At 44.2% G+C, this 72,089-nt stretch overlaps 3 protein-coding genes across 6 annotated transcripts; 1 reads left to right on the top strand and 2 right to left on the bottom strand.

The window, feature by feature from the left end:
* The first annotated feature begins 14,278 nt into the window (after positions 1-14,278).
* On the top strand, positions 14,279-21,641 carry LOC112266293 (cobalamin trafficking protein CblD). 4 transcript variants are annotated; one of them, XM_024443682.2, is made up of 8 exons: positions 14,279-14,353; positions 14,915-14,953; positions 15,077-15,224; positions 18,760-18,980; positions 19,159-19,267; positions 19,922-20,040; positions 20,717-20,803; positions 20,994-21,641. In XM_024443682.2, exons 2-8 carry the CDS (start codon positions 14,945-14,947, stop codon positions 21,207-21,209), a joined length of 909 nt encoding a protein of 302 aa, XP_024299450.1. In that variant the 5' UTR covers positions 14,279-14,353; positions 14,915-14,944; the 3' UTR covers positions 21,210-21,641. The 4 variants fall into 4 exon arrangements, with proteins under 4 accessions (XP_024299450.1, XP_042169582.1, XP_042169583.1 ...); XM_042313648.1 differs by having other exon boundaries at positions 14,284-14,353; positions 20,696-20,803; XM_042313649.1 differs by lacking the exon at positions 14,279-14,353 and adding an exon at positions 14,374-14,554 and having other exon boundaries at positions 20,696-20,803.
* A 1,196-nt stretch (positions 21,642-22,837) lies between these two features.
* LOC112267649 (ly6/PLAUR domain-containing protein 6) lies at positions 22,838-42,622 on the bottom strand. Its single transcript, XM_042313651.1, has 6 exons — positions 42,432-42,622; positions 33,188-33,355; positions 27,788-27,886; positions 26,390-26,520; positions 25,158-25,372; positions 22,838-24,033 (listed from the first exon to the last, which is right to left on the bottom strand). Exons 2-5 carry the CDS (start codon positions 33,303-33,305, stop codon positions 25,190-25,192), a joined length of 531 nt encoding a protein of 176 aa, XP_042169585.1. The 5' UTR covers positions 33,306-33,355; positions 42,432-42,622; the 3' UTR covers positions 22,838-24,033; positions 25,158-25,189.
* A 19,101-nt stretch (positions 42,623-61,723) lies between these two features.
* Positions 61,724-68,568, bottom strand: LOC112266291 (kinesin heavy chain; the record flags this gene model as incomplete). Its single annotated transcript, XM_042313652.1, is given in 11 exon segments — positions 61,724-62,832; positions 62,942-63,158; positions 64,030-64,134; positions 64,984-65,055; positions 65,413-65,575; positions 66,867-66,976; positions 67,117-67,193; positions 67,278-67,395; positions 67,597-67,794; positions 68,052-68,198; positions 68,449-68,568. Coding segments are annotated over 11 exon segments (1,425 nt in total), but the record flags the coding sequence as incomplete, so codon positions are not given.
* Between the last annotated feature and the right edge of the window lie 3,521 nt (positions 68,569-72,089).

The raw sequence follows: 72,089 nt of genomic DNA, 5'->3' as shown, positions 1-72,089 counted from the left end.
AATACATTTTTCAAATTGCAGTAGAACTGTAGAGACTCATCCAATTAGCTACAGGCGTAGTTGGTGACCTTGCCAAAGATAGACAGGACCTCTGTCCTACTGAGCCTGATCAGTGAGTCAGGGGACGTGGTGACCTCCATAGCAGCACTGTTGAAACCCCTGCCTGCCATGGGTGCCAGCCTGCCTGCCTGCCAGCCAGCCTGCCATGGGTGCCGGCCTGCCTGCCTGCCTGCCTGCCAGCCAGCCTGCCATGGATGCCGGCCTGCCTGCCTGCCTGGCTGGGAAACTCAAGGGACACCAGAGGTGCTGTAACTGTCCATGGACATAACTTCAAGTTAAATATCCCTCCAGTCCAAACCATCCTTGACATGACTGAAAGCTCTTTCTACGTCAGATCACATATTATATCTCAGAAACAGAATTCTAAATCTGGACCACAGAGCAGTATAATCATGATGTAAATCTTCAATGCTCAGAATGTGTTCTAAAGACACAAAAATGTAAAGTATGCCAAACCTAAACCCAAAAGAGAGTATCTCAAATTAAGAGGACTCATGTATGCCAACATACATACAGCCTTCTAATTAATGTAGTTAAAGGCAGAGGATGAACCAACCAACCGCCATGCTTCTAAACACAGACTAGCGCTCACAAGAAGAGAGGAGATCGTTCAGCATCATACCATGTGACACGGTCTTCAAAGGAAACCAACAGTTCTCTGTAAACACAGCATCCTACTTAACCTTTAACCTGGAAGCACAGCAGGCTCTGACCATGTATTCAATGTTTGCTCTGTTCATAACAGGAGATGTGTCTCCAGCACATGGTTTCATGGGTTCAGAGTACACCGGGGTAATGTGTAGAAATAGACCTGGAAGGGACAGTATATTAACTTGGTGTTGAGACAGGACTGGATCAAACAGGCTTAGCATTATGGTCTTTTCAGTAGGTTAGATAGCTGACTACAGTACAATAATTGTACTTTCTGCTCCCTCCCCCACTCCCAGCCTCCCTCCCTCCCTCCCTCCCTCCCTCCCTCCCTCCCTCCCTCCCTCCCTCCCTCCCTCCCTCCCCCTCCCTCCCTCCCTCCCTCCCTTCCTTCCCCTTCCCTCCCTTCCTCCCTCCCAGCCTCCCCCTTCCCTCCCTCCCTCCCAGCCTCCCTCCTTCCTTCCTTCCTTCCTTCCCTCCCAGCCTCCCTCCCTCCCTCCCTCCTTCCCTCCATCCTTCAGAACCTGGTGCATAGAGTCCCAAAGCTCGTTAATGAACTAAACTCTCTGATCTGTCTGCCCTGTGGCCAAACGTTGTCATCCCAATCAGAGTTGATGACAGTACAGTAACAGTTCAGTGAGAGAGCGTTGACGTGAGCTGACACTAACATTATGTTAATGTGAGGCTGATGAGCGCTGAGTACTGAGCAGTGGCAGCCAGTAGGATACAGTCAGTGTATGTCTGATGAGGAGCACTAGGCTGATGGGGCACATATTCAGAATGACAGGGAGTCTACTAATAGGAGACTAGCTAAGTGGACTAACTTGGAGCTCCGCTGACCCTTCTCCTATAGGTCTCCTGTTAGTTTACTGTAAACCATCCAGCTCCTCCTATAGGTCTCCTGTTAGTTTACTGTAAACCATCCAGCTCCTCCTATAGGTCTCCTGTTAGTTTACTGTAAACCATCCAGCTCCTCCTATAGGTCTCCTGTTAGTTTACTGTAAACCATCCAGCTCCTCCTATAGGTCTCCTGTTAGTTTACTGTAAACCATCCAGCTCCTCCTATAGGTCTCCTGTTAGTTTACTGTAAACCATCCAGCTTCTCCTATAGGTCTCCTGTTAGTTTACTGTAAACCATCCAGCTCCTCCTATAGGTCTCCTGTTAGTTTACTGTAAACCATCCAGCTCCTCCTATAGGTCTCCTGTTAGTTTACTGTAAACCATCCAGCTATGTTGTTCCAGGCCTGAGGGGTTTCTTCATTCATCCTAATGATGATTATTACAGTTATCTGGAAACCTCATGTGATGCTACCATGGCTTGGTGTTGGGATGTGGGGTGCTGTGTGATGTTACCATGGCTTGGTGTTGGGATGTTGGGGTGCTGTGTGATGTTACCATGGCTTGGTGTTGGGATGTGGGGTGCTGTGTGATGTTACCATGGCTTGGTGTTGGGATGTTGGGGTGCTGTGTGATGTTACCTACCATGGCTTGGTGTTGGGATGTGGGGTGCTGTGTGATGTTACCATGGCTTGGTGTTGGGATGTGGGGTGCTGTGTGATGTTACCATGGCTTGGTGTTGGGATGTTGGGGTGCTGTGTGATGTTACCTACCATGGCTTGGTGTTGGGATGTGGGGTGCTGTGTGATGTTACCATGGCTTGGTGTTGGGATGTGGGGTGCTGTGTGATGTTACCATGGCTTGGTGTTGGGATGTGGGGTGCTGTGGATGCTGTGTGATGTGGGGTGCTGTGTGATGTTACCATGGCTTGGTGTTGGGATGTGGGGTGCTGTGTGATGTTACCATGGCTTGGTGTTGGGATGTGGGGTGCTGTGTGATGTTACCATGGCTTGGTGTTGGGATGTGGGGTGCTGTGTGATGTTACCATGGCTTGGTGTTGGGATGTGGGGTGCTGTGTGATGTTACCTATGGCTTGGTGTTGGGATGTGGGGTGCTGTGTGATGCCATACCATGGCTTGGTGTTGGGATGTGGGGTGCTGTGTGATGTTACCATGGCTTGGTGTTGGGATGTGGGGTGCTGTGTGATGTTACCATGGCTTGGTGTTGGGATGTGGGGTGCTGTGTGATGTTACCATGGCTTGGTGTTGGGATGTGGGGTGCTGTGTGATGTTACCATGGCTTGGTGTTGGGATGTGGGGTGCTGTGTGATGTTACCATGGCTTGGTGTTGGGATGTGGGGTGCTGTGTGATGTTACCTACCATGGCTTGGTGTTGGGATGTGGGGTGCTGTGTGATGTTACCATGGCTTGGTGTTGGGATGTGGGGTGCTGTGTGATGTTACCATGGCTTGGTGTTGGGATGTGGGGTGCTGTGTGATGTTACCATGGCTTGGTGTTGGGATGTTGGGGTGCTGTGTGATGTTACCATGGCTTGGTGTTGGGATGTGGGGTGCTGTGTGATGTTACCATGGCTTGGTGTTGGGATGTGGGGTGCTGTGTGATGTTACCATGGCTTGGTGTTGGGATGTTGGGTGCTGTGTGATGTTACCATGGCTTGGTGTTGGGATGTGGGGTGCTGTGTGATGTTACCATGGCTTGGTGTTGGGATGTGGGGTGCTGTGTGATGCTACCATGGCTTGGTGTTGGGATGTGGGGTGCTGTGTGATGTTACCATGGCTTGGTGTTGGGATGTGGGGTGCTGTGTGATGTTACCATGGCTTGGTGTTGGGATGTGGGGTGCTGTGTGATGTTACCATGGCTTGGTGTTGGGATGTGGGGTGCTGTGTGATGTTACCATGGCTTGGTGTTGGGATGTGGGGTGCTGTGTGATGCCTACCATGGCTTGGTGTTGGGATGTGGGGTGCTGTGTGATGTTACCATGGCTTGGTGTTGGGATGTGGGGTGCTGTGTGATGTTACCATGGCTTGGTGTTGGGATGTGGGGTGCTGTGTGATGTTACCATGGCTTGGTGTTGGGATGTGGGGTGCTGTGTGATGTTACCATGGCTTGGTGTTGGGATGTGGGGTGCTGTGTGATGTTACCATGGCTTGGTGTTGGGATGTGGGGTGCTGTGTGATGTTACCATGGCTTGGTGTTGGGATGTGGGGTGCTGTGTGATGTTACCATGGCTTGGTGTTGGGATGTGGGGTGCTGTGTGATGTTACCATGGCTTGGTGTTGGGATGTGGGGTGCTGTGTGATGTTACCATGGCTTGGTGTTGGGATGTGGGGTGCTGTGTGATGTTACCATGGCTTGGTGTTGGGATGTGGGGTGCTGTGTGATGTTACCATGGCTTGGTGTTGGGATGTGGGGTGCTGTGTGATGTTACCATGGCTTGGTGTTGGGATGTGGGGTGCTGTGTGATGTTACCATGGCTTGGTGTTGGGATGGGGGTGCTGTGTGATGTTACCATGGCTTGGTGTTGGGATGTGGGGTGCTGTGTGATGTTACCATGGCTTGGTGTTGGGATGTGGGGTGCTGTGTGATGTTACCATGGCTTGGTGTTGGGATGTGGGGTGCTGTGTGATGTTACCATGGCTTGGTGTTGGGATGTGGGGTGCTGTGTGATGTTACATGGCTTGGCTGTTGGGATGTGGGGTGCTGTGTCCATGCCCCATGGCTGTGGTGTTGGGATTTCAAGGGGATGCTGATCACCAGAGAGAGCATGATGCTACAACCAAAGAGACAGATTGCAGCACACATCAATATCTGTTGAGATCAGTGTATCAGTATAGCCTCTCATGTACAGTAGCAGTTGCAACCCTGATCCACTGTCCAGCATGTAAAGCTGTTACACTATGTTATCTACACACTGGCACACTTTGATAAATGAATCATATTAGTAATAATTGTATTAATAACCTCACATGTATATTTTATCCATTGTCTGTGTGATGTTACAGGCATGGCTTGGTTTGTTTCAGCTGTTCATGTTGGAATGATAGTGACAGATGTTTTTCAAAGTTTGGTGTGAAGACCAAAGACCCTTAGGCACGGGGTTTTAATAACGTCCTACCATCCCTATCACTCCCTGGCCCCAATCACAACATGTTACAGTTATGAGACCACCTCACCCCAATGGCAACATTACAGTTGGGACCACCTCACCCCAATCACAACATTACAGTTATGAGACCACCTCACCCCAATCACATTACAGTTTGGGACCACCTCACCCCAATCACATTACAGTTATGAGACCACCTCACCCCAATCACATTACAGTTATGAGACCACCTCACCCCAATCACATTACAGTTATGAGACCACCTCACCCCAATCACATTACAGTTATGAGACCACCTCACCCCAATCACAACATTACAGTTATGAGACCACCTCACCCCAATCACAACATTACAGTTATGAGACCACCTCACCCCAATCACAGTTATGAGACCACCTCACCCCATCACATTACAGTTATGAGACCACCTCACCCCAATCACAACACATTACTGTTATGAGACCACCTCACCCCAATCACAACACATTACTGTTATGGACCACCTCACCCCAATCACAACATTACAGTTACGAGACCACCTCACCCCAATCACAACATTACAGTTACGAGACCACCTCACCCCAATCACAACATTACAGTTATGAGACCACCTCACCCCAATCACAACATTACAGTTATGAGACCACCTCACCCCAATCACATTACAGTTATGAGACCACCTCACCCCAATCACAACATTACAGTTATGAGACCACCTCACCCCAATCACATTACAGTTATGAGACCACCTCACCCCAATCACAACACATTACTGTTATGAGACCACCTCACCCCAATCACAACACATTACTGTTATGAGACCACCTCACCCCAATCACAACATTACAGTTACGAGACCACCTCACCCCAATCACAACATTACAGTTACGAGACCACCTCACCCCAATCACAACATTACAGTTATGAGACCACCTCACCCCAATCACAACATTACAGTTATGAGACCACCTCACCCCAATCACATTACAGTTATGAGACCACCTCACCCCAATCACAACACATTACAGTTATGAGACCACCTCACCCCAATCACAACACATTACAGTTATGAGACCACCTCACCCCAATCACAACATTACAGTTATGAGACCACCTCACCCCAATCACAACACATTACAGTTATGAGACCACCTCACCCCAATCACAACACATTACAGTTATGAGACCACCTCACCCCAATCACATTACAGTTATGAGACCACCTCACCCCAATCACAACATTACAGTTATGAGACCACCTCACCCCAATCACAACACATTACAGTTATGAGACCACCTCACCCCAATCACAACATATTACAGTTATGAGACCACCTCACCCCAATCACAACATATTACAGTTATGAGACTACCACCCCAATCACAACACATTACTGTTATGAGACCACCTCACCCCAATCACATTACAGTTATGAGACCACCTCACCCCAATCACAACATTACAGTTATGAGACCACCTCACCCCAATCACAACATTACAGTTATGAGACCACCTCACCCCAATCACAACATTACAGTTATGAGACCACCTCACCCCAATCACATTACAGTTATGAGACCACCTCACCCCAATCACAACACATTACTGTTATGAGACCACCTCACCCCAATCACAACATTACAGTTATGAGACTACCTCACCCCAATCACAACATATTACAGTTATGAGACCACCTCACCCCAATCACAACATATTACAGTTATGAGACTACCTCACCCCAATCACAACACATTACTGTTATGAGACCACCTCACCCCAATCACATTACAGTTATGAGACCACCTCACCCCAATCACAACATTACAGTTATGAGACCACCTCACCCCAATCACAACATTACAGTTATGAGACCACCTCACCCCAATCACAACATTACAGTTATGAGACCACCTCACCCCAATCACAACATTACAGTTATGAGACCACCTCACCCCAATCACAACATTACAGTTATGAGACCACCTCACCCCAATCACAACACATTACAGTTATGAGACCACCTCACCCCAATCACAACACATTACAGTTATGAGACCACCTCACCCCAATCACAACATTACAGTTATGAGACCACCTCACCCCAATCACAACACATTACAGTTATGAGACCACCTCACCCCAATCACAACACATTACAGTTATGAGACCACCTCACCCCAATCACATTACAGTTATGAGACCACCTCACCCCAATCACAACATTACAGTTATGAGACCACCTCACCCCAATCACAACACATTACAGTTATGAGACCACCTCACCCCAATCACAACATATTACAGTTATGAGACCACCTCACCCCAATCACAACATATTACAGTTATGAGACTACCTCACCCCAATCACAACACATTACTGTTATGAGACCACCTCACCCCAATCACATTACAGTTATGAGACCACCTCACCCCAATCACAACATTACAGTTATGAGACCACCTCACCCCAATCACAACATTACAGTTATGAGACCACCTCACCCCAATCACAACATTACAGTTATGAGACCACCTCACCCCAATCACATTACAGTTATGAGACCACCTCACCCCAATCACAACACATTACTGTTATGAGACCACCTCACCCCAATCACAACATTACAGTTATGAGACTACCTCACCCCCAATCACAACATATTACAGTTATGAGACCACCTCACCCCAATCACAACATATTACAGTTATGAGACTACCTCACCCCAATCACAACACATTACTGTTATGAGACCACCTCACCCCAATCACATTACAGTTATGAGACCACCTCACCCCAATCACAACATTACAGTTATGAGACCACCTCACCCCAATCACAACATTACAGTTATGAGACCACCTCACCCCAATCACAACATTACAGTTATGAGACCACCTCACCCCAATCACAACATTACAGTTATGAGACCACCTCACCCCAATCACAACATTACAGTTATGAGACCACCTCACCCCAATCACAACACATTACAGTTATGAGACCACCTCACCCCAATCACAACATATTACAGTTATGAGACCACCTCACCCCAATCACAACATATTACAGTTATGAGACCACCTCACCCCAATCACAACATATTACAGTTATGAGACCACCTCACCCCAATCACAACACATTACTGTTATGAGACCACCTCACCCCAATCACAACATATTACAGTTATGAGACCACCTCACCCCAATCACAACATATTACAGTTATGAGACCACCTCACCCCAATCACAACATTACAGTTATGAGACCACCTCACCCCAATCACAACACATTACAGTTATGAGACCACCTCACCCCAATCACAACACATTACAGTTATGAGACTACCTCACCCCAATCACAACATATTACAGTTATGAGACCACCTCACCCCAATCACAACATTACAGTTATGAGACCACCTCACCCCAATCACAACACATTACAGTTATGAGACCACCTCACCCCAATCACAACATTACAGTTATGAGACCACCTTTTCACCTCTTGTACATGTATATGGCATTGCCACCCTTTCTCTCCTATAGCAGATATGCCAAAGCCCATAAGCCTGTATAGTGTTTAATGTGACATGAGGGTACATGTTAGAGAGGCTATGTGAATCCTGACACCAGGGAAGCCCTAGCACACCCTCAGTGCATGCTGCAGTCATAATGATACTCTCCTCCGCCATTCAGCCCTGAGGAACATTACATGACATTAGACTTTCACTCCTCTTACAGCTATCATGTTGCATTCTGCATTGTTAGCAGATAGGACAATAGGAGTGAAACTAATTTAGTTAATAATATGTTTTTATTTTCTTCATAAAAATAAAGGAAAAGGAGGTGTATTAACAGTTGAACCTAGTTTATGGGAATTCGGCACTCAGAGAAGCATGTAGTTTATTTTAATATCGGTATGATTTAGGGTTGAGCGGTAACCACTTAACTTATATAAGATATAAGCAGTGGCATAGCAGGCACCCCTGGTATTGAAAATCATACCATCGGTATTTCAAAGTATCCCGGTATACGGTATAAATGGTATATCGCCCAACCATAGTATTATTCATTGATGTTGTATTTATTTTCTATCCGCTGTGTTTGTCCTTTGCTTGGCCTCTCCAGAAGCAGATGTGTTGTCCTCTCTAGCTGACCCTCTATCTACCCAGAAACCTCAGCTGTGACAATCTCTCTAGCTGACCCTCTATCTACCCAGAAACCTCAGCTGTGACAATCTCTCTAGCTGACCCTCTATCTACCCAGAAACCTCAGCTGTGACAATCTCTCTAGCTGACCCTCTATCTACCCAGAAACCTCAGCTGTGACAATCTCTCTAGCTGACCCTCTATCTACCCAGAAACCTCAGCTGTGACAATCTCTCTAGCTGACTCTCTATCTACCCAGAAACCTCAGCTGTGACAATCTCTCTAGCTGACTCTCTATCTACCCAGAAATCTCAGCTGTGACAATCTCTCTAGCTGACCCTCTATCTACCCAGAAACCTCAGCTGTGACAATCTCTCTAGCTGACTCTCTATCTACCCAGAAATCTCAGCTGTGACAATCTCTCTAGCTGACTCTCTATCTACCCAGAAATCTCAGCTGTGACAATCTCTCTAGCTGACCATCTATCTACCCAGAAATCTCAGCTGTGACAATCTCTCTAGCTGACCCTCTATCTACCCAGAAACCTCAGCTGTGACAATCTCTCTAGCTGACCCTCTATCTACCCAGAAATCTCAGCTGTGACAACCTAAGGCTGGTCAACACAAATATTTAACCCCATGACTCATCCACTTGGCCAGGTTCCCTTGTGTCGATGTCAGGTGTGTGTGTGTGTGTAGCTGATTGTTTACTAGGAGATCCCAATCTCCTGGTTTGAGAGTTACCTGCATGTTGAAGCCAGTGATCCATAAGCAAGCACATCCAGGATGTTATTCTCTCAAACACATTTCACGAGCATATTCTAGGTGAATTAGATGCAGGAGCTCTTACTGTTTTGACAGGATGACAAGTTGGCCCGCATCGGAAGGAAACCGCTCTCCTCCAGGTGACTATGCACCGAAGAGCTTTAGAAATCAAAGAAGTAGAACAAAGAGTTGGGAGATGTTCTGTAGAAGGCTGCTTACTGTATCTCAGGGCCATGGGCCAATCAGGAGCTAAGAGGACTAGGGGTTGCTGGGGAAACTGCTGAGCTGACATTGTGCACTCTGGCCCCTAGCTAGCTGGCTCACTACATTTATATATACTGACAGCAGTGTTTTGTTGAAAAGAAATCCCAAACTACAAAGACAGTATATACTGTATCTTACTACTAAGAGTTTATATTCACATAGTTGGTTTATTCACAGGCCTACTAAGGACATGAGATACAGCTGGTTTATTCACAGGCCTACTAAGGATATGAGATACAGCTGGTTTATTCACAGGCCTACTAAGGATATGGAATACAGCTGGTTTATTCACAGGCCTACTAAGGACATGAGATACAGCTGGTTTATTCACAGGCCTACTAAGGATATGAGATACAGCTGGTTTATTCACAGGCCTACTAAGGATATGGAATACAGCTGGTTTATTCACAGGCCTACTAAGGACATGAGATACAGCTGGTTTATTCACAGGCCTACTAAGGATATGAGATACAGCTGGTTTATTCACAGGCCTACTAAGGATATGAGATAAAGCTGGTTTATTCACAGGCCTACTAAGGATATGAGATACAGCTGGTTTATTCACAGGCCTACTAAGGACATGAGATACAGCTGGTTTACTCACAGGCCTACTAAGGACATGAGATACAGCTGGTTTATTCACAGGCCTACTAAGGACATGAGATACAGCTGGTTTATTCACAGGCCTACTAAGGACATGAGATACAGCTGGTTTATTCACAGGCCTACTAAGGATATGAGATAAAGCTGGTTTATTCACAGGCCTACTAAGGATATGAGATACAGCTGGTTTATTCACAGGCCTACTAAGGACATGAGATACAGCTGGTTTACTCACAGGCCTACTAAGGACATGAGATACAGCTGGTTTATTCACAGGCCTACTAAGGACATGAGATACAGCTGGTTTATTGACAGGCCTACTAAGGACATGAGATACAGCTGGTTTATTCACAGGCCTACTAAGGACATGAGATACAGCTGGTTTATTCACAGGCCTACTAAGGATAAACACTACAACCACACCTAAACCCTACAGCTACACCTAAACACTACAACCACACCTAAACACTACACCCACACCCACACCTAAACACTACAACCACACCTAAACACTACACCCACACCTAAACCCTACAGCCACACCTAAACACTACAACCACACCTAAACACTACACCCACACCTAAACACTACAACCACACCTAAACCCTACAGCTACACCTAAACCCTACAGCTACACCTAAACACCACAGCTACACCTAAACACTACAACCACACCTAAACACTTCAACCACACCTAAACACTACACCCACACCTAAACACTACACCCACACCTAAACACTACACCCACACCCACACCTAAACACTACAACCACACCTAAACACTACACCCACACCTAAACACTACACCCACACCTAAACACTACACCCACACCTAAATCCTACAGCCACACCTAAACACTACAACCACACCTAAACACTACACCCACACCTAAACACTACAACCACACCTAAACACTACAACCACACCTAAATCCTACAGCCACACCTAAACACTACAACCACACCTAAACACTACACCAACACCTAAACACTACAACCACACCTAAACCCTACAGCTACACCTAAACCCTACAGCTACACCTAAACACCACAGCTACACCTAAACACTACAACCACACCTAAACACTTCAACCACACCTAACACTACACCCACACCTAAACACTACACCCACACCCACACCTAAACACTACAACCACACCTAAACACTACACCCACACCTAAACACTACAACCACACCTAAACACTACAACCACACCTAAACACTACAGCCACACCTAAACCCTACAACCACACCTAAACACTACAACCACACCTAAACACTACAACCACACCTAAACACTACAACCACACCTAAACAGTACAACCACACCTAAACACTACAACCACACCTAAACACTACAACCACACCTAAACACTACAGCCACACCTAAACCCTACAGCCGCACCTAAACACTACAGCCGCACCTAAACACTACAACCACACCTAAACACTACAACCACACCTAAACACTACAACCACACCTAAACCCTACAACCACACCTAAACACTACAACCACACTTAAACCCTACAGCCTAAAACCCTGAGTTGTAAACATTCCATCTGAAGCAGGCACATCCAGCTGAGAAAGCAAAGCTCAGGATTCAGAGATGGTAGTGGGCAAGTTAGGGGACAGATGGCAAGACATTACACATGGTTTGAGTCAGTCAGCTGTAGCTAGCTGCAACACGACAGAGAGAGAGAGAGAGAGAGAGAGAGAGAGAGAGAGAGAGAGAGAGAGAGAGAGAGAGAGAGAGAGAGAGAGAGAGAGAGAGAGAGAGAGAGAGAGAGAGAGAGAGAGAGAGAGAGAGAGAGAGAGAGAGAGAGAGAGAGAGAGAGAGAGAGAACAGGTTGTGTAAAGGGGTGGGTAAAAGCACTCAAGTTGCTCCTTCTCTGTGGTGCTGTGAAAAGGTTGATCATCCTCCACGTTTCTGCGTGTTTCCAAAGACAGATGGAGTTTAGAACACAACACATTCTAGAGGTCTATAATGTTCCGCAGCGTTTCAACCATTATGGCCCTATTGAGTGTACCCATGAGTGTACTGTCAAATGTCTATGGAGTGGCTATGCCTGTTCTATTTCTCTGCCCTGGAACTAAATCACTTGAGTTATTTGCCTCAAGCAGATAGAATGAACAGAATACAATGCCCCAGAGTAAGATGGAATGTTTAATGACAACACACAAGGAGGATGAAATCGGCAATAGAAAGAAAATAGCTGATTCTTGGCACGGCCTATCAGACAGCTTGACAGCACAGCAATAAACCTTCGGCCTGACTCATAACTTTGTCTGCGTAGGATTCCGAAGGCCACCTCATTGCTAAAGCTACTGTGAAGCACTTTGTGCTGAAGTAAAAATTACTTTTGAAAATCATTAATAGCAGAGAATCAAACCTTGATGTAATTTTCATGGAGTCACAGTGAATATGCGCAATTGCCTATATTGCATCATTTTTAGCCCCTCCCCTGAAAACTTGTATATAAGTTCTTCAGTAGGTGTTCTGCATGTTTGTTGGTTAGAGAGCAGCCCTGTCCCTGTGGGACCCCTCTAGACTCCAGAGTGCATGCCATGCCAATATAATGTAGTGTTTGGAGTGGTGCTGAGAGTGGTGCTGTACTATTCTTTATGTATCCCAGGGAAACACTCTGACAGGCAGGCTGAGTCCTCCAGATGCCTCCCTGCATAACCATTCCACTGCATCTGCACATAAGAGAGAGAGAGAGAGAGAGAGAGAGAGAGAGAGAGAGAGAGAGAGAGAGAGAGAGAGAGAGAGAGAGAGAGAGAGAGAGAGAGAGAGAGAGAGAGAGAGAGAGAGAGAGAGAGAGAGAGAGAGAGAGAGAGAGAGAGAGAGAGAGACTCACACACACATTGATAAGCACACCAGTCACATGAACACACGCAGAGAAAGAGAGAGAACGGGACAGGGAGAGAGAGAAAGACAGGTGGAAGAGAAAGAGAGAGACCTTCTCCAGCGCTAAAGCCCTGGAGCAAAAGTCCCATAACTCCCCACTCCACTTCCTCTCAGCTCTGGGAAAGTGTCACTCAGTGTGTCAACCCTCCCGGCCACAGGGGACCTGACAGTGACAGGCTCTCTGAAAGGCTATGTTAATACCCTCGTCGAATGTCCCCCCTTGTCCCAACTGACCTTAGCTAGCTCTCAGCTCTGTCGTGGTCATCAGATTCAGAACTCAGGGCTCAGTTGGTAAGAGTGTGGTGCTAGCAATGGCAAGGTTGTGGGTTCAATTCCCACATGGATCACATACACATTCTATAAATGTACAGTATGCACTCAGGGTACTTTGAGTCAGTTTAGATGAAAGCGTCTGCTCAGGGGAAAATACATTGACTCTTCACATCCAGCTTCTCTCTGTCTACTGGTGGTGGAAGGTCAGTCCACAATAGAGTAGGCTGTATGGTTATATCATTGGCAGCAAAGGAAAATACCTTCTGATTGTATGATAATGTATTATAAAGAGGGAGGCTGCAATAATACATCTCTATGGGAGGTCAAGCCTACAGCTCAGTGAGAGACGGGTGAATGGAGTCGCTGAATATAATTATTTACAATACCCTAAAAGATATGCCTTAGTTGTCAAATAGTATATTACTTACTGCACAGAGGTCTAGTAATCAGTAGACTACTTTTTTGGTGATTATAGCTATCACAATTTCAACAAGGTTATTTTATTGAACAGCAGTCGACCTAGGTGGGCTTTTTCCATTATACATTTTTTTAATGACTTTTCCTGATTCGTGTAGATATGCTGCCATCTGACGGACATCCTCTAATAACACATGCAATCAAACTGCTCGGTTTGTCCCTCGTCGTATACTGTTCTCAAGTCATGTGAACTCGCATACGTGCGGACGTGCTGCAGCGTACATAGTCGTCTGATTAGGTAAGAACATTATGTTCCTTTACATAAACAGCACACATTCACTCGAATATTTCAGGAACTTAACGCATATCATCGTGTTGTAATGGTGTATGTTTACATTGAAATGTAACTTTGAAAACTATGAAATTGTCATCTCAAACTTACGTCTGTCGCGAACGGGAAGTGAGAGTGCAGCCGATCAAAACAAACAAGACTGGACTTGTATGTCACAGCTCTTTTAGCTACCAAGCTAATCAGCATAGCCAGGCTGTCTGTCATTGCCAGTTGTCAACAACAACACTAGTTAGCTGTATCGAATTCGTATGTATCATCTTGTTTTTGTCCCTTTTAACTTGCTAGATAGTCAAACGCATAGCAGTAAACAACAATATGACGCAATCGCTAAGACAACACTCATAGTATATAACCGTGCAAGCTAACTTGCAATATCAAGTTTACGTTTGAGCAATTCAATTATATTTCCCAACTGTCTGCTGTATTCTGTCTGTGCTGCATGATTTATTAGCTGTCCTATTATGTAAAGTCACACATGTAGTATTCATCTTCTTTCCACATCTTCAGGTGTGAAACTAGTGACAGAGGGCCACCGGGATGACTAGTGTAAGTACTAAACCTTTACATTACAACACATAATAGACGGTAATGTAATAGTATTGTGCTATAATACTGTAGCTAGGGTGCTTGACGCTTTTCCTCTGATTGATTTGATTAATAACCGTGTAGGTGCTGTGTGGCCGAGCCCGGCTGGTGATGACCCAGTCGTCAGGGCGTCAGGCCCTAGCTGCACTCAGGTTGGGCTGGATACGAACCTTCTCAGCTGCTGGTTCTGATGAGCCTTATTTTGTCGTGTCACGGGGGGACTCAGACTCAGGTAGGCTACTGCTATATCGACCACAACACTGGTTCATTTGTTTATTTTCGACTAACTGTGACCGTATTTTGGCCTGTGCGTTTTGAGTTATGAATTGTAATTACAGTGAGTTCGGAAAGTATTCAGACCCCTTCCCATTTTCCACATTTTGTTACGTTAGACTTATTCTAAAATGTATTATATATTTTAAATCCCTCATTACTCTACACACCACCCAATCATGACAAAGTGAAAACAGGTTACATTCTTTCGGTGCAAATTAATTAAAAAGATTCAAACAGAAATACCATATTTACGTAAGTTTTCCAACCCTTTTCTATGAGACTTGAAATTGAGCTAATGTGCATCCTGTTTCCACTGATCATCCTTGATGTTTCTACAACTTGTCTGGAGTCCACCTGTGGTAAACTCAATTGATGGCCTTTATGGTAGAGTGGCCAGATGGAAGCAAATCAATCAAATCAAATCAAATCAAATCAAATTTTATTTGTCACATACACATGGTTAGCAGATGTTAATGCGAGTGTAGCGAAATGCTTGTGCTTCTAGTTCCGACAATGCAGTAATAACGAGCAAGTAATCTAACTAACAATTCCCAAAAAAAAAAAAAAAAAAAAACTACTGTCTTATACACAGTGTAAGGGGATAAAGAATATGTACATAAGGATATATGAATGAGTGATGGTACAGAGCAGCATAGGCAAGATACAGTAGATGATATCGAGTACAGTATATACATATGAGATAAGTATGTAAACCAAGTGGCATAGTTAAAGTGGCTAGTGATACATGTATTACATAAGGATGCAGTCGATGATATAGAGTACAGTATCAACGTATGCATATGAGATGAACAATGTAGGGTAAGTAACATTATATAAGGTAGCATTGTTTAAAGTGGCTAGTGATATATTTACATAATTTCCCATCAATTCCCATGATTAAAGTGGCTGGAGTAGAGTCAGTGTCATTGACAGTGTGTTGGCAGTAGCCACTCAATGTTAGTGGTGGCTGTTTAACAGTCTGATGGCCTTGAGATAGAAGCTGTTTTTCAGTCTCTCGGTCCCAGCTTTGATGCACCTGTACTGACCTCGCCTTCTGGATGACAGCGGGGTGAACAGGCAGTGGCTCGGGTGGTTGATGTCCTTGATGATCTTTATGGCCTTCCTGTAGCATCGGGTGGTGTAGGTGTCCTGGAGGGCAGGTAGTTTGCCCCCGGTGATGCGTTGTGCAGACCTCACTACCCTCTGAGAGCCTTACGGTTGAGGGCGGTGCAGTTGCCATACCAGGCGGTGATACAGCCCGCCAGGATGCTCTCGATTGTGCATCTGTAGAAGTTTGTGAGTGCTTTTGGTGACAAGCCGAATTTCTTCAGCCTCCTGAGGTTGAAGAGGCGCTGCTGCGCCTTCCTCACGATGCTGTCTGTGTGAGTGGACCAATTCAGTTTGTCTGTGATGTGTATGCCGAGGAACTTAAAACTTGCTACCCTCTCCACTACTGTTCCATCGATGTGGATGGGGGGTGTTCCCTCTGCTGTTTCCTGAAGTCCACAATCATCTCCTTAGTTTTGTTGACGTTGAGTGTGAGGTTATTTTCCTGACACCACACTCCGAGGGCCCTCACCTCCTCCCTGTAGGCCGTCTCGTCGTTGTTGGTAATCAAGCCTACCACTGTTGTGTCGTCCGCAAACTTGATGATTGAGTTGGAGGCGTGCGTGGCCACGCAGTCGTGGGTGAACAGGGAGTACAGGAGGGGGCTCAGAACGCACCCTTGTGGGGCCCCAGTGTTGAGGATCAGCGGGGAGGAGATGTTGTTGCCTACCCTCACCACCTGGGGCGGCCCGTCAGGAAGTCCAGTACCCAGTTGCACAGGGCGGGGGCCGAGACCCAGGGTCTCGAGCTTGATGACGAGCTTGGAGGGTACTATGGTGTTGAATGCCGAGCTGTAGTCGATGAACAGCATTCTCACATAGGTATTCCTCTTGTCCAGATGGGTTAGGGCAGTGTGCAGTGTGGTTGAGATTGCATCGTCTGTGGACCTATTTGGGCGGTAAGCAAATTGGAGTGGGTCAAGGGTGTCAGGTAGGGTGGAGGTGATATGGTCCTTGACTAGTCTCTCAAAGCACTTCATGATGACGGATGTGAGTGCTACGGGCGGTAGTCGTTTAGCTCAGTTACCTTAGCTTTCTTGGGAACAGGAACAATGGTGGCCCTCTTGAAGCATGTGGGAACAGCAGACTGGTATAGGGATTGGTTGAATATGTCCGTAAACACACCGGCCAGCTGGTCTGCGCATGCTCTGAGGGCGCGGCTGGGGATGCCGTCTGGGCCTGCAGCCTTGCGAGGGTTAACACGTTTAAATGTCTTACTCACTTCGGCTGCAGTGAAGGAGAGACCGCATGATTCCGTTGCAGGCCGTGTCAGTGGCACTGTATTGTCCTCAAAGCGGGCAAAAGTTATTTAGTCTGCCTGGGAGCAAGACATCCTGGTCCGTGACTGGGCTGGGTTTCTTCCTGTAGTCCGTGATTGACTGTAGACCCTGCCACATACCTCTTGTGTCTGAGCCGTTGAATTGAGATTCTACTTTGTCTCTGTACTGGCGCTTAGCTTGTTTGATAGCCTTGCGGAGGGAATAGCTGCACTGTTTGTAGTAAAAGGTAAAAGGTGCATGACAGAGACAAAGTAAAAGGTGCATGACAGCGTGTTTGGAGTTTGTCAAAAGGCACCTAAAGGACTCTGACCATGAGAAACAAGATTCCCCTTTCTGATGAAACCAAGATTGAACTATTTGGCCTGTGGGGATGTTTTTCAGTGGTAAGGACTGGGAAACTTTTGAGGGAAAGATGAACGGAGAAAAGTACAGAGAGATCCTTGATGAAAACTTTCTCCAGAGCGCTCAGGACCTCAAACTGGGGTGAAGTTTCACCTTCCAACAGGACAACAACCCTTAGCACACAGCAAGACAATGCAGGAGTGGCTTCGGGACAAGTCTCTGAATGTCCTTGAGTGGCCCAGCCAGAGCCCGGACATGAACCCGATCGAACATCTCTGGAGAGACCTGAAAATAGCTGTTCAGTGACGCTCCCCATCAACCCGATAGACCTTGAGAGGATCTGCAGAGAAAATAGGATAAACTCCCCATATACAGGTGTGCCAAGATTGTAGCGTCATACCCAAGAAGACTCGAGGCTGTAATTGCTGCCAAAGGTGCTTTAGCAAAGTACTGAGTAATGGGTCTGAATACTTTTTATAAATGTGATATTTCTGTTTTTTTTGCTTTGTCATTATGGGGTATTGTGTGTAGATTGATGAGGGGAAAAAAACTATTTAATCAATTTTAGAATAAGGCTGTAACACAACAAAAGGTTAGTTACAAGTTATGGGGTCTGAATACTTTTCGAATGCACTGTATGCAATAAAAATTTAATTGAGAAAATGATCTCAAACTTTACATAACTACAGCTACTGTTAGGCAGAACATACATTTTCAAACAGATTTAACATTATTGTAATATACTCCTCTTTCTCCCTACCAGGCCCTAGGACAGTATGGCCTGATGAGAACATGGGACCATTCGGCCCCCAGGACCAGCGGTTCCAGTTGCCAGGTAACTCAGGCTTTGACTTTCACCTGGAAGGCATGGCAGACCAGAGGATTAAAGGCCCAGTCCACAGGACGGTACCTGATGTTCTGACTGCTGCTACTAGCAACGAGAGACATGAGTTTGTAATGGCCCAGTTTGTCAGCGAGTTTCAGGTAAATACGTCACTCACAATAACTCCTTAACTAAAAGAAACGTGTCCTTTATTCAATTGTAAATAAAAATGGATATTATTCTTAAACATTTCAAAAATATATTTATATAATTTAAAACATTTCTATTATGTTTCATACTGGTAGAGTTATATGTTGAATACGTGTTTTTTCTTTGTAGGGCAAAATTGGTCACATGTTATCGAGGAGCGTCCGCAAGGCAGAGCACTACTTTGATCAGCCCAATGTGGACTGTTCTATACAGACCTGTCCTGAGCTGCTGAAGAGAGGTAGCATGGTGTAGTCATACTTATCATAACATTAACTATTCATGTCAGGTTTTTTTCTTTTCCCCTTTTTCTCCCCAATTTCTTGGTATCAAATTGTTTAGTGGCTACTATCTCGCTACAACTCCCCTACGGGCTCGGGAGAGACGAAGGTTGAAAGTCATGCGTCCTCCGATACACAACCCAACCAAGCCGCACTGCTTCTTAACACAGCGCGCATCCAACCCGGAAGCCAGCCGCACCAATGTGTCGGAGGAAACACCGTGCACTGCACCTGGCCTGCCACAGGAGTTGTGATGAGACAAGGATATCCCTACCGGCCAAGCCCTCCCTAACCCGGACGACGCTAGGCCAATTGCTAGGCCACGGACCTCCCGGTCGCGGCTGGTTGCGACAGAGCCTGGGCGCGAACCCAGAGTCTCTGGTGGCACAGCTGGCGCTGCAGTACAGCGCCCTTAACCACTGCGCCACCCGGGAGGCCCGCAGCCCACACACGTCAGATAGTTTATATTGCACACAGCCATGTCCACTAGGGGAAGTAACTGCATTGACTAACGTCACTAATGTTGTCCAAGTGGGTGATAGCTGACTTTTCTGTGGGCCTATTGGCTAGCTAGCAGTTGAATGTGTAACACGTCTCTTCATTTCCTCTGTTAGAGTTTGAATCCTATTTCCCCTCGGCCCCAGCCAGCGCCATCACTGTTGTCACGGTGAAACACACGAGATGTGAGGTGATCGACAAAGAAGTGATCGACAGAGAACAGCTTCTTCACAAAGTGAGTTGGAATGTCCACTGGTTGTTTCCCATTGATATGGATTCAGTGATACTAATTTCAGTAAATGATTCTGCCATCACATTTTAGGGTTGTAGGCCTGCGTACTTATTGAAGGTCTTACTCTGTACCTCCCCTTTATTGGTGAACTGTTTTCTTGTCTGTTAACTCAGTGAGTTTGACTACTGACAGATACTAGATATTTTCTGTTATTTCAGTTAGTTTGACTACTGACAGATACTAGATGTTTTCAGTTAGTTTGACTACTGACAGATATTAGATGTTTTCAGTTAGTTTGACTACTGACAGATACTAGATGTTTTCAGTGAGTTTGACTACTGACAGATACTAGATGTTTTCAGTTAGTTTGACTACTGACAGATACTAGATGTTTTCTGTTATTTCAGTGAGTTTGACTACTGACAGATACTAGATGTTTCCTGTTATTTCAGTGAGTTTGACTACTGACAGATACTAGATGTTTTCTGTTAGTTTGACTACTGGCAGATACTAGATGTTTTCAGTGAGTTTGACTACTGACAGATACTAGATGTTTTCTGTTAGTTTGACTACTGACAGATACTAGATGTTTTCAGTTAGTTTGACTACTGACAGATACTAGATGTTTTCAGTTAGTTTGACTACTGACAGATACTAGATGTTTTCTGTTATTTCCCAGTTTGTTAGTGGTGCTAAGGAAATCTGCTTTGCTCTGTGGACAGCTGGCTTCTGGGCTGACTTCATCGACCCCTCATCAGGATCAGCTGTGAGTTGTTCTCCTACCTGTTTTTGTTTGTTTATTAATTGTTTATGTCAAAATATCTATATAATGTGTAATACATATGTAATATTCATGTACTGTTTACTGTGCTTCATCAATCTGAGATATTTTCCAGGAGACAGTATGTAGTCTTCAAGACAACCACATCACATCATTCCTTTGTCTTGTCCCACAGTTCTTTGGATCTCACTCCAACCACCCACTACTCAAAGAGGAGGAGTGGAGCCGTCTAGGTTTCCATATCGAGGCCTCTGGATCCTGCACAGTTATCCGTCACGTCCTGAGGGGAACACCTACGTTTGTTGGAACTGTTTTCACCACTGCACCTGCTAACAGTGACGTCATGGAAAGACTTCAAGGCCAGTCAAGTGCATTTGAAGACGGGGACTAGTTTTTATATTTTGTTATCACCATGTGAGAATGATGTATCTCACTATCCAAAAGACTGTTTGTGCCCTGACCTCTGTTTGTTCACTCTGGATTGTTTTGGAGGAAAAGCGTTGCCCATTATGCCGTTGTCTTCACCACACCAGCATGGAGAGGAAGTTCTAATGGGTTGTTGTCTTCAGACACATGCCTAACTATGTTAACCTGGTCCCAGATCTGTTTGTGTTGTTCTGTTAGTGCTGCCAAAGTTGGTAAGAGGACACAAACAGATCTGGGACCAGGCTATATAACTATGTACTTGGAAGTAGACAGGTAGGTTGCGTACAGTAGTGCTGCGATCTGACGTTGACTCTGATGATATCATAAAGACTTGACTGAGGAAGATCCCTTTGACAGCTGTGTTTAAACACCCAATAAACCACCTAGCTACCTTTGACTGAGGGCCCTTTTTCTGGCCTTGGTGCTGAAGAGTGATCGCTCCGAAGGCAATGTTCCGCATTCACGGTAAACGCTGCATATCTCAGTTCAATCTGAAATAATCTTTACATTTATACCGTGCTGTAACACTCAAATTCAGCACTACGGATTGAATCTAGTCTAATATAGTTAACACTTTCAGACTAATCTAGTGTCTACAGAGTATTGCTACTGTACAGGGTTTTCCTTCACTCGCACAATGGGAATAGAAATATGGTGTCTTGGAAGAGTCTGTTGTACGTTTCCACCAAATGAATTAAAATGTCTATGTTGCTGGTATGGTACACACATCATTCAGTCATTTAATTATTCAATCATCTAATGTATGTAAGAAAGTAGCGACTTGTGAGGCAACACACAACACTAAACAAAATAATGAATAGCTAATCCAAAAGAGATTTTCAGTTTGTCCTCTGTCCTCCTTGCATACGACTAGAAATGTAGACAATGCAATGAACTCTTTGCTAATTTCCTAGCGCTAATTAGGGAACACAAACACTAGGAGAAATTGAAATGAATATGCCTGGCCTTGAGGTAATGCGTTACTCTGCATCTCAGTGCTAGAGGTGTTCGAATCCAGGCTGTATCTCAACTGGCCGTGATTGGGAGTAAAAATATGACTTCTGGACCTTCTCTTTTAGTAAAGTGTTCCCAGGACAAAGAGTATGTTGTTTGGGTAAGAGAAACATCTCATTTCACACCTCTAAAAGCTTTAGGCTAAACACTGATTTGAGAAGGACTGATGGGTTTGGTTTGGAACTGTGACCATCCAGTCTGTCGGCCAGAATCAGATAAAGGATGTCCTTTAAAATGAACACCCCTGCAGCTTAACATAATCTCCTTCACAAGGCTTTTAAACTACACCTCCTGGACGCAGAGGCTCTGAGAAAGACATTACCTTTTTACTTCCTGGAGAGGAAAGCAGAGAGGTGAGAAAAAGAGAGGGCTGTTAGAATGGTCCTTTTTTTCTGCACCTCTAAGCTCTAAACCTTTCGTTGTATTTCTGCCTAATGTTACCTTAACTGTGAAACCTTACCTCAGTCTGACTCCACACGCCTCATGTGGGATCTAAAATATCTTGCATTACACAAACTACACTATCTGGTTATGTGGATACTGTTTATACTGTAGAAACATGTTCAGGCAAATAATACATTTAATGGTGAACACAATGTATACCAAACCTGGTATAATACATTTAATGGTGAACACAATGTATACCAAACCTGGTATATGGGATCTGTACAGGATGTTTAGACCATCATCCTCAAGATGACATGCTAATCAATAAGTGGCAACCTTTCTATTGGACAGAACTGTAAGAAATACAGAAACATTACAACGTTGTAGTGTTATGGTTGACGTCATATCTTCCAGCGCCAGATAGCCAATGGGTTGAGAGGAAATTATCAGTCATCAGTCTCATGGGTATGGTGGGCACACAGCCTAAACCAACCAATCACACGACTCCAGGAACAAAAACACTGCACTGCAACCTAGTTCACTTTTCATTCTACCTGAATCCAATGTTAACTACAGGTATTTAACAATTGTTAAATGTATTATACAAAATAAATACTATGTACATATATCACATACTGCACATAGAATCCAGTAAATATAACAGGAGAACTTCTTACGATGAGACAAAATCTAGAAGATTCCGTCAATACTGTCTCGGTTAAAAAATAGATTAAACAACAGAAAAGCAACTTCATAAAATTATAACACCAAATATCTGGTGATCAAACTGTACATCTACTTGCTCTACCATGCAGAAGGAGTGTTAGATGTCATAGACTGTTGGATAGCATGACGCTGATGACGGTAGGAGTGTTAGATAGCATGACGCTGATGACGGTAGGAGTGTTAGATGTCAGACTGTTGGATAGCATGACGCTGATGACGGTAGGAGTGTTAGATGTCATAGACTGTTGGATAGCATGACACTGATGACGGTAGGAGTGTTAGATGTCAGACTGTTGGATAGCATGACGCTGATGACGGTAGGAGTGTTAGATGTCATAGACTGTTGGATAGCATGATGCTGATGACAGGAGTGTTAGATAGCATGACGCTGATGACAGTAGGAGTGTTAGATGTCATAGACTGTTGGATAGCATGATGCTGATGACGGTAGGAGTGTTAGATAGCATGACGCTGATGACGGTAGGAGTGTTAGATGTCATAGACTGTTGGATAGCATGACACTGATGACGGTAGGAGTGTTAGATGTCAGACTGTTGGATAGCATGACGCTGATGACGGTAGGAGTGTTAGATGTCATAGACTGTTGGATAGCATGACGCTGATGACGGTAGGAGTGTTAGATGTCATAGACTGTTGGATAGCATGATGCTGATGACGGTAGGAGTGTTAGATAGCATGACGCTGATGACAGTAGGAGTGTTAGATGTCATAGACTGTTGGATAGCATGACGCTGATGACGGTAGGAGTGTTAGATGTCATAGACTGTTGGATAGCATGACGCTGATGACGGTAGGAGTGTTAGATGTCATAGACTGTTGGATAGCATGACGCTGATGACGGTAGGAGTGTTAGATGTCATAGACTGTTGGATAGCATGACACTGATGACGGTAGGAGTGTTAGATGTCATAGACTGTTGGATAGCATGATGCTGATGACGGTAGGAGTGTTAGATGTCATAGACTGTTGGATAGCATGACGCTGATGACGGTAGGAGTGTTAGATGTCATATACTGTTGGATAGCATGACACTGATGACGGTAGGAGTGTTATATATCATAGACTGTTGGATAGCATGACACTGATGACGGTAGGAGTGTTAGATGTCATAGACTGTTGGATAGCATGACGCTGATGACGGCAGGAGTGTTAATGTCATAGACTGTTGGATAGCATGACACTGATGACGGTAGGAGTGTTAGATGTCATAGACTGTTGGATAGCATGATGCTGATGACTGTAGGAGTGTTGGATAGCATGACGCTGATGACGGTAGGAGTGTTAGATGTCAGACTGTTGGATAGCATGATGCTGATGACTGTAGGAGTGTTGGATACCATGACGCTGATGACGGTAGGAGTGTTAGATGTCATAGACTGTTGGATAGCATGACGCTGATGACGGTAGGAGTGTTAGATGTCATAGACTGTTGGATAGCATGACGCTGATGACGGCAGGAGTGTTAATGTCATAGACTGTTGGATAGCATGACACTGATGACGGTAGGAGTGTTAGATGTCATAGACTGTTGGATAGCATGACACTGATGACGGCAGGAGTGTTAATGTCATAGACTGTTGGATAGCATGACACTGATGACGGCAGGAGTGTTAATGTCATAGACTGTTGGATAGCATGACGCTGATGACGGTAGGAGTGTTAGATGTCCTAGACTGTTGGATAGCATGACGCTGATGACGGTAGGAGTGTTAGATGTCAGACTGTTGGATAGCATGATGCTGATGACTGTAGGAGTGTTGGATACCATGACGCTGATGACGGTAGGAGTGTTAGATGTCATAGACTGTTGGATAGCATTGCGCTGATGACGGTGGAGCTCAGACAGCCAGTGAGCAGCCAGTAGTGTGTGAGTAGACCGTTACTGCTGTGGAGGAGAGAGGTGGTGGAAAAGATGGCGTCTGTCTTGTTTCTTGGCAACTGCATGTTACAGATGTTTCCTTCACAGCAAGCAGTGCAGACCTGGAATCAGGAGTAGAGATAGAATCACCTTTATTCACCTAGTACGTTAACACGCACACAGAATTTGAATAGATGAAATGGTGCTTTCAGCAAAAATCTAAATATACAGACAGAACACATACAAACTACAGACAGAACACATACAAACAAGAACACATACAAACTACAGACAGAACACATACAAACTACAGACAGAACACATACAAACTACAGACAGAACACATACAAACTACAGACAGAACACATACAAACTACAGACAGAACACATACAAACTACAGACAGAACACATACAAACTACAGACAGAACACATACAAACTACAGACAGAACACATACAAACTACAGACAGAACACATACAAACTACAGACCGAACACATACAAACTACAGACAGAACACATACAAACTACAGACAGAACACATACAAACTACAGACAGAACACATACAAACTACAGACAGAACACATACAAACTACAGACAGAACACATACAAACTACAGACCGAACACATACAAACTACAGACAGAACCCATACAAACTACAGACAGAAGACCGAACCCATACAAACTACAGACAGAACCCATACAAACTACAGACAGAACCCATACAAACTACAGACAGACTAAAGACCGAACACAGACAGACTACAGACAGTCCACAAACAGAACACAGACAGAGGAATTTCCAGAAAGACATTCAAATAACAACTGCTGAGAAGGGAACAGATTCTTATCCAAGTGAGATCATTCTAAACCAGGGCCTGGAGATTACCTTGACAGTGTGGTAAATCACACCAGACACCACAGAGCAGAGAGCCACATTCTGAACTGCAAATATTACTACTAAAAGTTCCAACATCATCTTTCTTTCCATACATGCTGTATGTGTGTCCCGTTGATAACTGCCCCTGGTTAGTCCCTCACCTGGTAAATGAAATGCACGTGTACATTTAGGAGTTGCTTCAGCAGCCGTGTCAGAAATGTAATGTTATTGAAAGGAAAGAGGCTTCTTGAATCACCTTGTATCCTTCATGGTTGTCCTGGGTGCAGCCTGTAGACAGACAGTGGGCCAGGGCCACGCAGCGTTTGGTCACAGACACAGTGTTCCCCTGGACGTCCAACACATGGAGGGTGTAGCAGTACCTGGTCTCTGTCAGACACACAGACACTGTCGCTAAAGGTGCAATCTGCAATATTTACAGCTGAGAGATGGAAATAACAGCTGAGAGATGGATACATGTGATCTAACGTTCAGACACTATGGAATCCTGAAAAATAACGGCTGAGAGATGGATACATGTGATCTAACGTTCAGACACTATGGAATCCTGAGAAATAACAGCTGAGAGATGGATACATGTGATCTAACGTTCAGACGCTATGGAATCCTGAGAAATAACGGCTGAGAGATGGATACATGTGATCTAACGTTCAGACGCTATGGAATCCTGAGAAATAACGTCTGAGAGATGGATACATTTGATCTAACGTTCAGACGCTATGGAATCCTGAGAAATAACGGCTGAGAGATGGATACATGTGATCTAACGTTCAGACGCTATGGAATCCTGAGAAATAACGGCTGAGAGATGGATACATGTGATCTAACGTTCAGACGCTATGGAATCCTGAGAAATAACGGCTGAGAGATGGATACATTTGATCTAACGTTCAGACGCTATGGAATCCTGAGAAATAACGGCTGAGAGATGGATACATGTGATCTAACGTTCAGACGCTATGGAATCCTGAGAAATAACGGAGATGGATACATTTGATCTAACGCTCAGACACTATGGAATCCTGAGAAATAACGGACCAATGACCAATAAGTTGAACGAATAAAAACACATCACTTTCACATTTATTGTATGTCAGTTAATGTAAACGCAAATGTAGCTTACTTTTCAACAGCAATGTCATTCATTTCTATGAATATCATGTGTTAATCTACTTCTTACTGAAGTGGATGGTAACACTGAACGAGCCTGAGGTTCAGATGGATTCCAGTGATTTAAACCAATCCTCAAATTTCATGTCATAAACTACTATTTATCATTTGTAAATAACTCAAAGAATGTGCTTTTAAGATCAAATCTTTAGGGCAACAAATAACTTCACAATTATTTCAGATATTTAGTAGACAACCATATATCTATATAAAAGAAGAGAGCCTGTGGAATTATACAACCTGTCAATTCAATTTCTTATCTAAACATGTCCAGCTTAAGTAAAATACACTATGTTTAAGATACAGAAACCAGCAAAGACAACATTGATAACCCTTCATTTTACAGCCTGGTATTTTCCTGTAATTTATATTTCTGCTCTGGACGGAGTCGAGAGGGTCTGAAAACAGGGTTTGATGATAGATACAGAGCAGGCTGTAAATACCAGAAATACCTGACTGTAATTACCTCGTGGGCAGTATACGTCCGGAGCCCAGCGATTGCATTCGTAGTTGTCTGGTGCATCTTTACATGTGAAGCACTTGAACCCTCCAGGATGAGGTGTGGCTGTGGAGACAAGAGGAGACGAGCACAAGTCTATTATTCACCATCTAGATTTAATAACATATTTTTGGTAGATTTAATAACATATTTTTGGTAGATTTAATAACATGTCCCAAAATGAAAAAACACTTCCCTGAATCAATACATTGTCATTACTCAATGAGCTATAGAAGAAATGCAAATTGTACATTTGACTCCTAATTGTGAGTTGTTGTAGTCCTCAGAGCTACAGCGATGTGTAGTCCTCAGATCTACAGCAATATGTAGTCCTCAGAGCTACAGCGATATGTAGTCCTCAGAGCTACAGCGATATGTAGTCCTCAGAGCTACAGCGATGTGTAGTCCTCAGAGCTACAGCGATGTGTAGTCCTCAGAGCTACAGCGATGTGTAGTCCTCAGAGCTACAGCGATGTGTAGTCCTCAGAGCTACAGCGATGTGTAGTCCTCAGAGCTACAGCGATGTGTAGTCCTCAGAGCTACAGCGATGTAGTCCTCAGAGCTACAGCGATATGTAGTCCTCAGAGCTACAGCGATATGTAGTCCTCAGAGCTACAGCGATGTGTAGTCCTCAGAGCTACAGCGATATGTAGTCCTCAGAGCTACAGCGATATGTAGTCCTCAGAGCTACAGCGATATGTAGTCCTCAGAGCTACAGCGATATGTAGTCCTCAGAGCTACAGCGATATGTAGTCCTCAGAGCTACAGCGATATGTAGTCCTCAGAGCTACAGCGATATGTAGTCCTCAGAGCTACAGCGATATGTAGTCCTCAGAGCTACAGCGATATGTAGTCCTCAGAGCTACAGCGATATGTAGTCCTCAGAGCTACAGTGATATGTAGTCCTCAGAGCTACAGCGATGTGTAGTCCTCAGAGCTACAGCGATATGTAGTCCTCAGAGCTACAGTGATATGTAGTCCTCAGATCTACAGCAAAGTCCTCAGAGCTACAGCGATATGTAGTCCTCAGAGCTACAGCGATATGTAGTCCTTTAAGCTACAGCATTTAACCTCAGTACATACAGAACATTTAGTCCTACAGATACTATAGCGATGTTAACTACAGAGCTACAGGACATTTAACCAGTACAGAGGACATTTAACTACAGTACAACAAAGGACATTTAACTGTTGCATTTAACTACAGTACATACAGGACATTTAACTACAGTACATACAGACATTTAACTTTACAAATACAGGACATTTAACTACAGTACATACAGAACATTTAACTACAGTACATACAGGACATTTAACTACAGTACATACAGGACATTTAACTACAGTACATACAGGACATTTAACTACAGTACATTTAACAGGACATTTAACTACAGTACATTTAACTACAGTACATTTACAGGACATTTAACTACAGTACATACAGGACATTTAACTACAGTACATACAGTACATTTAACTACAGTACATACAGGACATTTAACTACAGTACATACAGAACATTTAACTACAGTACATACAGGACATTTAACTACAGTACATACAGGACATTTAACTACAGTACATACAGTACATTTAACTACAGTACATACAGGACATTTAACTACAGTACATACAGGACATTTAACTACAGTACATACAGGACATTTAACTACAGTACATACAGGACATTTAACTACAGTACATACAGGACATTTAACTACAGTACATACAGGACATTTAACTACAGTACATTTAACTACAGTACATACAGGACATTTAACTACAGTACATACAGAACATTTAACTACAGTACATACAGGACATTTAACTACAGTACATACAGGACATTTAACTACAGTACATACAGGACATTTAACTACAGTACATACAGGACATTTAACTACAGTACATACAGGACATTTAACTACAGTACAGGACATTTAACAGAACATTTAACTACAGTACATACAGGACATTTAACTACAGTTTATACAGGACATTTACAGGACATTTACAGTACATACAGGACATTTAACTACAGGACATTTAACTACAGGACATTTAACTACAGTACATACAGGACATTTAACTACAGTACATTTTAACTACAGTACATACAGGACATTTAACTACAGTACATTTAACTACAGGACATTTAACTACAGTACATACAGGACATTTAACTACAGTACATACAGGACATTTAACTACAGTACATACAGGACATTTAACTACAGTACATACAGGACATTTAACTACAGTACATACAGGACATTTAACTACAGTACATACAGGACATTTAACTACAGTACATACAGAACATTTAACTACAGTACATTTAACTACAGGGACATTTAACTACAGTACATTTACAGGACATTTAACTACAGGACATTTAACTACAGTACATACAGGACATTTAACTACAGTACATACAGGACATTTAACTACAGTACATTTAACTACAGTACATACAGGACATTTAACTACAGTACATACAGGACATTTAACTACAGTACATACATACAGGACATTTAACTACAGTACATACAGGACATTTAACTACAGTACATACAGGACATTTAACTACAGTACATTTAACAGGACATTTAACTACAGGACATTTAACTACAGTACATACAGGACATTTAACTACAGTACATACAGGACATTTAACTACAGTACATACAGGACATTTAACTACAGGACATTTAACTATACAGGACATTTAACTACAGTACATACAGGACATTTAACTACAGTACATACAGGACATTTAACTACAGTACATACAGAACATTTAACTACAGTACATACAGGACATTTAACTACAGTACATACAGGACATTTAACTACAGTACATACAGGACATTTAACTACAGTACATACAGAACATTTAACTACAGTACATACAGGACATTTAACTACAGTACATACAGGACATTTAACTACAGTACATACAGGACATTTAACTACAGTCACTCTGTGTGTCTTTGTTAAGTGTTATATTATGAGAGGACAATACAGTTTGAATTGAATTAATGAACCATCAGTTCAGCCGTCTAGATTCTAGAATAGAATGGTCACTAAACTTTGCAAGGAGACCATCTGCCGTGATCAAACAGTAGGCTTGTTTGGTTTGTTCAATTGGCAACCATTATGTTAATACTAAGAACACTGGGAATCAGGCCTCCCATTGGATATTGTGCATCCCAAATGGCACCCTATTCCCTGTATAGTGCACTAATTTTGATCAAGGCCCATGGGGTAGTAGTGCACTATAAAGGGAATGACATACCATTTGGGACACATCCTAAGACAGCTACAGGTCTTAGGGTCATCCAAACTTCACTCAGCGAACAAAAGTCTGCCTGCCTGCCAGTCTCACACACACACACTCGCTCTCACACTCACACACTCACACTCTCACACACACAAACAAACACACACACACACACACACACACTAACACTAACACACACATACTCCCTCTAATCCACCCTCCATACCCCAAGCCCCCAGGGCTGGTCAAGGTCATCCTATCCCCCTGTACATGCCGGGGCGTGGGTCGAAACAGACACGCATTTCTTGGGGAATTCAGCTCAGGTATCCCTATGAAATGAACAACCATAAACCTGATATAGGAGCTCTTGGCTTATCAGATGTTGAAGGCAGATTGTGCCAAGAGAGCTGAGGTAAAATACATTAGATGAGATTTCAGTGTTTGACTGCAGGGAGATGGAGGGGAGTAGAGGAGGGGAAGGGGAACCATTAGGGGTCTGACCTCGTACGTGCCTGCCTCTTAGAGCTACTGTGCGTTTCCATACTTCTCACGCGGCGGTGAGCCCAGTTCTCACTGTGGACCAGTATACTGTACTGTAGTCTGAGGAACTGAAGGCTGAGGGACAGAATGCGTCTCAGTTTCACAGAGAGAAAGGGGTGGGAAACAGGAAGTCACGTCTGGAAACTCGCACACATCTCACTGATACCCAACACCGCAGATGTAGTAAGCCAGAGACTGTGTCACACAGTGGTGGATGAGGAAGATGTCTCTACACTGGCATTGTGGATAAATATTGTTTTATTTTAATCTCTTCATCTAGATATGGAAAGTACCTTCAAAGATGAAGGCAGGGTGGAGAGAGGCCTGACTGTGACCATTACCAACTGTGGCCATGTCACCTTTGTCTGGGGATCAGAGCAGGGCGGCATGCACCTCAAAGATCTGAGGGGCACAAAGTATGTGAGGATGGCTGGGGGTGTTCGGCAAAGGGCCAAGCCCTTCAAGAATTTTGCCTTTTTCAAACACCTGAAACAGCTTTTTCTACAATCCCACCCTTCAGTCCCTCCATTAAGCTCCACTCAACCCCTCCCATCTATCTCTGTTTGGATTTTGATTTGCTTATATATTGTTCAACTGTGCTGTGATGTTTCACAAAAGTTCTGAACCTTTCTATTCTCATAGTTTATACAGATCGTAAATTAAAGATAAAGATTTTTGATAAGAGTATTATTATATAGGGCTTCAGAGTGGCGCAGCGATCTAAGGCACTGCATCTCAGTGCAAGAGGTGTCACTACAGTCCTTGGTTCGAATTCAGGCTGTATCACATCTGACCGTGATTGGGAGCCCCATAGGGCCCAGCGTTGTCCAGGTTTGTAAATAAGTAAATATTTATTGTAAATAAGAATTAGTTCTTAACTGACTTGCCTAGTTAAATAAAGGTTCAATTTAAATATTATTTATCGATTGACTATGACTTTTTAAATCACCCAGCAGTGCTATTTGCAGAGTTAGCTCCAAATGTTGCAATTCTTCAGCCATTCCTGTACCTGCGACCAAAAACAAGCTACATATTGACAGTACCAAAACAAATGAGCTAATGATTCTGTCTCTTCGCAGCAAAATCTGCAGAGCCGGGATGGTTGTATCCCACATATAGATAAAATGTTATTGGTTGCAAGAATGTTGTATCACAATCTAAGTTTTGAATCCAGCGCTGTTTTGTGTGTCAGTTTATAAACCATGTGCCATGGAATCGGTACATTGAAATCTCTCCCCAACGATTTTGTAATCTATATGGAGCAGCTGTCCATTTTTGGTCCTGAAATAAAACTGCTATACTTTTTTAATTTATCACAATTGTCTTTAACCAATGTTGTTCTTTAATGCAGGGCTGAGAGAACGTTCCTTACTTTCCTCCCCTTCCACTTGCCTTTTCCGTTTTTGCGGTAATGCTGCAATTAATTGGTTGTAATTTTGTAACATTGCCAGCAGACTCAACCAGAAGAAAAGAAAGGTCCGACTGCATCTACCACAATTTGATACAAAAATACATTTCCAATGCATGTGTATTCATACTTGATGGATGGAGGAGGATGATGTCCTTCACAGTGAAGTCCCGCGATTGAGCCGCTTCCAGCCAATCAACGATTAGCGTTAAAAGTAGGACCCAGGCTGTTGGCCAGGCCTCCATCATTGGCTGAGACCTTCCACATGCAGCTGTCTGATTGGTCAACGTCCAGGACACTGTTGAGGAAAATCAATCAGTGAATAAAATATTAAAGGTAAACATCCTCAGAGTTGGAGAGAGACAGCGACAGAGAGAAAGACAGATGGATTGAGAGAGATCGATCAGTACATCCGGAGTAGGTGATCAGTTGTCTGTATCTCACTCATGCTGTTGTGTGCGCTGTGCTTTGCTTCATTAACTAAATGTCATCCAGACCCCGACTCAGATGGCATCCAGTAACTAACCCTATAGTGAATCCCATGAAGCTAGGATCACAGTCTACAGTAAGTGCTTTGATGAAGGCTTTTCTCAGGTTGCTTGAACGAGGTAAAGGATTGCTTTGAGGACCAACATATTATATCTATTAAATGTTATTAAATCTGTATTACTGATCTGTCACTAAATCATCTATTATAGTCTACAACTACTAACTATCCCTATTCCCCTCCCATTGAAAACACATTGTAACTAAACAAATGGTTATGGCTGTAAGAGAGCTCCAGCTCTAGGTCAGGCTCCTGGCCCCCACCGGTCACACAGCGACCCAGAGAGGATGGAGAAGTCATGGGGAAGTCATGTTAAGTAAGCCAACGCTCTACAGCTAAATAACCAGTCAGATTATCGGATGTTCATGTTGTTAATCCCTGACTCTGTAAAACAATGAGAGGAGCTGGACAAAAAGAAGACCAACTAGATTAGAGATGGAATGTCTGTTTTGTTTTCCTATGATATACAGCCTGACTACCAGCCCAGGCCAGAGAGGACAATGGTGGGTCTGCCTGGAGGGAGACTGGTGTCTGCCCCACTAAAGACCATCTTTACTTCCATACCAGTGAGCCTGGTAAATGGGACCAGTACCCATGACAAAGCCCCCGATGCTGGACTCTCTATGGGTTCAGACCAGGGACAAATAATGAGCCTCCTCTCCTCCTCCATGACTCTGGATGCACAGACTCAACTTGGTTCTACAATGTAGGGGCCAATGGCAGGGGTTCAATTACTCAATCCCAGGTAGAGGGAGCAATACTGATAGGGTTGGAATTTTACACCTTGCAGAGATAAGATATTGATGGACTTTATTAATCCCCTTTCTGCCAAAAACTTAAACTTTTTTTGCAGTATTACAAAGCCCTCCTTTACCTCCATTTAAAGCCTGGTAATGTGAGCCATTTTTTAATTTTATAATCCATTTATTCACACAATTTACTATGCTAAGTAGTCTTATCCCATATCAGAAAGATAATCAATATTCATTGATTGAACTTCAAATAAACTGCCCAATCTCTAATAAGAAGCCTTGGCGTGCATCATTATTCAATAAAGTAGCTTGAATAAAGCACATTAACAAAAAGCTAGAGGATGACCTTGGCCTTGGCTTGAACATGAAGTTAGATTTATAAGATTGTATTTTTGCCTGCTGCCCTTCATGACGACCGTACGGTTGTATTTTTGCCTGCTGCCCATCATGACGACCGTACGGTTGTATTTTTGCCTGCTGCCCTTCATGACGACCGTACGGTTGTATTTTTGCCTGCTGCCCATCATGATGACGGCACGGTGTATTTTTGCCTGCTGCCCATCATGATGACCGGCACGGTTGTATTTTTGCCTGCTGTCCTTCATGACGACCGTACGGTTGTATTTTTGCCTGCTGCCCTTCATGACGACCGTACGGTTGTATTTTTGCCTGCTGCCCTTCATGATGACCGTACGGTTGTATTTTTGCCTGCTGCCCTTCATGACGACGGTACGGTTGTATTTTTGCCTGCTGCCCTTCATGACGACCGTACGGTTGTATTTTTGCCTGCTGCCCATCATGACGACCGTACGGTTGTATTTTTGCCTGCTGCCCATCATGACGACCGTACGGTTGTATTTTTGCCTGCTGCCCATCATGACGACCGTACGGTTGTATTTTTGCCTACTGTCCTTCATGACGACCGTACGGTTGTATTTTTGCCTGCTGTCCTTCATGACGACCGTACGGTTGTATTTTTGCCTGCTGCCCTTCATGACGACCGTACGGTTGTATTTTTTGCCTACCTTCATGACGACCGTACGGTTGTATTTTTGCCTACTGTCCTTCATGACGACCGTACGGTTGTATTTTTGCCTGCTGCCCTTCATGACGACCGTTTGTATTTTTGCCTGCTGCCCTTCATGACGACCGTACGGTTGTATTTTTGCCTACTGTCCTTCATGACGACCGTACGGTTGTATTTTTGCCTCATGACTGTCCTTCATGACGACCGTACGGTTGTATTTTTGCCTACTGTCCTTCATGACGACCGTACGGTTGTATTTTTGCCTACTGTCCTTCATGACGACCGTACGGTTGTATTTTTGCCTACTGTCCTTCATGACGACCGTACGGTTGTATTTTTGCCTGCTGCCCTTCATGACGACCGTACGGTTGTATTTTGCCTGCTGTCCATCATGACGACCGTACGGTTGTATTTTTGCCTACTGTCCTTCATGACGACCGTACGGTTGTATTTTTGCCTGCTGCCCTTCATGACGACCGTACGGTTGTATTTTTGCCTGCTGCCCTTCATGACGACCGTTGTATTTTTGCCTACTGTCCTTCATGACGACCGTACGGTTGTATTTTTGCCTGCTGTCCTTCATGACGACCGTGGTTGTATTTTTGCCTGCTGTCCTTCATGACGACCGTAACGTTGTAAATGTTTGTTTTATCATTTCTCACAGTTTTTCTTATGAATGCTTTAATATAACATGGCTGTGGTCTAAAGGGATACTGTTATAATTTGTACTTCAATAACACTCTAATTATGTATAAATATATTTACGTGCAATCTTCATGAGATACACAGCAGAAAATCTAATCCAAACTTAAAGATAAGTATTATATATTTATTCTATATTTATTCATATCAGATTGATGCACATATAATTCTAAGCACGTTATGTAGTTTCCATTCACGTCTTTCTTTTCAAAGCACGTCAACTAGAATACATTGAGACAGGAACCTCAACCCTCCTTCCTTCCTCTCAACCCTTCTGCCAGAGCTGGAGCAATAAACAGATCTGTCACCAACACTTTATTACCTGCATGCCAGTGGAGGCTGAGGGGAGGACGGCTCATAATAATGGCTGGAACGGAGTCAATGGAACGGCATCAAACACGTGGAAACCATGGAAACCGTGTGTTGGATGTATTTGATACCATTCCACTGATTCCACTCCAGGCATTACCACGAGCCCGTCCTTCTCAATTAAGGTGCCACCAGCCTCCTGTGCTACATGCATTCTTTTGGAAATGAAAGAGTGGTTGTTGCGGTAGCATTTTAGCATATAAAGTAATATTTAATTTAATTTTGATTAGATTCAAGGGCAGATTTACAGTGGATTGATGGCAGGAAATGGCTTCAATTAAATCCTTCCTCTAAGATGAGACCTGCATAGAAACCACATGTATTCTCTCTCATCATTTTATCTCTCTCTATTTATTTCTCCATCTACATCGCTCTCTTTCTCTGCATTCCACTGGCCACTGGCCAGTAATCACTTGCCCAGGTGGAAGGTCGGGCAGGAAATGAGAGAGAGAGAGACTGTAATGTTTACTTTTAATTTTTATTGTTTATTTCACTTTTGTTTATTATCTAGTTCACTTGCTTTGGCAATGTTAACATATCTGATCCAGGACTCCTGTCCTCCTGTACTAGGGCCAGGTGGGAAAGGTGATCCTGAACCAGGACCCTGTCCTCCTGTACTAGGGCCAGGTGGGAAAGGTGATCCTGAACTAGGACTCCTGTCCTCCTGCACTAGGGCCAGGTGGGAAAGGTGATCCTGAACCAGGACTCCTGTCCTCCTGTACTAGGACCAGGTGGGAAAGGTGATCCTGAACCAGGACTCCTGTCCTCCTGTACTAGGGTCAGGTGGGAAAGGTGATCCTGAACCAGGCAACATTATGTTCCAGGTCAAACAGGGAACAACAATCCTCTGTGAATGACTGGGGTTCTTCCCTTCACTACAGTACAGAGGCACAGAGAGAGAGATGCTAATACCTTCTGTTGTGTTCAGAGATCCACAAGAACTAGTCAGACCAAATGTTGCTGTAGGAGTATGATTCTCTCTATGATGTCATTTATCTCTGTGGGATACTACAACACTGAGTAAGAAGCAAAGAGACTTCTGAACCACTGTAGTCAGCCAATAGAGGATTATACAGTATACATGGGCCTCTATGTATGAGAATCTGGTTAGTCCCAAGTAGCTCAGTTGGTAGAGCCTTGTGCTTGGAAAGCCAGGGCTGTGGGTTTGATTCCCATGGGGGACCAGTATGAAAATCTGTGCACTCCCTACTGTAAGTCATTCTGGATAAGAGATGATGAAAATTACTAAAAGAGGCTAGGGTTAATTAAGATAAATTATAACTTAATCCTAAATGACAACAACAGCTACACTATTGCAACTGAAGAGAGAGCAACTCAGTCTAAGTGTAGTGCTGATCTGGAAGATGATAAAAACCTGGTCAAAAAGAATTTCCCTCAAGTCACATAGCATATGTCTCATGTAACAAAATTGTCGGTTTTGGATTCCAAAGAAAGACTGGTCGCAATTAAGCTTTAAATCAATATCCATTCCATTGAAATTCAAGATTGAATCGTGCGTAGAGCACAGATCGTTGAACCACTTTGAGGTGCTGTAAGTCAACTGTAAGGTCTCTTAACCCTCTGGTACCTCCATAGACAGGGACATATTGTGGGAGTAGATATAATTAGTGGTTATACAGAGGGCAGCCTGGGTTAAGAACCTGCTGCTGTCCGTTTTATAGGAAGTCCTGAGGTAAATCTGTCACTCACTGATTTAGTGAAAAAAAGGAGCTAAAGGGTTCCTCAGCTGTCCCCATAGGAGAATCCTTTGAAGAACCCCTTTTTAGTTGCAGGTAGAACCCTTTTGGGTTCCAAATAGAACCATTTTGGTTCCATGAGGGACCTGTAACCAAAAAGGGTTATCCTATGGGGACAGCCGAAGAACCCTTTGGAACCCTTTTTCTAAGAGTGAACTCTATGTTTCAATGGACTGAAGCCCATACTGTACCTCTACATGCCTGGTCTCTGGGACTGACTGCTAGAGAAGTAGTAGGACTGGCACAGAGAAATGTATTGCGGAGGCGTTGTGCCCTTCAGTGTCACTGTGGAACGTCAAGAGGTTGTCTGGGAGGCTGCTGGTGATATGGCGCTAGTCGATGAGATATTGTCTACTCTCCAAGAGCTCCGGACATCCTGTCGGTTCTATTACTGTACCATCCTGCCCTTTATGATGACGGAGAACATTCCTTTATGTAGACCTAGAACATTCCTTTATGTAGACCTAGAACATTCCTTTATGTAGACCTAGAACATTCCTTTATGATGATGTAGAACATTCCTTTATGATGATGTAGAACATTCCTTTATGATGACATAGAACATTCCATTATGTATGAACATTCCTTTATGATACTAGAACATTCCTTTATGTATACATAGAACATTCCTTTATGATGACGTAGAACATTCCTTTATAATGACGTAGAACATTCCTTTATGATGATGTAGAACATTCCTTTATGATGATGTAGAACATTCCTTTATGATGACCTAAAACATTCCTTTATGATGACCTAGAACATTCCTTTATGATGACTTAGAAAATTCCTTTATGATGGCTTATAACGTTCCTTTATGATGACCTAGAACATTCCTTTATGATGATGTAGAACATTCCTTTATGATGATGTAGAACATTTCTTTATAATGACGTAGAACATTCCTATGTAGACCTAGAACATTCCTTTATGATGATGTAGAACATTCCTTTATGATGACATTCCTTTATGATGACAGAACATTCCTTTATGATGATGAACATTCCTTTATGATGATGTAGAACATTCCTTTATGATGATGTAGAACATTCCTTTATGATGATGTAGAACATTCCTTTATGATGATTCCTTTAGAACATTCCTTTATGATGATGTAGAACATTCCTTTATGATAGAACATTCCTTTATGATGATGATGACCTAGAACATAGAATGTAGAACATTCCTTTATGATGATGTAGAACATTCCTTTATGATGATGATTCCTTTATGATGATTCCTTTATGATGAGAAACATTCCTTTATGATGAGAAACATTCCTTTATGATGATGTAGAACATTCCTTTATGATGATGTAGAACATTCCTTTATGATGACGTAGAACATTCCTTTATGATGACGTAGAACATTCCTTTATGATGATGTAGAACATTCCTTTATGATGACGTAGAACATTCCTTTATGATGACGTAGAACATTCCTTTATGATGATGTAGAACATTCCTTTATGATGATGTAGAACATTCCTTTATGATGATGTAGAACATTCCTTTATGATGATGTAGAACATTCCTTTATGATGATGTAGAACATTCCTTTATGATGATGAGAACATTCCTTTATGATGACCTAGAACATTCCTTTATGATGACGTAGAACATTCCTTTATGATGATGTAGAACATTCCTTTATGATGACCGTAGAACATTCCTTTATGATGATGTAGAACATTCCTTTATGATGACGTAGAACATTCCTTTATGATGACGTAGAACATTCCTTTATGATGATGTAGAACATTCCTCTATGATAACCTAGAACATACTTGAAGATGCTTTATGATGACCTAGAACATTCCTTTATGATGACCTAGAACATTCCTTTATGATGATGAAGAACATTCCTTTATGATGACCTAGAACATTCTTGATCATGCTTTATGATGACCTAGAACATTCCTTTATGATGATCAAGCTGATTTAGGGCTCTATTCAATCAGATCCGCTTTAGTCTACATCCACATAGTGGTTGTTTTGGCAGTGTCAGAGTTGGAACTGTGTTAGAGCTGTCAGATCCACAAGTGGTTCCTGGCATTATACATAAAGTGGGCATTGCCATTGGCTGCACAGAGTCGGATTATTAAGAGAAATCCCATGCAGCCTTGTTTGAACACTGGAATGTGAGATGTAATCTACATCTTGATTAGGCTGATAGAAATCCTCGTATTGATTAAGGATTTTAAATTTGAGATATAGCCTACACTTTCTCATTCTGAACTTGTAACGTGAGTGGGACGGGTGTGGCTTTGTGACATTGATCAAGAGTAGCTGCTCACTGATTTGACACCTCTGACACCTCCAACACCAAAACATCAGCTATGCGGGTGTCGGCTATCACCGGTTAATGCTTGATCTGATTGAATCTAGGCCTTAATGCTGGGTGCTGAGGTTGTTGTAGACAGGCAGACAGGTGGTGTGAGGATATGGAGCAATGAATGGACCAGCGGACAGATTGACACACAGCAGGCTCTGGACCTCTGGACCTCTGGCTGCCTGGAGTCACAGACTTAGATTCTCTACTTTTCCCCATCTCTTCTTCCTGACCCTGTGGATCCACTACTTCCATCTCTAATTAAGTGATTTGTAAGAGAGAGGCCCACTTTGGACTACAGGGGCCAGAGGCTGTCCCTCCCCAGTTAGGGTGCTGTACAAATGGAATTTCTGTTGCATGGCTTTTACGTGAAAAGGGAGAGCGAGAGAGAGCAAGAGAGAGAAGGAGAGGGAGAGGAGAGACCACTGACTTCTACATATTAAGGAAAGGAGGCTTCTAAAAAAAAATCTAAATTACAAGACTCACAACAGCCACACTCACACCCCGTTCCACACTCTCACACACAGACAGACTGCCTCTGTGATGACCGGGCCAGACCACAAATAGACATGTTTTTACTTGAGTGAGTTTAAAAGGAATTCCGGCAAACAACTTGTTTAGAATGCTTCCCAGGACCTATTTATTTTAAAGTTATAGCATGACGCCTGATGCGTCTTTTTAAGTAGTTGGGAAAATACGGAGTGGAATTGAAGCTAAATTGAGAACACATGCAGATGTATTTCTAGGCCAGACAGACTTCCTGAGAAAATGCCAAATACACTGCCTTCAGAAAGTATTCAGACCACTTGACTTTCTCCACATTTTATTATATTACAGCCGATTTCAAAATGGATTAAATCGTTTTTTCCACCCCCCCATCATCAATCTGCACACAATACCCCATAACCACAAAGCAAAAACAGGATTTTAAAAAATGTTTGCAACAGAAAGAATCTGACAGTGGACTGCAGGAACATATGTGTACAGTGATGTCAGTGTGAGGACTCTCTCTGCACACCTGGACAGTAGTAATTCTACAGTATGGTTGTAGTGAACCTACTGATGGTAGAAGCCTCAGGGCAGCCTGTCGTGTTTGAGGCCCTGTCATTCCTATAGCCATAATAACACCATTTAACACTGTAGTGTACCTCACTTAATGTAGGCCTACCACACAGCTGTGGAAGAGTGCTTCCCATACCGGCCTTGCCCTTCCACATATCTGACCGATTTCAGCACTAGCAAACCTCATTTAGCTACAATACAATAAAATACAACAATATGGCCAACTGTTAAATCTGGAGAGAAGAATTCCTCCTCTCTCTGCTTTCTCAGTGTGTCGATTGTCTTTCATTGTGCTGAGGCAGCTATAAGTAAATTTACACTCAGTTTATTATTTATGGGCCAGGCACATATGGCAGCGCTGCACTGGCATTGCAGTTCCTAAACCTGTGCCATGCACCTGCTAACGTTACTACTTTAAGTATTCCCTAAATCAGTCTGACAGCTCTGCCATCTCATCCCCTTTGAATGGGGATCACTTAAAATAATGGTATGGTCACAATTCATAATCTGCTGAATTTGAGAAACCCCCGTTTCAAATAGTTTAAAACGAGATAGAGAGCTAATTGTATTTTATATAGTACAGGGACCACCGCAAGTAAAACGTACGAAGTTTCCAAACAACTCACATTTGACTACTAACCAACTGAAACGCGCACTGATTTGTCTGTTGGAAATATAGATGGGTAAGACATATGCAGATAAGAATAGTTGTTTTTGTGGATCACAGCTGTTTTTATGTCTCATATCTCATTTCATTGTGCACAGTGTTCAACCTAAAGAATCATTAAAAAAAATACTGCACCGCAATCTCTGAAAACAACACTTACCCAAATAAAACGCCTCCCGAACTTCGTGGGTAAATCAACTGAAGAATATTCCACTTGTTAGTCTAGATAAACATTCGGGCTCAGGAGTGGATGTGTAGCCCGATGGAATCGACATACTAGTGAGAACGAACGCCGCTCTTGTCGTCCTCTTGCAGTTTCGGGAGTTTCTGTAGGCGTGTATTATACGTAACCATTGGAACGTCAGTGCAAGAGAGATGTAGGGGGAATTGGGAAGATGGGGGGTCTTCACCTTATCCATCCCATTTCCATTGTATTCATCTACACATATGGTACATGGACTATTGTCAAGACATGACAAATGTTTTTCAATATCAATATTTTTACTTTTAAGATCTAAAATGGTTATTACAATTTTGACTATGCTATTTGTTATTATTTAACTGTTACACATGTTTTAAAATCCCTCCAATGAAATGAAGAGGCTAGAATGGAAACATATTTGTAATTTATTAAAACTGTTTTACACAAACCTAAATCAGTTCCACATAATCACTGTCCTCTAGTGGGGATAACTCTTAAGGAGCAACGGCAATAAATATACTATTAGCTGGCTCTTTGAAATCTGTTATAAAGGGTTCAGATTCCACTAGGGCCCGACAGACCACACATGGTTTCTCTAGATCTCTTTCCACTAGCAACATTTATCATCACAAGTTGAATAGCTTTATGAACTTTAATTGCTGATTGTGTGTGACAAAATATTCCTTTCCCCAATGGAAAAACTCTCAGTGACATGCATTCATTTACCAAATACATAAATCCTTCATGAACAGACCTAGAGAGGAATGCCTACATAAAGTCTGAACATAAACTAGGTTCACATAGAAATAGATTGGCAGGGGTTGTAAGAGTTTCCTGTTCCTGGAAACTGAACACATATGAAGAATAGCAGCTAGCCATGATGCTGTGTTATTGGCTGTGAAACCTGAAGGATTTATCAACCCATCAAGACAGTGTGTTGACAGAGTGACTGACCCTGGCCTTGACTGTGCAGAGGTTCACTGTCGCAAACTGCCACAGCTGTTAGCTGGTGTTGAAAATACACCCGTTAATATGTGTTGCTTGTCAGTTCTGACTGTGTCCGTGTGCTCAACATTTCAACATTATGTAAGACAAGCAAGGAGATTTCAGTGTCCTTACTTGAATGGTCTCTGGATTCATGGCAGTGATATTAGATGAATGTTTAGTCTGTGAATGCCCTTTCAGCTGACTGTACACACACTTACTGAATTCCTCTTAGCATTATGTAAAACGTCAGATTTATGTTGCTCTGAAAACATTTCTATTCAATACATTTGTATTGTATTTATATATTTTGAACAGCACATAAACGTAGACAGGATCATGTGAAAAGAGAAAGCAAGAGAGGAGAGAGAGGGAGAGAGAGAGGAGAGAGGGAGAATTCCGACCAAGAACTCACAAAATGGGACAAACACCAAATTTGAGAGACTGCATGCAAAATTCTGCAAAAATATCCTCTGTGTACAACGTAAAACACCAAATAATGCATGCAGATTAATTATCAAAATCTGGAAAAATAGCTGTTAAATTCTACAACCACCTAAAAGGAAGTGATTCCCAAACCTTCCTAACAAAGCCATCACCTATAGAGAAATGAATCTGGAGAAGAGTCCCCTAAGGAAGCTGGTCCTGGGGCTCTGTTCACAAACACAAAGCCCCAGGACAGCAACACAATTAGCAACAGAATTAGACCCAACCAAATCATGAGAAAACAAAAAGATAATTACTTGACACATTGGAAATAATTTATTTGGCCCTTAACAGAGAGTACACAGCGGCAGAATACCTGACCACTGTGACTGACCCAAAATTAAGGAAATCCTTGACTCTGTACAGACTCAGTGAGTATAGCCTTGCTATTGAGAAAGGCAGACCTGGATCTCAAGAGAACACAGGCTATGTGCACACTGCCCACAAAATGAGGTGGAAACTGAACTGCACTTCCTAACTTCCTGCCAAATGTATGACAATATTAGAGACCCATATTTCCCTCAAATTACACAGACCCACAAAGAATTTGAAAACAAATCCAATTTAGATATAAACTCCCATATCTACTGGGTGAGATACCACAGTGTGACATCAGTGTGACATCACATCACATCAGCAAGATTTGTAACCTGTTGCCACTAGAAAAGGGCAACCAGTGAAGAACAAACACCATTGTAAATACAACCCATATTTCTGTTTATTTATTTCCCCCTTTGTAACTATTTGCACATCATTATAACACTGTATATAGACATAATATGACATTTGAAATGTCTTTATTATTTTGGAACTTTTGTGAGTGTAATGTTTACTGTTCATTTTGTATTGTTTATTATCTTGCTTTGTCAATGTAAACATATGTTTCCTATGCCAATAAAGCCTCTTAAATTGAAAATTGAAAGAGAGAGGAGAGAGAGAGAGGAGAGAGATAAAGAGAGAGAGAGAGAGAGGGGAGAGAGATAAAGAGAGAGAGAGATAAAGAGAGAGAGAGAGAGGTGAGAGAGATAGAGAGAGAGATAAAGAGAGAGAGAGAGAGAGAGGTGAGAGAGATAAAGAGAGAGAGAGAGAGGTGAGAGAGATAAAGAGAAAGAGAGAGAGAGAGAGAGAGAGGTGAGAGAGATAAAGAGAGAGAGAGGTGAGAGAGATAAAGAGAGAGAGAGAGAGAGAGAGAGAGAGAGAGAGAGAGAGAGAGAGAGAGAGAGAGAGAGAGAGAGAGAGAGAGAGAGAGAGCGAGAGAGAAAGAAAGAAAGAAAGAAAGAAAGAAAGAAAGAAAGAAAGAAAGAAAGAAAGAAAGAAAGAAAGAAAGAAAGAAAGAAAGAAAGAAAGAAAAGGGAGATAATAAAGGATGACTTCTTCGTTGGTTCCTTGGGGGCATCATTACAATCAAACATTCCTGAGGATACCATGGTTAACTGGGTTGGATTCATTCCTGAGGATACCATGGTTAACTGGGTTGGATTCATTCCTGAGGATACCATGGTTAACTGGGTTGGATTCATTCCTGAGGATACCATGGTTAACTGGGTTGGATTCATTCCTGAGGATACCATGGTTAACTGGGTTGGATTCATTCCTGAGGATACCATGGATAACTGGGTTGGATTCATTCCTGAGGATACCATGGTTAACTGGGTTGGATTCATTCCTGAGGATACCATGGATAACTGGGTTGGATTCATTCCTGAGGATACCATGGTTAACTGGGTTGGATTCATTCCTGAGGATTCCATGGTTAACTGGGTTGGATTCCTTCCAAATCAAATCAAATTTTATTTGTCACATACACATGGTTAGCAGATGTTAATGCGAGTGTAGCGAAATGCTTGTGCTTCTAGTTCCGACAATGCAGTAATAACGAGCAAGTAATCTAACTAACAATTCCAAAAAAAACTACTGTCATACACAGTGTAAGGGGATAAAGAATATGTACATAAGGATATATGAATGAGTGACGGTACAGAGCAGCATAGGCAAGATACAGTAGATGATATCGAGTACAGTATATACATATGAGATAAGTATGTAAACCAAGTGGCATAGTTAAAGTGGCTAGTGATACATGTATTACATAAGGATGCAGTCGATGATATAGAGTACAGTATCAACGTATGCATATGGATGAACAATGTAGGGTAAGTAACATTATATAAGGTAGCATTGTTTAAAGTGGCTAGTGATATTTTACATCATTTCCCATCGATTCCCATGATTAAAGTGGCTGGATAGAGTCAGTGTCATTGACAGTGTGTTGGCAGTAACCACTCAATGTTAGTGGTGGCTGTTTAACAGTCTGATGGCCTTGAGATAGAAGCTGTTTTTCAGTCTCTCGGTCCCAGCTTTGATGCACCTGTACTGACCTCGCCTTCTGGATGACAGCGGGGTGAACAGGCAGTGGCTCGGGTGGTTGATGTCCTTGATGATCTTTATGGCCTTCCTGTAGCATCGGGTGGTGTAGGTGTCCTGGAGGGCAGGTAGTTTGCCCCCGGTGATGCAGTGCAGACCTCACTACCCTCTGGAGAGCCTTACGGTTGAGGGCGGTGCAGTTGCCATACCAGGCGGTGATACAGCCCGCCAGGATGCTCTCGATTGTGCATCTGTAGAAGTTTGTGAGTGCTTTTGGTGACAAGCCGAATTTCTTCAGCCTCCTGAGGTTGAAGAGGCGCTGCTGCGCCTTCCTCACGATGCTGTCTGTGTGAGTGGACCAATTCAGTTTGTCTGTGATGTGTATGCCGAGGAACTTAAGACTTGCTACCCTCTCCACTACTGTTCCATCGATGTGGATGGGGGTGTTCCCTCTGCTGTTTCCTGAAGTCCACAATCATCTCCTTAGTTTTGTTGACGTTGAGTGTGAGGTTATTTTCCTGACACCACACTCCGAGGGCCCTCACCTCCTCCCTAGTCTCGTGAATCAAGACCACTGTTGTGTCGTCCATTACAAAGCTGTTGTGAACAATCCACAGGATACATAAACGTGATGGACACTACAACAAAGGACAGAATGACCCGTGTATTGTCAGCCAAGCCTAGTGAACCTTTTCAGTGAGGAGTCCAGCCAAGCCTAGTGAACCTTTTCAGTCGCACAGGGGTCATGAGCCAGGGTTAGGGCAGGGCTGGTGTGGTTGAGATTGCAGAACGGTGGACCTCTTGTCCAGATGGGTTGGGTGTTGAGGATCAGAGTAGGGTGGAGGTGATATGGTCCTTGCCTACCCTCACCAGCCGAAGCCTAGTGAACCTTTTCAGGGTCTCGACGTGAGGAGTCCAGCCAAGCCTAGTGAACCTTTTCAGTGTGGAGTCCAGCCAAGCCTAGTGAACCTTTTCAGTGAGGAATCCAGCCGAGCCTAGTGAACCTTTTCAGTGAGGAATCCAGCCGAGCCTAGTGAACCTTTTCAGTGTGGTATCTTTTCAGAAGGACCAAACATGAACAGGGACTCTATGGGGTATGAGTTATACATGGTTCAAGATGAAACCTCTGTCCAGCAGCACCGTCTGTCCTAAACATGTTATAAACCTCTTCCTGCAGCACCGTCTGTCCTAAACATGTGGTAAACCTCTGTCCTGCAGCACCGTCTGTCCTAAACATGTTAAAACCTCTGTCCTGCAGCACCGTCTGTCCTAAACATGTTGTAAACCTCTGTCCTGCAGCACCGTCTGTCCTAAACATGTTGTAAACCTCTGTCCTTTTCAGCACCGTCTGTCCTAAACATGTTATAAACCTCTGTGTCCTGCAGCACCGTCTGTCCTAAACATGTTATAAACCTCTGTCCTGATTGAGTCCAGCCAAGCCTAGTGAACCTTTTCAGTGAGGAGTCCAGCCGAGCCTAGTGAACCTTTTCAGTGAGGAGTCCAGCCAAGCCTAGTGAACCTTTTCAGTGAGGAGTCCAGTCAAGCCTAGTGAACCTTTTCAGTGAGGAGTCCAGTCAAGCCTAGTGAACCTTTTCAGTGAGGAATCCAGCCGAGCCTAGTGAACCTTTTCAGTGTGGTATCTTTTCAGAAGGACCAAACATGAACAGGGACTCTATGGGGTATGAGTTATACATGGTATCAAGGGAAACCTCTGTCCAGCAGCACCGTCTGTCCTAAACATGTTATAAACCTCTGTCCTGCAGCACCGTCTGTCCTAAACATGTTGTAAACCTCTGTCCTGCAGCACCGTCTGTCCTAAACATGTTGTAAACCTCTGTCCTGCAGCACCGTCTGTCCTAAACATGTTGTAAACCTCTGTCCTGTGAACCTTGCAGCACCGTCTGTCCTAAACATGTTGTAAACCTCTGTCCTGCAGCACCGTCTGTCCTAAACATGTTGTAAACCTCTGTCCTGCAGCACCGTCTGTCCTAAACATGTTATAAACCTCTGTCCTGCAGCACCGTCTGTCCTAAACATGTTATAAACCTCTGTCCTGCAGCACAAGCCTAGTCCTAAACATTTAGTAAAGAATCCAGTCCTGCCTAGTGAACCTTTTCTGAGGAGTCCAGCCAAGCCTAGTGAACCTTTCAGTGTCCTTCAGCACCTTTTCAGTGTCCTAAAGCCTAGTGAACCTTTTCTGTGTCCTTTGAGGACAAACCAGGGACCTAAACATGTTATAAACCTCTGTCCTGCAGCACCGTCTGTCCTAAACATGTTATAAACCTCTGTCCTGCAGCACCGTCTGTCCTAAACATGTTGTAAACCTCTGTCCTGCAGCACCGTTTCTGTCCTAAACATGTTTTCAGTGAGGAGTAAACCTCTGTCCTGCAGCACCGTCTGTCCTAAACATGTTATAAACCTCTGTCCTGCAGCACCGTCTGTCCTAAACATGTTATAAACCTCTGTCCTGCAGCACCGTCTGTCCTAAACATGTTATAAACCTCTGTCCTGCAGCACCGTCTGTCCTAAACATGTTATAAACCTCTGTCCTGCAGCACCGTCTGTCCTAAACATGTTGTAAACCTCTGTCCTGCAGCACCGTCTGTCCTAAACATGTTGTAAACCTCTGTCCTGCAGCACCGTCTGTCCTAAACATGTTGTAAACCTCTGTCCTGCAGCACCGTCTGTCCTAAACATGTTGTAAACCTCTGTCCTGCAGCACCGTCTGTCCTAAACATGTTGTAAACCTCTGTCCTGCAGCACCGTCTGTCCTAAACATGTTATAAACCTCTGTCCTGCAGCACCGTCTGTCCTAAACATGTTATAAACCTCTGTCCTGCAGCAAGCCTAGTGAACCTTTTCAGTGAGGAGTCCAGCCGAGCCTAGTGAACCTTTTCAGTGAGGAGTCCAGCCAAGCCTAGTGAACCTTTTCAGTGAGGATCCAGTCAAGCCTAGTGAGCCTGTTAGTGAACCTTTTCAGTGAGGAATCCAGCCGAGCCTAGTGAACCTTTTCTTGCAGGAATCCAGCCTGCCTAAACATGATAAACCTCTGTCCTGCAGCACCGTGGTATCTTTTGCAGAAGGACCAAACATGAACAGGGACTCTATCCTGCAGCACCGTCTGTCCTAAACATGTTATAAAAACCTCTGTCCTGCAGCACCGTCTGTCCTAAACATGTTATAAACCTCTGTCCTGCAGCACCGTCTGTCCTAAACATGTTATAAACCTCTGTCCTGCAGCACCGTCTGTCCTAAACATGTTATAAACCCCTGTCCTGCAGCACCGTCTGTCCTAAACATGTTATAAACCTCTGTCCTGCAGCACCGTCTGTCCTAAACATGTTATAAACCTCTGTCCTGCAGCACCGTCTGTCCTAAACATGTTATAAACCTCTGTCCTGCAGCACCGTCTGTCCTAAACATGTTATAAACCCTGTCTGTCCTGCAGCACCGTCTGTCCTAAACATGTTATAAACCTCTGTCCTGCAGCACCGTCTGTCCTAAACATGTTATAAACCTCTGTCCTGCAGCACCGTCTGTCCTAAACATGTTATAAACCTCTGTCCTGCAGCACCGTCTGTCCTAAACATGTTATAAACCTCTGTCCTGCAGCACCGTCTGTCCTAAACATGTTATAAACCTCTGTCCTGCAGCACCGTCTGTCCTAAACATGTTATAAACCTCTGTCCTGCAGCACCGTCTGTCCTAAACATGTTATAAACCTCTGTCCTGCAGCACCGTCTGTCCTAAACATGTTATAAACCTCTGTCCTGCAGCACCGTCTGTCCTAAACATGTTATAAACCCTGCAGCACCGTCTGTCCCTGCAGCACCGTCTGTCCTAAACATGTTATAAACCTCTGTCCTGCAGCACCGTCTGTCCTAAACATGTTATAAACCTCTGTCCTGCAGCACCGTCTGTCCTAAACATGTTATAAACCTCTGTCCTGCAGCACTGTCTGTCCTAAACATGTTATAAACCTCTGTCCTGCAGCACCGTCTGTCCTAAACATGTTGTAAACCTCTGTCCTGCAGCACCGTCTGTCCTAAACATGTTGTAAACCTCTGTCCTGCAGCACTGTTTGACCTTAACATGTTATAAACCTCTGTCCTGCAGCACTGTTTGACCTTAACATGTTATAAACCTCTGTCCTGCAGCACTGTTTGACCTTAACATGTTATAAACCTCTGTCCTGCAGCACTGTTTGACCTTAACATGTTATAAACCTCTGTCCTGCAGCACTGTTTGACCTTAACATGTTATAAACCTCTGTCCTGCAGCACTGTTTGACCTTAACATGTTATAAACCTCTGTCCTGCAGCACTGTTTGACCTTAACATGTTAGAAACATTACAGTCTATCAATGTTTACATGAACTTGAGGAAATGATGTCATCTAATATGTAAATACTGTAAATTCTCTTGATTAATTCTAATCGTATCAACCTGTTACAACTGGATTCAGTGATGTCATATGTAGAGACAGACTATCTAGTACTGTAGGTCGCCCCTTTAAAGCACACATCTCTACACCTGACAGCCGTGGACCCTGTGGCTGCTACTATAGCTTATCATAATTCTATTTACCAGGCTTACTGTCCTAAATGATATAGCAGTGTTGTGATGTTCCATATTGGACATCAAAAGGAGGTCAGCTGCTCTGCATGGTTGAATATGTTGTCTTCTGCTGCCTACTCAAACAAACTGTATGTGTGTATTACAGTGTGCATGTGTGTATTACAGTGTGCATGTGTGTATTACAGTGTGCATGTGTGCACATGCTTGTGAGAATATGTCTGTCTGTCCGTCCGTCTGTCTGTCTGTCTGTGTGTGTGTGTCAGCCTGGGTGGGCTCTGACCCTGTGATGACATTTTGTCTCATCTGTGACCTACTCTATGGTGTCTCAGAAGGCTATTCTTACTTCCTACCCTGGCCTGACATGCACCGATCCCTCAGATGCCTGTCATCAGCAGCAACACAGTGGCAGACAGAGTCAGTCATTCTACCATCCACTCGTGTTACTATTTCAAGTTTAACTTCCATGTGTAAGGAATATATTGGAAAACTTACTCATTCACTGACTGTACAGAGGGACTATCCACCCACTAAACTTGAAGATGACTATCTGACACAATAATTAATCTCGGTTACCCAGAAGTACTTCTGTGGGGAATGCCGTTAAAGGAGCAATATGCAGGAATCGCTCCACCATTTCCTGGTTTGTAAAGTTCTCATAGTTCTCCTGATATCAGTTTATGTGCCAAATCAAGCAGTAGTAGATCTTTAACCTAAATGATTGTATTTTCAGCTGTTTGAAGCTGGTGTACAAAACCGAAAGTAAAAGACGAGGAAATTAAACACGGGAAGCATAGAAATAGCGTACATCTACCTCTTCTTAGATTTGCTTTCAATGAGAATGACAGATCTATAACTCACAATTCTATGTGAATTTGGTCAGGTCTACCCAAAAAGTTACATATTGCAGCTTTAACAATTGTGCAAAGGAAGGAAGTGATGTCTCCTCCCTCGCAAACGGAAACTCGGCCATACCCCTCCCTTCCGCTAATTTCACCCGTGTTTATCACGGCCAAATAGCACATGTTTGTTATCATATATTTTTATGATACAGACAATTATGACTTTGTGACTGTGGTATCTAGTGGAAAACTTGTATTATCTGCACATGGGGTTGAAAATCACAGCACCAGTTTATGCACCACCAATCGCCCAATCCTGATTCGTCCAAATAATCAACGACAAAAACCCCAAACCAGGAACTACTGCTGCTTGTAATCACATAACTCTATGCAAGCCTTGACAGATTATCACCTTTTTATCTGTCCATGATAATTTTTCCACAATCATTTGTATTTATTATTTAACCTTTCCTTAACTAGACAAGTAAGTTAAGAACAAATTGTACCCTGGCCAAATCCGGACAACTCTGGGACAATTGTGCGTCGCCGTATGGGACTCCCAATCACGGCCTGATGTGATACAGCCTGGATTCAAACCAGGGAATGTAGTGACGCGTCTTGTGCTGAGATGCAGTGCCTTAGACCGCTGTGCCACTCGGGAGCCCAAATTACAAAATAATAAAATAATATGAAAGTCATGTCAATATGAAACATAACTTACAGATTGAAAGTGAAGCTTGTTTTTCAACCTCTGCCCACATGATGTCAGTTACCTCCTCTTAAACTCTGCTGGTCTTGCTAGGTGCCACTTAGGGGTTAAGACTGCCTTTGAGGCGCCTGCTTAGCCTGCTTAACAGGGCTGATCGCTCCTGAGCCCCCCACGGCCCGTAAAACAGACAGAAGAAAGTGTTGGAATCCCTCTACGACATGAACAATTAGTGCACTGACCTCTGACCTCTGGCCACTGGAGGAATGTTCATCCAGACAGATGTAGAGATATTAACAGAATGCACATAACACAGAATAATACTATTTAGCACTGGGACAGCACATTCAGTAATAACACTACCAGGGCTGTTCATCACTGGGACAGCACATTCAGTAATAACACTACCAGGGCTGTTCAGCACTGGGACAGCACATTCAGTAATAACACTACGAGGGCTGTTCAGCACTGGGACAGCCCATTCAGTAATAACACTACGAGGGCTGTTCAGCACTGGGACAGCACATTCAGTAATAACACTACGAGGGCTGTTCAGCACTGGGACAGCCCATTCAGTAATAACACTACGGGGCTGTTCAGCACTGGGACAGCAAATTCAGTAATAACACTATGAGGGCTGTTCAGCACTGGGACAGCACATTCAGTAATAACACTACCAGGGCTGTTCAGCACTGGGACAGCCCATTCAGTAATAACACTACGAGGGCTGTTCAGCACTGGGACAGCACATTCAGTAATAACACTACCAGAGCTGTCAGCACTGGGACAGCCCATTCAGTAATAACACTATGAGGGCTGTTCAGCACTGGGACAGCACATTCAGTAATAACACTATGAGGGCTGTTCAGCACTGGGACAGCCCATTCAGTAATAACACTACGAGGGCTGTTCAGCACTGGGACAGCACATTCAGTAATAACACTACCAGGGCTGTTCAGCACTGGGACAGCCCATTCAGTAATAACACTATGAGGGCTGTTCAGCACTGGGACAGCACATTCAGTAATAACACTACGAGGGCTGTTCAGCACTGGGACAGCAAATTCAGTAATAACACTATGAGGGCTGTTCAGCACTGGGACAGCACATTCAGTAATAACACTACCAGGGCTGTTCAGCACTGGGACAGCCCATTCAGTAATAACACTACGAGGGCTGTTCAGCACCGGGACAGCACATTCAGTAATAACACTATGATGGCTGTTCAGCACTGGGACAGCACATTCAGTAATAACACTATGAGGGCTGTTCATCATTGGGACAGCCCATTCAGTAATAACACTACCAGGGCTGTTCAGCACTGGGACAGCCCATTCAGTAATAACACTACGAGGGCTGTTCAGCACTGGGACAGCACATTCAGTAATAACACTACGAGGGCTGTTCAGCACTGGGACAGCACATTCAGTAATAACACTACCAGGGCTGTTCAGCACTGGGACAGCACATTCAGTAAGCAGAGAACATATTTATGAGTATGGAAGAGGATACCAGTTTCAAAAGCGCACGCTCTGCTAGATGGCCCATTCATAGTCCTACAAGCATATCAGAAAACCCCACACTAGTATTATACTTCAGATGATACTTCTACTCAAAATCCCAGCACAAGATATATATCCAGTCATATAGATAGAGGACTGTATATGTTTCCCAAGGAGGATCAATGATACAGTCATATAGATAGAAGACTGTATATGTTTCCCAAGGAGGATCAATGATACAGTCATATAGATAGAGGACTGTATATGTTTCCCAAGGAGGATCAATGATACAGTCATATAGATAGAGGACTGTATATGTTTCCCAAGGAGGATCAATGACACAAGCCCTTTAGTAATCCCTGAAATATCTCTGATAATCTCTCTGACATGAGAAGCACAGGGGATGGGGTTGATGATGGCTGTACTGACAGTCCCATGATGACGGCTGTACTGACAGTCCCATGATGATGGCTGTACTGACAGTCCCATGATGACGGCTGTACAGACAGTCCCATGTTGACGGCTGTACTGACAGTCTCATGATGACGGCTGTACTGACAGTCTCATGATGACGGCTGTACTGACAGTCCCTTGACAAATGGAGGTATTTCAGTAGTAAATGTCCAGACAGACATGAAGGAACTGTACTAGCAAGACGGATGGAGGTATTTCAGTAGTAAATGTCCAGACAGACAGGAAGGAACCGTAAGATGGATGGAGGTATTTCAGTAGTAAATGTCCAGACAGACAGGAAGGAACCGTTCTAGCCCCGACAGATTGAGATTCCTCATGTAAAGCCTTTCAACAGCACCTTGCAGAACACACCCCTGTCAACAGCACCTTGCAGAACACACCCCTGTCAACAGCACCTTGCAGAACACACCCCTGTCAACAGCGCCTTGCAGAACACACCCCTGTCAACAGCGCCTTGCAGAACACACCCCTGTCAACAGCACCTTGCAGAACACACCCCTGTCAACAGCGCCTTGCAGAACACACCCCTGTCAACAGCACCTTCAACAGCAGAACACACCCCTGTCAACAGCACCTTGCAGAACACACCCCTGAACAGCACCCAGAACACACCCCTGTCAACAGCACCTTGCAGAACACACCCCTGTCAACAGCACCTTGCAGAACACACCCCTGTCAACAGCACCTTGCAGAACACACCCCAACAGCGCCTTGTCAACAGCACCTTGCAGAACACACCCCTGTCAACAGCACCTTGCAGAACACACCCCTGTCAACAGCACCTTGCAGAACACACCCCACACCCCTGTCAACAGCACCTTTTTCAACAGGTGCTTTTTGGAACATTTGGTGCAGTAGTGACAGCACCTTGGAACACACCCCTTCAACAGTCACGTCTTCATTAATCCCACCCCTGTCACAGCATGACTCTGATAAACTCTGGACATTTGGTGCAGTAGTGACGGCAGTGTCCGTCTTCATGTCAATCAGCATGACTGTCACATTTGCATTAATCCCTGTCACAGAACACACCCGTCTGATAAGCTCTGGACATGATAAACTCTGATAAGCTCTGGACATTTGGTGCAGTAGTGACGGCCGTGTCCGTCTTCATTAATCCCTGTCACAGCATGACTCTGATAAACTCTGGACATTTGGTGCAGTAGTGACGGCCTAGTCCGTCTTCATTAATCCATGTCACAGCATGACTCTGATAAGCTCTGGACATTTGGTGCAGTAGTGACGGCCGTGTCCGTCTTCATTAATCCCTGTCACAGCATGCCTGATAAACTCTGGACATTTGGTGCAGTTCCCTGAAGTCACAGCACTGACATCCTTCTAGGGCTACAGACTTCGTCTAAACTTTAAAGGGATGTGTCATCAATTAAAGTGGGTCTCTAAATAACCTAGGACAGAAACAAGGTCTGTCATATGTCACATGTGGAACAGAGAGGTAATATGGAAGATTCTGGCTGCATCTAATCTGTATGTGTCTGGAACAACTCAACGCTTTGCAAGAAAGCACACAAGATGCCCAATGTTCCTTTGAATCAATGATATGACTTGCTGCTTTTTAAAGCTAGGAAAATGTCCACACAGCTTCTAAGTCAATCAGCCTGCAGGACTCTAGAACTCAGTAGAGTAGCAAAAAGATGAACAACAACTATTGCACAACGTTGTTTAGAAGTATTTAAAGTAGTGTTTGCGACACAGGCAATATTGACAGGAATGGTGAACAGTTGCCCAATGTGTTGTCTGCCTTACACTCAGGTTACTGAAATGCTAGGACGGGGTGACACAGTGCATGGGAAAGTCAACTGAAAAACACAGTCAGACAAATCCAAACACATCCCATACATCTCTGGTTCAACAAACAGACCCTCTGAACCAACCCACTTAGTACACAACACATTGACAACACATTGACTGATGAATGGACTGAGTCGGTTCAAAACCAATTCATACAAGGTTTTTAGTAATACCCACACGGCAATCATAGACACTGATTAACATGAATCTTGCAATGATGAATAGACAATAAAACATGATGCATTGCTGTTGTCCACATTTTTATAAACTTGCAATCATTTAGTCTGTTATGAATAGATCAGTTAGTAGTATGTTATGAACAGATCAGTTAGTAGTGTGTTATGAACAGATCAGTCAGTTAGTCTGTTAAGAACAGATCAGTCAGTTAGTCTGTTAAGAACAGGTCTGTCAGTTAGTAGCCTGTTATGAACAGATCAGTCAGTTAGTAGTCTGTTATGAACAGATCACTCAATTAGTCTGTTATGAACCAATCAGTTAGTTGTCTGTTATGAACAGATCAGTTAGTAGTCTGTTATGAACAGGTCAGTCAGTTAGTCTGTTATGAACAGATCAGTCAGTTAGTAGTCTGTTATGAACAGATCAGTCAGTTAGTAGTCTGTTATGAACAGATCAGTCAGTTAGTAGTCTGTTATGAACAGATCAGTCAGTTAGTAGTCTGTTATGAACAGATCAGTCAGTTAGTAGTCTGTAATGAACAGATCAGTCAGTTAGTAGTCTGTTATGAACAGATCAGTCAGTTAGTAGTCTGTTATGAACAGATCAGTCAGTCAGTCTGTTATGAACAGATCAGTCAGTAGTCTGTTATGAACAGTTAGTAGTCTGTTATGAACAGATCAGTCAGTTAGTAGTCTGTTATGAACACAGAGTTAGTAGTCTGTTAGAACAGATCAGTTTAGTAGTCTGTTATGAACAGATCAGTCAGTTAGTCTGTAATGAACAGATTAGTCAGAACAGATCAGTTAGTTAGTCTGTTATGAACAGATCAGTCAGTTAGTAGTCTGTTATGAACAGATCAGTCAGTTAGTAGTCTGTTATGAACAGAGTTAGTCTGTTATGAACAGATTTAGTAGTCTGTTATGAACAGATCAGTCAGTTAGTCTGTTATGAACAGATCAGTCAGTTAGTAGTCTGTTATGAACAGATCAGTCAGTTAGTCTGTTATGAACAGATCAGTCAGTTAGTAGTCTGTTATGAACAGATCAGTCAGTTAGTAGTCTGTTATGAACAGATCAGTCAGTTAGTAGTCTGTTATGAACAGATCAGTCAGTTAGTAGTCTGTTATGAACAGATCAGTCAGTTAGTAGTCTGTTATGAACAGATCAGTCAGTCTGTTATGAACAGATCAGTCAGTCTGTTATGAACAGATCAGTCAGTTAGTAGTCTGTTATGAACAGATCAGTCTGTTATGAACAGATCAGTCAGCTAGTAGTCTGTTATGAACAGATCAGTCAGTTAGTAGTCTGTAATGAACAGATCAGTCAGTTAGTAGTCTGTTATGAACAGATCAGTCAGTTAGTAGTCTGTTATGAACAGATCAGTCAGTTAGTCTGTTATGAACAGATCAGTCAGTTAGTAGTCTGTTATGAACAGATCAGTCAGTTAGTCTGTTATGAACAGATCAGTCAGTTAGTAGTCTGTTATGAACAGATCAGTCAGTTAGTAGTCTGTAATGAACAGTCAGTCAGTTAGTAGTCTGTTATGAACAGATCAGTCAGTTAGTCTGTTATGGACAGATCAGTCAGTTAGTAGTCTGTAATGAACAGATCAGTCAGTTAGTAGTCTGTAATGAACAGATCAGTCAGTTAGTCTGTCATGAACAGATCAGTCAGTTAGTCTGTTATGAACAGATCAGTCAGTTAGTCTGTTATGAACAGATCAGTCAGTCAGTCTGTTATGAACAGATCAGTCAGTCTGTTATGAACAGATCAGTCAGTTCAGTCTGTTATGGACAACAGTCAGTCTGTTATGATTCAGTCTATTCAACAGATCAGTGACTTCATCTGTTGGTCTATTCACACCACTGACTGTCTGTAGACCTGAACATGAACATGGGAGAGGGATTTAAATCCAGAGCCTATTAGTAAATGATTCATTAACATACAAGTAACCTGTGCAGGTGTGTCGGGTTAGATGTTCTCTACGGACCAATGAGGGGTTAGATGTTCTCTACGGACCAATGAGGGGTTAGATGTTCTCTACGGACCAATGAGCGGTACAGTACAGAGCAGAGCCTGGATTTCATTTGGCTACAACAGAATACAGTGTTTTATTCAGTCTGGATTTCATATGGCTACAACAGAATACAGTGTTTTATTCAGTTCTGGATTTCATATGGCTACAACAGAATACAGTGTTTTATTCAGTTCTGGATTTCATATGGCTACAACAGAATACAGTGTTTAATTCAGTTCTGGATTTCATATGGCTACAACAGAATACAGTGTTTTATTCAGTTCTGGATTTCATATGGCTACAACAGAATACAGTGTTTAATTCAGTTCTGGATTTCATATGGCTACAACAGAATACAGTGTTTTATTCAGTCTGGATTTCATATGGCTACAACAGAATACAGTGTTTTATTCAGTTCTGGATTTCATATGGCTACAACAGAATACAGTGTTTTATTCAGTCTGGATTTCATATGGCTACAACAGAATACAGTGTTTTATTCAGTTCTGGATTTCATATGGCTACAACAGAATACAGTGTTTTATTCAGTTCTGGATTTCATATGGCTACAACAGAATACAGTGTTTAATTCAGTTCTGGATTTCATATGGCTACAACAGAATACAGTGTTTTATTCAGTTCTGGATTTCATATGGCTACAACAGAATACAGTGTTTAATTCAGTTCTGGATTTCATATGGCTACAACAGAATACAGTGTTTAATTCAGTTCTGGATTTCATATGGCTACAACAGAATACAGTGTTTAATTCAGTTCTGGATTTCATATGGCTACAACAGAATACAGTGTTTAATTCAGTTCTGGATTTCATATGGCTACAACAGAATACAGTGTTTTATTCAGTTCTGGATTTCAGTGTTTTAATTCAGTTCTGGATTTCATATGGCTACAACAGAATACAGTGTTTAATTCAGTTCTGGATTTCATATGGCTACAACAGAATACAGTGTTTAATTCAGTTCTGGATTTCATATGGCTACAACAGAATACAGTGTTTAATTCAGTTCTGGATTTCATATGGCTACAACAGAATACAGTGTTTAATTCAGTTCTGGATTTCATATGGCTACAACAGAATACAGTGTTTAATTCAGTTCTGGATTTCATATGGCTACAACAGAATACAGTGTTTTATTCAGTTCTGGATTTCATATGGCTACAACAGAATACAGTGTTTTATTCAGTCTGGATTTCATATGGCTACAACAGAATACAGTGTTTAATTCAGTTCTGGATTTCATATGGCTACAACAGAATACAGTGTTTTATTCAGTTCTGGATTTCATATGGCTACAACAGAATACAGTGTTTTATTCAGTTCTGGATTTCTGGATATGGCTACAACAGAATACAGTGTTTTATTCAGTTCTGGATTTCATATGGCTACAACAGAATACAGTGTTTTATTCAGTTCTGGATTTCATATGGCTACAACAGAATACAGTGTTTTATTCAGTTCTGGATTTCATATGGCTACAACAGAATACAGTGTTTTATTCAGTTCTGGATTTCATATGGCTACAACAGAATACAGTGTTTTATTCAGTTCTGGATTTCATATGGCTACAACAGAATACAGTGTTTTATTCAGTTCTGGATTTCATATGGCTACAACAGAATACAGTGTTTAATTCAGTTCTGGATTTCATATGGCTACAACAAAATACAGTGTGTAATTCAGTTCTGGATTTCATATGGCTACAACAGAATACAGTGTTTAATTCAGTTCTGGATTTCATATGGCTACAACAAAATACAGTGTGTAATTCAGTTCTGGATTTCATATGGCTACAACAGAATACAGTGTTTTATTCAGTTCTGGATTTCATATGGCTACAACAGAATACAGTGTGTAATTCAGTTCTGGATTTCATCACTGTTGAACTTTCAGAGCATGACATTTTTTACCTCCTCCAATGCTGAGTAGATTTGACTGAAGTTTTGTGGTGAACTGCTTGTGTGCTTGTGTGCTGTGTGGACGTGCTGTGTGGACGTGCTGTGTGGACGTGTTGTGTGGACGTGCTGTGTGGACGTGCTGTGTGTGAGAAACAACGACAACACCGAGGAAACTGTGACTGTTATCAACCCTCTATTGACTAAATGAGACCTGCTATGTTAGATAGCAGGTGTTCCACTCCTGGACACATCAGAGCTTGACATCATTCACTCATGTTTCATCAACAAACTAAGAAGCTTGTGTAAACTTGAGTGAAGTTTCAATAAAAACAAAACAGTTTATGTTAAATATCTTTTTTTATTCGCTTCGATTTAAACATTTCAAATGAATTATACACCATGCAGTTAGAATTGTCATGAATCAATCATATTCCTGCTTTTATTTGGAGCCTCCATAAGATCACAGGCAGAGTTCAAAGCAACATCTCAAAGCTCATTTTCCTTGTGGTGCGGTTCCTTCATTGAGGGAACGTCTTACAACACCCCACAGCCATACTACGGTGAGCAGCTATAGGCATGGCGGAGCAAACTGCAACAATGTAACCATTTACAAATGGAACACACGTCTAGAACCTTATGTACATGTATCCAAATCATGCTCTGAGATGATCCAATTAAAAGCATAAGAGAAATGATCAACACATACTTGGGGAATGAATCTCCATTCAGATTCAACATAATTCACTTCCTGGTGACATTTATTTACATGACCTTTACTTCAAATGAGTTTATATTAGGCGAGTCAGTTACGAAGACATGTTTATTTACAATGACAGTTTGGCAAGTGGTGAGAGGCAAGTTCGGTGATAAATAACTAAAACAATTGGAGCCTCATTGTAAAGTAGAAAGCTTACATTACATTTTTTTTAACCAATTTCTCTTTCTGTTAGTGTTTTGGATATAGAGTGTATTGCACTGTTCCCCAGGATCACTGCATGAACATCTCTGATTGGCTGATCAGCATCACTGCATTAGCCTAGCATGGATACAATGCAGTGCACTAAGCTGTCAAACACTGCCCTCTAATGGTGGATATTGAAATCTACCTCACAATTTGAGGCTCTTGGTAAAATTGGGACATTTTGTTGGTCTACGCCCCACGAGTTTCTCAACGCAGTGGTCATTACAATCAGTTGCATAATTGAAATTAAAAAACTGGGTGGTTCGAGCCCTGAATGCTGATTGGCTGACAGTCGTGGTATATCAGAACGTATACCACGGGTATGACAAAACATGTATTTTTACTGCTCTAATTACGTTGGTAACCAGTTTATAATAGCAATAAGGCACCTCAGGGGTTTGTGGTATAGGGCCAATATACCACGGCTAAGGGCTGTGTCCAGACACTCCACGTTGCGTCGTGCCTTAGAACAGCCCTTAGCCGTGGTATATTGGCCACATACCACACCCCCTCGGGCCTTATTGCTTAAATAGAGCACAGCTTGTTTTGTAAGTGAATTAAAACATTTACATTCAAACTTAGCTTATTTTAAGAATAAAGTGTCCCTAAAAGCATAGGTAAACCATGATCAATATGCTTACCAATACAACAGAGCAAAAACAATGTGCTGATCCTAACTGAAGTAAAGGAATATGGTGCAAAACACAGTGCAGGTGGGCGATCATTCCAGTCTGAACTTTGAACTTCTTTAGGTGAACTATCATACATTCCTAATGCAGTCGGAAAAGCAAAGGATTCTTCAACAACAAGTAAAGATCATGTTTACATTACTGTGACTGTCATATGCTATACAATGTGGTTCTTAGTGATGGCATATCACCCTCTGTAATATACATGTAACCATCTATCAGCATACATCTTCCCCTCCAAGACAACACTACAATGAAATATATATGTGCATGTACAATGGAAAAGACAAAGACATACAGTATGTGAAAACTATGAAAGATGCCACAGAGTAGAGTGGAAGGGGGCAGAGGGGTCTTACTCCTAGACCCAGAGGAAGGATAGGAGGATGAGGACAGAGGAGTCTTACTCCTAGACCCAGAGGAAGGACTGGAGGATGAGGGCAGAGGGGTCTTACTCCTAGACCCAGAGGAAGGACTGGAGGATGAGGACAGAGGGGTCTTACTCCTAGACCCAGGGGAAGGACAGGAGGATGAGGACAGAGGGGTCTTACTCCTAGACCCAGAGGAAGGACAGGAGGATGAGGACAGAGGGGTCTTACTCCTAGACCCAGAGGAAGGACTGGAGGATGAGGGCAGAGGGGTCTTACTCCTAGACCCAGGGGAAGGACAAGAGGATGAGGGCAGAGGGGTCTTACTGGGAATGGGACAGTCTGTACCTACCACACATGCACTCGTGACTCAGGGTCTAGATTCTACATGGTTACTTGGTGCTGAGGTTGTAGCTGTGGCTGTAGAGGCCTCCTCCTCTGATGACTGTAGGGGAAGACAGGGGGTGTTGGCCTGGCCGGATGGGCTTAGCTGGAAGACAGAACATAGTCATCAATACAAACACACACTCCACCAACCCACCCTCTTCTCCCTCCCTCCCTCCCTCCCTCCCTCCCTCCCTCCCTCCCTCCCTCCTTACCGATCTGAGCGGAGTTTCCTCTCCTGGCCATGTTCTTGGCCCTGACGACCTCCTTGATGCGGTCCACCTCTAGCTGGTAGCGTTTCCTGTCTCTCATAGCGTTCTCCTTGGCATCCTTCAGCGCATTCTCCAGGGCCTTGACCCGCTCGGCCGTGGCCCGCAGACGCTTCTCCAGCTTGGGAAGCTCACAGCGCAGGTCCGCGTTGTCACGCACCAACTGGGAGGGAGAGGGGGGGACACAGGGAGGGAGGGAGGGAGGAGACAGGGAGGGAGAGGGGGGACACAGGGAGGAAAGGAGGGAGGGAGGGAGACAGGAAGGGAGAGGGGGACACAGGGAGGGGAGGGGGGGGGACACAGGGAGGGAGGGAGGGGGGAGACAGGGAGACAGGGAGGGGGACACAGGGGAAGGGGGAGGGAGGGGGGGGACAGGGAGGGAGGGAGGGGGGGACACAGGGAAGGAGGGAGACAGGGGGGAGACAGGGAGGGAGGGAGGGAGGGAGGGGAGGGAGGGAGGGAGGGAGGGAGGGAGGGAGGGAGGGAGGGAGGGGGAGGGAGGGAGGGAGGGAGGGAAAGGGGGGAGACAGGGAGGGAGAGAAACAGAGATATGAGGGTCAGCTTACGAAGCTTGCAGCGCAGGTCTGCGTTATCATGCACTAACTGGATGGACACTGCCAGAAGGGGGCAGGAATAATAAATCAATCAAATGTATTTATCATTTTGAACAAATCAAACAATCAGACGATACATTTTCTCCACCTGCAAAGATGTACAGTACCTGTTTAATAATGTCCCAGTACAGTACCTGATTAATAATGTCCCAGTACCTTCTTAATAATGTCCCAGTACAGTACCTGATTAATAATGTCCCAGTACAGTACCTGCTTAATAATGTCCCAGTTCAGTACCTGATTAATAATGTCCAGTACAGTACCTGCTTAATAATGTCCCAGTACCTTCTTAATAATGTCCCAGTACAGTACCTGATTAATAATGTCCCTGTACAGTACCTGCTTAATAATGTCCCAGTACAGTACCTGATTAATAATGTCCCTGTACAGTACCTGCTTAATAATGTCCCAGTACAGTACCTGCTTGTGGACTTTAGTGAGTTGCTCCAGGTTATTCTCCAGGAAGGAGATCTTCTGTTTCTGGGCGGCGCTGCCCACTCCATCCTCACAGTCCAGCTCTGCACTCTGAACACAACAGGAGCGAAACATCAGTCAGTCTGTCAACACAAAGCACAGACTATAGACTACAGAGCACAGACTACAGACTACAGAGCACAGACTACACACTACAGACAACTCTGCACTCTGGACATAACAGGAGAGGAGAGAAACATCAGTCAGTCTGTCAACACAAAGCACAGACTACAGAGCACAGACTACACACTACAGAGCACAGACTACACACTACAGAGCACAGACTACACACTACAGAGTCTGACTCACAGAGCACAGACTACAGAGCACAGACTACACACTACAGAGCACAGACTACACACTACAGAGCACAGACTACACACTACAGAGCACAGACTACACACTACAGAGCACAGACTACACACTACAGAGCACAGACTACACACTACAGAGCACAGACTACACACTACAGAGCACAGACTACTGGACACTACAGAGCACAGACTACACACTACAGAGCACAGACTACACACTACAGAGCACAGACTACACACTACAGAGCACAGACTACACACAGACAGAGCACAGACTACTACACTACAGAGCACAGACTACACACTACAGAGCACAGACTACACACTACAGAGCACAGACTACACACTACAGAGCACAGACTACAGACTACAGAGCACAGACTACACACTACAGAGCACAGACTACACACTACAGAGCACAGACTACACACTACAGAGCACAGACTACACACTACAGAGCGCAGACTACAGACTACAGGTCCTCACTGAAAGACAACAGACTACAGACGAGTATCTCTGACATTCTGCAGACAGGTTGGGGCATTCTGATACACAGCCTCTCTTACATGGGAGAATACCTCCTTACCTTCTTGACGCGTGTTGTGAGGTCTTGAACAAAGAGCCTGCGTAGGTTATGAAGAGTCTGCAGCTCTTTGGCCTTTCAAGACAAAACAGAGAGAAGACACACTTGTGCTCAGTGTGAAACGTTGAAATGGACATATATGATGTATTGGTTTATCTGCAAGACTTAGGAAGTGAAGAGCTATAGTCAGCCAGCCAGCCAGCCAGCCAGCCAGTCAGTCAGTCAGTCAGTCAGTCAGTCAGTCAGCCAGCCAGTCAGTCAGTCAGTCAGTCAGTCAGTGAGTCAGCCAGCCAGTGAGTCAGCCAGCCAGCCAGCCAGCCAGCAGTCAGTCAGTCAGTCAGTCAGTGAGTCAGTCAGTCAGACAGTCAGCCAGCCAGCCAGCCAGCCAGCCAGCCAGTCAGTCAGTCATTCAGTCATAGAGCCTTGACGTACCACAGTCTCCTCCAGTCCCTTGAGGTCCTGTCTGGCCTGCTCTCTCTGCTCGTTGAAGATGACCAGCTTCTGGAGCTTCATGTCCTTCTCCTGTTCCTCCACCTTCAGCTTCTCATGGTCAGACATCAGCCTCCTCTGCTCCAGCATCAGGCCCTGGTTCAGACTGGGAGAGACACGGAGGAGGAGAGGGGGAGAGCAGAGGTAGAGGAAAGGTAGGGGAGAGGAGGTAGAGGAGAGGTAGGGGAGAGGTAGGGGAGAGGAAGAGGAGAGGCAGAGGAGGGTAGAGGAGAGGTAGGGGAGAGGTAGAGGAGAGGTAGAGGAGAGGTAGGGGAGAGGGGGAGGGGTAGGGAGAGGTAGGGGAGAGGTAGGGGAGAGGTAGGAGGTAGGGGAGAGGTAGGGAGAGGTAGGAGAGAGGTATAGGAGAGGTAGGAGAGAGGTAGAGGAGAGGTAGGGGAGGGTAGAGGTAGGGGAGAGGTAGGGGAGAGGAGAGGTAGGGGAGGGGAAGAGGAGAGGTAAGGGAGAGGTAGAGGAGAGTTAGGGGAGAGGTAGAGGAGAGGTAGGGGAGGGGTAGGGGGTAGAGGGGTAGAGGAGAGGAGGGAGAGGAGGTAGAGGAGAGGTAGGGGAGAGGTAGAGGAGAGGGTGGGGGAGGGGTAGAGGAGAGGAAGAGGAGAGGTAGGGGAGAGGTAGAGGAGGGTAGAGGAGAGGTAGGGGGGGGGTGGGGGGGGGGTAGAGGAGAGGTAGAGGAGAGGTAGGGGGAGGGGGGAGAGGTGGGGGGGAGGGGTAGAGGAGAGGTAGAGGAGGGGTGGGGGGGGGGGTAGAGGAGAGGTAGAGGAGAGGTGGGGGAGGGGTAGAGGAGAGGTAGGGGAGGGGTGGGGGGTAGGGGTAGGGAGAGGTAGAGGAGAGGAAAGGTAGGGGAGAGGTAGGGGAGGGGTAGGGGAGAGGTAGAGGAGAGGAAGAGGAGAGGTAGAGGAGAGGGTGAAAAGGAGAGAAAAGACTAAGTTATAGAGGCTTTATGGAGCTTTATAAGGCCTATATAGATGCTTCAGATGTAATGACCTTTATACCACCTTTCATTTAGTACTGCATTATGACAGCTTGTAAAGAATTTGTGAAGCCGTTATGAATGCCCTATGAAGCCTGAAGCCTTTATGAATGGCCTATGAAGCCTTTATGAATGCCCTATGAAGCCTGAAGCCTTTATGAATGCCCTATGAAGCCTTTATGAATGCCCTATGAAGCCTGAAGCCTTTATGAATGCCCTATAAAGCCTTTATGAATGCCCTATGAAGCCTTTATGAATGCCCTATGAAGCCTTTACGAATGCCCTATGAAGCCTTTATGAATTCCCTATGAAGCCTTTATAAATGCCCTATGAAGCCTTTATAAATGCCCTAGCAGTTAGAAAAGTGTGGACAAACACAGAGAGTCGCCGGACGGTATATATAGCTTCTCACTCTGTGAGTTCATCCAGCGTCCTCTGTTTGTCATCGATCTCGTCCCTGAGTCGGGCCAGCTGCTTCTGGTGGGCCTCTCTGTGAGCCTCCATCTGCTGTTCTAGAGTCTTCTACAGGATGGACAGGAGGACGGATCAGAGGACACACACAGAAGACACACACACGGGTAAATCTAATCTGTTTCTCCAACAGAATAATCATCCTACTTCCAGATCCACCTTGTGGACGTCTTAATCCCAGGTTTAATCACCTTAACCTCCTCTTCACCCTCCAGTCTACTGACGTGCTCCTTCTCCGTGTCCACCACTGACACCTCGTGCATTTTCTCTGAAGAACAACAATGTGAAGCATGTTATAAAGGAAGCAGTGGTGTGGATAGAGGGGACGTGTAGAGGGAGTCGTGCGTCTCACCCTGAGCGTGCATCTTGGCCAGCTCCTCAGTCAGAGCGTCCTGACTCTCCTCCAGCTGTCTCTTCTTCTGTTCCATGTTCTGCATGTAGTCTGTCAGGGACTTGATCTTGGCCTGGTGCTGCAGCACAACACACCAACACCGGGTCAGCACTTCTAAACCTTCCCTGTTGTCACACCTACTGAACACAGCCCTGGTTGGCCGTTTTGTACGACTTTAGCAGAGAGTGAAAAGATATTCAGAGACTCAACGTAGGACAATGAAAGTGCATTTCTGCATCGGCCTTTAGACGCTTCACAATTAACCTGGCCCCTCTGTTACCTGGGAGATGAGCAGCTGACAGGAAGCCAGCTCCTTCTCGTTGGCGGCCATCTTGCGTGAGGTGTCACCCTGGGAGCTTTCCAGCTGCTTGGAGCGGTTCACCAGAGACTTGACCTCTGACCTCATCTTACTGATGTAGAGACGGGTCATGGTGAACTCTTCCTCAATCACTCCACCGTTACCGTTCCCCTCAGCCATCTAGACAGGAAACAGAAGACTGCATATAAAGCCTGGGGGATGAACAGTAGGATTAGAACAGTCCAGGAGGAAGATATACTGTTAGGAAACTAAAGAGCATCAACTCTGACTCATGTTGTATGTTGTGGAGAGGTTTGCTAGCTACACAGGTCAACCATGTTACAACCCGTTAAGTTAACAGGACTGTTGTGAATGGGTCTGTTTGTATTTGGTTCGGTGTGTGTGTCTATGTGTATCTGCTGTGTAGGTCCCCTCACCACCTTGATGTCGCTGGTGCCCATGGTGGCTCCTATCTCACTGAGGTCTCTGAGCAGCAGGTGGAGGATCTCTGCAGCTCTCTTCTTCTGGTGTCCACTGAGCTCCTGGAGCGTGGTCAGCTCCATCTGAACTGACAACAGGACCGTCTGGGGAACACACATCAGTCACATGCCAGTTGTCCTTCACCGCATCATTAAGGACCCTCTATATGGTTCTAGTACCTCATCTATCCACAGGGGGAACTTGGGAAGACTCATTAGAACATAGGTATATGGATCACTCACACATCAGGGGGTACCTCGGCAGAATAAAATGTCATTAAGGGTGCAGTAAACCCCATAATAAGCTGAACTGCTCTAGGCCCTTCTATCCCTCCCATCATGCCCAGAGACCCACAGTCCTCTGCTGCAGCTCCTCCTGCAGCTGTTGGTTGGCCTGGCTCCTGTCCTCCACCTCCTGGCTCTTCTGGTCATAGTTCACAGCCAGCTCCTCCAACGCCTGCAGCACCTCCTTCACCTAGAGCCATAAGAACATAATGATGAACATCTAGTCAAATGGCTACCCAGACTATTCACATCTCCCCTCCCCCCACCACTGCCACTCTCTGTTGTCATCGATGCATAGTCACTTTAATTAACTCTGTACATACTACCTCAACTAACCGGTGCCCCTGAACATTGACTGTACCGGTACCCCCTGTATATAGCCTCCACATTGACTCTGTACCAGTACCCCCTGTATATAGCCTCCACATTGACTCTGTACCGGTACCCCCTGTATATAGCCTCCACATTGACTCTGTACCGGTACCCCCTGTATATAGCCTCCACATTGACTCTGTACCGGTACCCCCTGTATATAGCCTCCACATTGACTCTGTACCGGTACCCCCTGTATAGCCTCCACATTAACTCTGTACATACTACCTCAACTAACCGGTGCCCCTGCACATTGACTGTCCCGGTACCCCCTGTATATAGCCTCCACATTGACTCTGTACCGGCTCCCCCCTGTATATAGCCTCCACATTAACTCTGTACATACTACCTCAACTAACCGGTGCCCCTGCACATTGACTGTACCGGCTCCCCCCTGTATATAGCCTCCACATTGACTCTGTACCGGTACCCCCTGTATATAGCCTCCACATTAACTCTGTACCAGTACCCCCTGTATATAGCCTCCACATTGACTCTGTCCCCCCTGGTACCCCCATTATATAGCCTCCACATTGACTCTGTACCGGCTCCCCCTGTATATAGCCTCCACATTGACTCTGTACCGGTACCCCCTGTATATAGCCTCCACATTAACTCTGTACATATATCCTCCACATTAACTCTGTACATACTACCTCAACTAACCGGTGCCCCTGCACATTGACTGTCCCGGTACCCCCTGTATATAGCCTCCACATTGACTCTGTACCGGCTCCCCCTGTATATAGCCTCCACATTGACTCTGTACCGGCTCCCCCTGTATATATCCTCCACATTAACTCTGTACATACTACCTCAACTAACCGGTGCCCCTGCACATTGACTGTCCCGGTACCCCTGTATATAGCCTCCACATTGACTCTGTACCGGCTCCCCCTGTATATAGCCTCCACATTGACTCTGTACCGGCTCCCCCTGTATATAGCCTCCACATTAACTCTGTACATACTACCTCAACTAACCGGTGCCCCTGCACATTGACTGTACCGGTACCCCCTGTATATAGCCTCCACATTGACTCTGTACCGGTACCCCTGTATATAGCCTCCACATTAACTCTGTACACCCTTGACCTCTTGACTGTCCCCCTGGTACCCTCTGTATATAGCCTCCACATTAACTCTGTACCGGTACCCCCTGTATATAGCCTCCACATTAACTCTGTACCGGTATACACATACTACCTCAACTAACCGGTGCCCCTGCACATTGACTGTACCGGTACCCCCTGTATATAGCCTCCACATTGACTCTGTACCGGTACCCTCTGTATATAGCCTCCACATTAACTCTGTACCGGTACCCTCTGTATATAGCCTCCACATTGACTGTCCCGGTACCCTCTGTATATAGCCTCCACATTAACTCTGTACATACCCTCTGTATAATTAACTCTGTACCTGCCTCACATTAACTCTGTACCGGTACCCCCTGTATAGAGCCTCCACATTAACTCTGTACATACTACCTCAACTAACCGGTGCCCCTGCACATTGACTGTACCGGTACCCTCTGTATATAGCCTCCACATTAACTCTGTACATACTACCTCAACTAACCGGTGCCCCTGCACATTGACTGTACCGGTACCCTCTGTATATAGCCTCCACATTAACTCTGTACATACTACCTCAACTAACCGGTGCCTCTGCACATTGACTGTACCGGTACCCCTGTATATAGCCTCCACATTAACTCTGTACATACTACCTCAACTAACCGGTGCCCCTGCACATTGACTGTACCGGTACCCTCTGTATATAGCCTCCACATTAACTCTGTACATACTACCTCAACTAACCGGTGCCCCTGCACATTGACTGTCCCGGTACCCCCTGTATATAGCCTCCACATTGACTCTGTACCGGTACCCCCTGTATATAGCCTCCACATTAACTCTGTACATACTACCTCAACTAACCGGTGCCCCTGCACATTGACTGTACCGGTACCCCCTGTATATAGCCTCCACATTGACTCTGTACCGGTACCCTCTGTATATAGCCTCCACATTAACTCTGTACCGGTACCCTCTGTATATAGCCTCCACATTGACTGTCCCGGTACCCTCTGTATATAGCCTCCACATTAACTCTGTACCGGTACCCCCTGTATATAGCCTCCACATTAACTCTGTACATACTACCTCAACTAACCGGTGCCCCTGCACATTGACTGTACCGGTCCCCTGTATATAGCCTCCACATTGACTCTGTACCGGTACCCTCTGTATATAGCCTCCACATTAACTCTGTACCGGTACCCTCTGTATATAGCCTCCACATTGACTGTCCCGGTGCCTCTGTATATAGCCTCCACATTAACTCTGTACCGGTACCCTCTGTATATAGCCTCCACATTAACTCTGTACCGGTACCCCCTGTATAGAGCCTCCACATTAACTCTGTACATACTACCTCAACTAACCGGTGCCCCTGCACATTGACTGTACCGGTACCCTCTGTATATAGCCTCCACATTAACTCTGTACATACTACCTCAACTAACCGGTGCCCCTGCACATTGACTGTACCGGTACCCTCTGTATATAGCCTCCACATTAACTCTGTACATACTACCTCAACTAACCGGTGCCTCTGCACATTGACTGTACCGGTACCCTCTGTATATAGCCTCCACATTAACTCTGTACATACTACCTCAACTAACCGGTGCCTCTGCACATTGACTGTACCGGTACCCTCTGTATATAGCCTCCACATTAACTCTGTACATACTACCTCAACTAACCGGTGCCCCTGCACATTGACTGTACCGGTACCCTCTGTATATATCCTCCACATTAACTCTGTACATACTACCTCAACTAACCGGTGCCCCTGCACATTGACTGTCCCGGTACCCCCTGTATATAGCCTCCACATTGACTCTGTACCGGTACCCCCTGTATATAGCCTCCACATTAACTCTGTACATACTACCTCAACCAACCGGTGCCCCTGCACATTGACTGTACCGGTACCCCCTGTATATAGCCTCCACATTGACTCTGTACCGGTACCCTCTGTATATAGCCTCCACATTAACTCTGTACCGGTACCCTCTGTATATAGCCTCCACATTGACTGTCCCGGTACCCTCTGTATATAGCCTCCACATTAACTCTGTACCGGTACCCTCTGTATATAGCCTCCACATTGACTGTCCCGGTACCCTCTGTATATAGCCTCCACATTAACTCTGTACCGGTACCCCCTGTATATAGCCTCCACATTAACTCTGTACATACTACCTCAACTAACCGGTGCCCCTGCACATTGACTGTACCGGTACCCCCTGTATATAGCCTCCACATTG

This window comes from Oncorhynchus tshawytscha, unplaced genomic scaffold (assembly GCF_018296145.1).
Source record: "Oncorhynchus tshawytscha isolate Ot180627B unplaced genomic scaffold, Otsh_v2.0 Un_contig_11569_pilon_pilon, whole genome shotgun sequence".
NCBI lineage: Eukaryota > Metazoa > Chordata > Actinopteri > Salmoniformes > Salmonidae > Oncorhynchus > Oncorhynchus tshawytscha.
Note: the sequence above shows the minus strand (reverse complement) of the source record. Positions and strands in the feature narration are given on the sequence as shown.

Excerpts from the sequence above, each read along its gene's own strand:
- LOC112266293 (XM_042313648.1), top strand. Across the intron at positions 19,268-19,921 it reads TCCTGAGCTGCTGAAGAGAG|AGTTTGAATCCTATTTCCCC; the intron begins GTAGCATGGTGT and ends TTCCTCTGTTAG. Across the intron at positions 20,804-20,993 it reads ACCCCTCATCAGGATCAGCT|TTCTTTGGATCTCACTCCAA; the intron begins GTGAGTTGTTCT and ends CTTGTCCCACAG.
- LOC112267649 (XM_042313651.1), bottom strand. The coding sequence starts at position 33,305 with ATGATGGAGGCCTGGCCAACAGCCTGGGTCCTACTTTTAACGCTAATC. Across the intron at positions 27,887-33,187 it reads CATCCTCCTCCATCCATCAA|CCACACCTCATCCTGGAGGG; the intron begins GTATGAATACAC and ends TTGTCTCCACAG. Across the intron at positions 25,373-26,389 it reads ACAACCATGAAGGATACAAG|GTCTGCACTGCTTGCTGTGA; the intron begins GTGATTCAAGAA and ends TCCTGATTCCAG.